Below are 72,089 nucleotides of genomic sequence, written 5' to 3'. Positions count from 1 at the left end.
AACATAGCCTTTAGGAAGTGGTACATATATTTGATATGCCAGTATTCTATCAAGCATAACCAAAGTCCACACATCTGAGTTACTAATATTTAGCACTTCAGTGGTATGTGATTACAATAACAGCAACAGTAACAAAGACATATACGGAATTTAGTTAAATAGCACTGTAGTTCCATCACTGAGCTAGTAGTCCTATTCAAACAAGCTTTTATTCAGAAAAAAAAAGCAGTTAGGCAGTAGAAGTGACAGATACCACTGTGTTGAAGATATATTACTTCGGAAGTTATGTGTTTTCAAAGAACAGGCTAAAATATATTAATTCTTTTTAAGGGATATGTAATGTGTAAAATATTTCATGCATTGGCTATATTTGGTGGATTGTAATAATATTGTACGATCTTTTCTTTTGTAATGATCAATTAATCTGATGATTTTAACTGATACCAAGAGATGTCCGAGAAATATTATAACAGACGTGCTGCAAAATGACCAGAAACATGAAGCTGCTTTATTATTACATGTATTTTTCTCTTTTATTTCTTTTTAAATCTAAACAGGCTTTGGAAAAATGTGGGAATTATTTTTGAACTATATTCCTTTGATTATATGACATGAATTAAAATATTCTATGGCATTCAGTAAGCTACTATTTTCTAATTGATTACATAAGGGTAAAATTTAAGAAATTCTAAAGTATATTTTAAGGGAAAAAAGAAGAAGATGGTAAATAACACTTATTTTTTATGTAACAATGGACTTGACCTTATGAAGCATTGAGAAGGCTATTCTTGGTAAGTGTGTGATTAGGCACAAATATAATTTCCTTTGAAGTTAACAGCTCTATTCCCATGCTGAAAATTAAGTACACACTTAACCGTGTTGTAAAATCAGTGTTGAGCAGTCAGTACATCAAGAGAGTTTTCCTCACCATCCACAATGAGGAAGGAGAGTATCTTATTGCAAGCCCAGTGAAGTCAAGGAAAGGTGATGCTGCGTGACAAGTACAATGTTCTCTTACCTCCTGCTTTTAATCTCTGAGGCCTTTCTGATGCTTTTTTTTCCCCTGTGCAAGTACCTTAGGCCTCTGTGTTTTGCATCTATAGTTATGCCTGTGTTTAAATTGAATGTACTATAATGGTTTTGTCTTCTTAGTAACAGTATTTGTACTCTCTCCAATTTTGTGTAAATACAGTATTTCAGAAAAAAAAAGAAGTTGTCTATGGAATCTTTCCAGTTTTACTGTCTCCTGTCTTCCTCCACATGCCTCCTGCTACAAAACCCCAGTGCTTCAGTCTTTCATTTCAGCTGCCACATAAGAACCACATATGTCTGTGGGGGGTGGATGCTAAATTTTCAGTCATTTCTTAGTCACTTTTGTGCCAAAAGGTTTTGATAAACCAGAGCATTTATCTGTGAATGAGTTTAACGATACCTACAATTGTTAGCTTACCTTTGGTTTCCTAAAAAAATGGTGCTCACTTTAAGAAAGGAATATGTTACATATAGTTAAGTGTATTAAATTGTCACCTCCAAAACATACAAATGAAATAAAGCTTTACTGTTATTTTTTTTCTATTTTAGTATCAAGAAAATAGTAAAGGCAAAAAAATAAACTTTCTAGCTATTAAATTGTAAGTCACATTTTAAAGGTATAAAACATAGTATAAAGGTATAGAACATAGTTAAACTGCTACATCGGCTATTAAATTAATTCATGAAGCATATTCATGCCAGTTAAGGAGGTTTTCATGTACACACTTTACAATACCGCTCAACCTCACAAAGCATTGAACATTTCTGGAGGTGCTCAGATCTAGATGGGAATAAAAAAAAAGAAAAACAAACAAAAGAAAAGATTTTGAGCCTCTGCTGTGTGTAGCAGAACATCCTTTCAATTTGATTTCATAGAAAGTTAGGAAGCTAAGATCTGCAATATGCTGTAGACCAGAAGCTAAGGAAGGGCGAGGAGAGCTGTAGTCCTATTTATCTTTATTTGCAATGAAGTTCAACTGCCTTGTTTAGCATTACCAAAAGATGTCTTCCGCTGCTCAGTATGCACAGCCAATTCTGCAGGTAAATTTTTCTTTCTCTCTTTTTCTCACTCCCTACTACCCACCAGAGAAGGGCTTGCTCTTTTTCTAACTAAGCAGGAAGCATTCAGTGGGAAGCCTCAGTTTCTTTCCCCCAGCTTCCTGATGTAGGCAAAACTTGTTAGCTTGGTGCTTCATTCACCATGCCCTGGGTTATTCAGTGATGGGAGGAGGTAGGGGGAAACTACATTTTGCCCCCATTTTTGGGGATGCTGCTAAAAGGATCAAATGATTTAGTTCTATATTGGAAGTGAGAACATATATCTTACATGATGGGAGCATTCACCAGAGGTGGCAAGGTTGTGGATTCCCTCTTACTGACATTTTAGGTAAAACAATCATTGGATACACAGTCCTGTCAGTAGAGTTTGGTTTGGATCAGATTTCCAACAAAGCTGAAGCGTGATATCCAAAATGGCATCTTGCCACCGACACATTCTTGACAATGCAAAGGTAATGCTCCAGGAAACTTTACCTGGATTTCCTGCCCAATAGCCTGGAGTGGCTTTTGCTGGGAGACAAGAGACTGACAAATACCTGGCAGGTGTGTTGTGGAGTTGGAAATGCCACTGGGATCAGCAGGAACTGCCTGAAACCACCACTTCTCTAGGAGTAGGAGCTGTCACCCACCTGTGGCTGCTTAGGGAAAATGATAGTGAGTTGTTAAAACAGTGTGTGAGAGAGCCATCATTTCCACAAAGCAGTAGCAGCAGGACCCAAAGAAAGCTCCTGGGCTGTGGTTTTTCAGCTCCTGGTTGCAATCTGAATTGACAAAAAGGTTCTCTACCGTTCTCCAAACTTCTATGTTAGCAGTAGAGATTGGAGTTGAGAACTGCACTATCCCTGGGTGACATCCTGCTCCTTATGCCAGCCAGATTATAAGCTCTGCAACACAACAAACTTTTAATTAGTCTATGCAACTGAGGAGACATTCAACTTCATTTTTTTTAAGTATTTTTTTTCCCTTAACACACCTCTACCAAAGTATTTCCGAACCTGATGATTTGGATGCTTTCTGGTGAGATCCAGGATGGAGTTTTGCATCTGCTTTTTCAGAGGAAAGAAGCAAGTCTGCGTGCTCCATTTTCTAGGTGAGTGCCCTAATGAATTTTTTTATCACAAAGAGTGGCAGCTCTTCAGAGGAAATTATCCCCCTTTTTTTTCCTAACACCTATATTACAGGTAAACTCTGAGACTGACAGACTTGAGTTTCTGAAGCAATAAAGGTGAAGCAGCACTTAGACTACAGATTCCCAAAAGGTTTAGGTATGAGCTGGATCCCAGCTTGCTAAATCCTGATAAGATGGATGTGCTTCAGTCCAAGTGCAAAAACAAAACTAGTTTTCTTGGGTTGTGCAATACTGGAAACTTATGTGTCTCTGAGCTTAGACGGCAGCTGAGCAACGAGAACCTTGTGTTCTGTGAAGTTTCACTCCACAAATTCCTTAGCCCTACTGAAGAGCAGGCATGTTATTCATCTGGGTAAATCAGCACCTAATAAACTTGTGCAAATAATCTGTGCAGCTGAGTGACTACGGAATAAGTATTTACCTTGTCTTGACATGAGTAATGCTGCTACTTCAATTTCAGAGCTAGTTGTAATGTCAGTAGTATTACATGGTTAAGCATGTGGGAACCAAAGTTCTTTAATGCAAGTGCTCTTGTACAATCAGAGCACGATTGTGCTTTTTACAACTATGGGTTAAAATTTGAGCTCTTTGAGAAATGTAGCAGTAATGAGTCTTGGTGAATAAAATGACCAGTGACAAGATGTTCAAACTCCTCTAGGCAAAGTGCTTAAAAAGAAGAAAGAAGAGAAAAAAACCCGAAAGGAGAACTAGCTTGTGTGAGTGGTAAGGTTTGACTAAGTCACCTGGAGTGCATATTTTCTGTTGTATTTACGGCTTTTTTCCCCACAAATAATTACATGCACTTGTGCACACAAAATGAACAAGCAACTGTGTGTGTCTGTCTCGAAAGCACATAGCATATTTCAGGATTATGAAGAGCAAATGCTTGTTCAGTCTGGTTTATGAGGACACCTGGTTTGTGGGAGGTGTTAATTACACAAGTAAATTAGAGGTTTTGCTTTTTATTTTTGATAAGCAGGTCCAATTAATATTTAATGGCTCAGCTGGAGACACAGCAGAGATGACCTTAAGAAAGGTTGTAAATATATGAATATCTTTCAGTGCCAGAAGCTTGGGAGAACAAAATGTCACCTGGCACAGTGTATGCAACCAGATCCTTCTCTAAGTTGGAGCTGCTTTTCCCTGTGACTTACAAATGTGATATAGGCCAAGTGGCTGGTCCCACTTTTGCATATCCTTTCCTCTCCCTTTAATAGCACATTTTCCTTTCCAGGACATGAGGGTTTGCGATGTGAACTAGGTGCTTCTGCTCTTTTCTGTAAGTGAGCAATGCATGAACCATAAGTTGCTCCCAGCCAAGCTTCTCATACATTCTATATGCCAGTGAACATATTGCAAAACATGTATGTTAGATGTCATAGGGTCCATATGGTTAAAAGTATTTTTGAGTGTTGAGAACTACAGATCATTCCAGTGTACTCACACCACTTTTTTAACCAGATGCCTTCAGGAATGTTGCAAACCATAACTCAAGCATCTTCATTCTCAGCCCAATCCACTATCACAAGTGTGCAAGTCCACTGAGGGCAGTAGAGGCTCTCCAAACAAAACTCAAGAACATCCCCTTTGGGACATTATCCAAGTTATTTGTTGTGCATTTCATCCATTTCAGATTCATGCATTCCAAGAAGACTCCTGCTCCTCATGCTACTAACCCTAGAGCAGCTTTACTTAACTCACTTTCTCAGTTTGATTTTTTTCAACTGAAGGCTTGGCACTCTAACTGCATTTCAGTGAAGCCTGACCTTAAGTGGCAGACTCATTACCACCACCTTTTCACTTTTATAATTCCTGTCTTTACATATCCAACCACTCTGTTCTCTTTGCTTGCTACTCTCAGCCCTGATGCACATTTTCAGAATGTTGTATCGAAACCCAGTACATTGCTCAGCACCCTTGCTCCATGGCGTGGGTTTGGAGATTGGGTTTGGGTATGCATCTTCATGAGAATATAAAAATATCTTTTAGATTTTCTGTTTCAATTTATCCTTATTCATGGTAAAACAGAATGTCAATTGGTGATACAGGACCTTTGTTTTACAAATGACTGCTGATCTCTCCTTACAGGTGCTTAGCATAGGCTGGCTTTCAGCTTGAAATCTGGCTTTTCAGCTAATCAGACTCTTATTGTTGTTGTTTGGGATGAAGTCTGCTTTAGACATTTAAAATATCTTTTGGGCTCCCCACCAGTAGTCTGAATACTTCATTACCTTTTTATGCTCACTGCCTTGATGGAAGCCAAGGAAGTACTAAACTGCTTTTCTCAGGAGACCTGAGCCACAGGCAGATGAAAGACCACACAGTCAAGAAAGGATCAAATTGTGTGAAATCTTATAGGAGATACCCAGGAATGGAAGACATTTTCATCCTGAATTTGTCTTTTGCTCAGAGTTTCGCAGACATTTCAAAATATGCTTATGATGGCTGGGGATACCTTAGAGTTGACAGTGCAGCTGAATTTCTGGGAGAAAGTTATTCAGGATACAAGAACAAGATGTTCCTCTGCCCATCCTGCGGAGCTTACCAGTACCATGTAAAAAGAAGTGACACCCTCTGTTCATAAAACAGAGCTGCATGTGTTGAAGCCACAGCTCCCTTTCATGCTTTTCTAGGTGGAGCTTCAATGGTCTTCTCTGGGTATGAGGGCTCAGGTTAGAATCTCTCTTCTCCTTCAAGAATGTCACTTTGGCCAGGCTGCAACTTAGGTAGAAAGGGCTCCATTTCTCCCTCTGTACAAACAAGAATCTGAGATGCTGTATATGAATGAAAGAACATGGACTCCAAGTATGTGATGGTGAAGTTCAGTGGGTAGGGCATTTACTACATGTGGAGAGATGATGCTCCTGCTTCTCTTTTGAGGGCTGCTTATATCTGATCTACGCATTACATCACACTCATTTTGCTGATCGACAGAGGCATAACTGAAGGGGAAAATACATTAAAGGTAAGATCCTGGCTTCACTCACTTCAGGTGAAGATAAGCCAAGGTTTTACTTGAAGGTTTTCATCAGTAGAGTCCAAGTCTGAATTTGCAGAAACCTTTCCAAAAAACCATTTAAGACCAGCTCAGTTAAGAAGACTAAACATTGAATTTAATAATAATAATAATTAAAAAAAATCAAATTAGTTCTTGGATTCTCGTATATTCCAGCAAAACATGTTAATGGCATTGAATGGAAGTGTAATCTAAGAGGTGTAAGTTTTTCTTCAAATGATAACATAAACATATCAAGCAGAATGAAAAGGTAGGTGGTATGACTATAGGCAAAGCTGTGCTCCAGTCCTCTGGCAGTCACTTACACCTCTGAGCCTTGTTTTTTCCTAAGCTTTCTCATGTCTCTCAGTAGCTTAGAGCTGAACAGACACAGGAACAGAAACATTTTGTCTTTGCACCTCTGCTACCTGTGCTTCCTTTGCAACTGCTGAAAGCTCAGTCAATCCCCATACATCCTTGTCGTGGTTTGAGCCCAGCTGTTAACTTGGAACCACGCAGCCGCTCGCTCACTCCCCCACTTCCTCCTCCCCCCGCTCCCGAAGAGATGTGGAGGAGAATCAGAAGAATGTAACTACCACAGGTTGAGATAAGAGCAGTCCTGCAACTAAGGTATAACACAAAACCACTACTGCTACCACCAATTATAATAATGATTAGTGAAATAACAAGGGGAGAGGATACAATTGCTCACCACCTGCCGACCGATACCCAGCCCGACCCGAGCAGCGATCTGGGCCTTCCGGGTAACTGCCCCCAGTTTATATACTGGGCATGACGTGCCGTGGTATGGAATACCCCTTTGGCCAGTTTGGGTCAGGTGTCCTGTCTCTGTTTCCTCCCGGCTTCCCCTCCTCCCTGGCAAAGCATGAGACTGAGAAAATCCTTGGTCGGAGTAAACATTACTTAGCAACAACTAAAAACATCGGTGTTATCAGCATTGTTCCCAGGCTGAAAGTCAAAAACACAGCACTGCAGCAGCTACTAAGAAGGAGAAAAATGACTGCTATAGCTGAACCCAGGACAATCCTCCACCTTCACCACCTCTTGGAGTCACTACCTGCCCGCTGGTTTCTCACTTCACCTGAAAGTCTGGCTATTCAGACCCCTTCTTTCCCAATGCATTCCCTCAGGCTATTGTTGTGACATTCTCACTGTTTTTTTCTGTGGTTTTGGTTTTCTGTGGGGTTTTTTTTATTGGTTTTCATTAGTTTTCCAGTGACAGCCTTTTCAGTTTTTAATTCTGTGCAGCTGAGCAGTTTTGTAATATGCAGAAAGAAAGCCGTGCCACTCACTTTTTGTGCTTGACAAAGAAAGCAAGAAAAGAAATCAAACCAAGAATATTACTGAATCTATTTTGTCCCTTGGGATTACAGCCTACAAATTTCTGCAGTCGGTGGCACACAGAGTAATAATATGAGAACTGTCACATTTTCACTTTCAGATAAAATTACTAGATATCCATTTATGGCTAAATCAAGGTGTTGAGCATGAATTCCTCATAAAATTCTTCCCACCTACTGTCCCAATAAGCCTTATGAGGGGAAGATTGGATGGAAATGCAACCTCGCCAATGTGGATGCATAGCGGGTTTCTCTGGGCTTGTTCTGCAATGGCTGAATGTCTGTTCTTGCCCTGGCAGCTCATAGCCTCTATCTCCAATGCTGATGCTCTCAGGCTCAGTCCTTAGAGCGTCAGTCACCTTTTGACTTTCAATTGTACATGATATGAACAGATAAATGGATCCCAGGACCTTTTGCCTTGTAATTTCCCATACTGCTGCTGCATTGATTGAGTCTTGAGGGTAGCTGTTGCTTGGCAACTTGAAGCTAAACAGGTCCAACGTAAGGTGGAATATGTAAATGGCTTGCTCGGGGCTAGCAAGGCTTCTTGACGTTCTGACTTCCTTATAGAGGAAAACTGGAGGTTGGACATGCCTCCTGGTGCAATGTAGTTTACTTCAAGGAAAAAGAAGGAGCTATTGAGAGCTGTGTGTAGCATGATAATCTGTAGGAAAATAGAAAATATGCAGCTCCTGCAGGTATTTCTCTCCATATCTGTGCTCCTAAGGTGTCCTGCTTAGCAGTGGTTTAAAGGAAAGCCCTGACTAATCAGAATTTTGACAAGTAAAGTTAATCTTTTAGATGAGCCACTGGGTCTTTTTTGTTTCATGATCATAGTAAAAGAGTAGATGATAACTTGGGTAAATGAACAGTTCAGGGAAATTAGAAAAGTACAAATCCCCAGTTGTGGTAGGGAGCTCATTGTTGCAGTAGCTCAGGGAACTAATAGGTAGGACAACCAATGACAGCTTTTGAGCTTCTAAGGGCCTTGTGCTGAAACCTTATGTGCTGAAGAAACCTCTCTCATAGAGATTAGTCTGATATGTGGATGATAAGGCATTTCTCATATCTGTACAAAATCTAGCAGTTCTGGATCAGCTCTTTGAGTAGAGCAACGTCATGTTATCAGTAGCATTAGATGACTTTACAGTCCAAATTTAACCCAAAATAATGGCTTTTTTTGTAAAGTGGGGACAAAGATTTGACTAATTGATGGACCTGTTCCCAGAGTTTAGCCGGCTGATAATTAAGACCCTACAGCCTATTTTTTTACTCTCCGTGGCTGCCCTGTTCTTATTCTCCTGACCCCTCAGAACTGTGCCTTGGACTGTCCTATACAACTTACTTTTTTTCTCAGACTCCTGAACATCCAATTAGTCATTATTTGTCCAAGAAAAAAGCAGCTCAGATTATTTCTCATGATGAGTCAATGCCTAAGCCTCTATCCTATTTGTTACCTCGTTCCAAATCCCTTTCCACTAGTTAATGTTTTTCCTGAGGATGGGACACTCATGCCTTTAATGTCATTGGATACACAATAATGTGACAGAAGGGTGGCATGTAGTAGTGCTGTGTGGGACTTTAGGTCCGTAGCTGAACTCCGGAACAAATCCCATGGGGCAGCCCTGAACCAATGACTACCCCTCAGATATTGCTACAAAGTACGTTTGAAACAGATATCCATATCTAGGAACTAATGACTTAACAATAACTTAGGGAGCTGAGATGTTGCATATGGGTCTACCATGGGTTATGCCCATATAGACTTTGTCAAAACTGAGAGAACAGCCTTGAGGTCAGTTTGCTCTCTGTAGAGCAGACAGGCTGTTTACAATACATTGGAAGGGCTGGGCATTGTGCTGCTGAATATGCTGGCTGCATGGATCTTGCATGATCCCAAGGATGGCCTCCAGCCTGGTCTCTCCACCTTTACTATCCCTACCCAGCACCTTTGGTGCTTGTCCTTGGTGGGCAATTCAGCATGTCAATCTATGCGTGGCAAGTGGAGCTTGCCTGAATACCACAGGCTAGAGATTATGTCTTCCAAAGATTGTCTGGGAAAAATGGTCCTTAAAATAGTTTTCTATTTGGTCTCTGCAGTTTCCACTGATGGTTTGTAAATTCTTTGAATGAAAGAAGAAAATAAAAACTGAACTAAAATTTCTCATCTGTTAAAAGACTCTCTATTTAGGGGGAAGTTAGGTTGTGTCATTCTAAAGACTTGGAACCTTGAAAACAAATCTCAAGACACTTTAAAGTGATCACAGACCAGATTCTTTAGTTAGACATAGACTGCCAGTGTACTGATATGTAATTTTAAAGTGCCTAAATACCTTTAAAACCATGGAGTTTTAACTAGTTTAACACCCTATTTCTCCTGGCTTTTTCAGTGAGGCTTGGGTCTTGATTTGACTTTGAAGTTTATTTCTGAAGTTTAAATGCTCAGAGTTCTCATGCCAGTATCATCCAAAATAGCTACTGGTCCTTGCTGATTGAGTTTAACCCAGTTTTCTGGACAGTGTCAACCTTGGAAGGACTGATTTTTTTTTTTTTTTTGAAAGTGCCAAGGATCTTCTTCCAGGGAATTAGGGCCCGAAGTGTTTCCCCCATTGGGTGTCTACAAACTAAAGCATTCTGAGTCACTTTTTCAAAATGCTTCCCAGCACCTCTGTGAATGTGCAAAGCAGGCCCTACAGGACTTCTTTTGATTGTTTTGGCATTAATGTTCTATGAGACAGGGAAAAGAGACCAAGTGAAATGAGTCTTAAAATAGGACTGTCAAGTTCATTTCTGGTAGAGCTTACATTAATTTTTAATACTCCATCTGTGATCAGAAGAAAAGAAAGACCTTTAGCTCTCAGCACAGATCTTTTTTGAGCACACTTATTTTTCCTTGTAACCATTATACATTCACTTCTATGATTCACAGACTTATTTATTATTTTTCTTACTTTATAGGAGTCAGGCAGAGTCACCTTTGGGCCTCATCTTGAACTAAAAACCACAAAATGCATTACCGGTAACTCCTTAGCAGTAATCCTGCTTTGCTACTTTACATGTGGGAGTAAGAAGAGGCAGGCTTTGAGAGAAGAACAAGGTCCTAATGTCAGTTCTATCTTTTTAAGATTAAGTTTAAATAATATTGTGTGCTTATAGCAGGGTTTGGTGGTCGATGTATGTTATTTTGCACGTGTTCTTCTGGATGTGGAATCATATTTATTTCTGTTGTCCCTTTGTGGTCTCATTCTATCATCTGGTGCCAGGTTGCCTTCCAGTTTTTTGTATCACTTGTGCTTTTGATCGTGGCTGAATTTTAAACAGACATCATTTTCTCCTGTGATGAAAAGTATTCTGAGTGGCTTCATTTCTTACTGATTAGCCCAAGCAAGCACAGAGATCACATGAAGGGTATGCGAAAAGAAAGACATATATTCAGTTGAATCTTTCTGAGATGGTAAGGCCTTCTCCTGCTTTATTTGCATTCCTCTGCAGTATGATAGGATCAGTTCAGTGAATCACCTGGAAGTGGTATAAGGAAATAATTTTGTGGGTCACTGACTTAATATATGACAAGTCAGGAGATAAAAACAGAATTCAATTATCACTGGCAGTACTTGTATTGAATTAAATCGTTTAAATATTTTCAAGAGCTGCAATTTTTTATTTTTCTTTTTTTTACATTTATTATATTTAACCAGGAAGGAAAGAAATATCTATGACTCTATTATTAATAGAGCGAAAAATATTCTACCTACTCATTTTTTCTTTTGTTTCCAGTGTATGAGGAAAGAACAGAAAAGAAATTGGAAAAACATGCCAAAATGAAAAAAAAACAAAAACACCCCAAAAGAAAATAATTAAATATTGGAGCCAATACAGGAAAATTAATTTTGTAGTATGGCTGGATTAGTTTGCTCTGGGGAGATCTACCAGAACATTACTCCTCCTCCCCTAGTGAGCTGGTGCAAGTACAGACTTAGTCAATAACAATCAAAAATAACTGCTAGAGACTACAAGGAATTTGTGAAATATTTGACACATGTAGAAAGTTGCAGTCCAGGATCCATTCTAGGTTAAACTCTTAGGGGACAGTGTAGGAAAACAGGAAAAATCTGTTTGTGTGGTCTTCGCTCTCTACTCTTAGTCTCCCTATCAAATTTCTGGCACTCATGTTTGTGTAGTAGTTTCTAAAGCTGGTTTAATCTTGTGGATCGTAAGGGGAACAAATTGAAAGTTGAGATAAAAGGCACTGCTGAGAAAATCCTCTGTGAGAAAGTTAAAAGCTCTCCAAGCATAAGGTAGATGGTACCAAAAGGCACAGAGAAACATCCCAAAGTATCTGCTCCCCTTCATAAGTGCAGAGCTTAGAATAGTTTGTGTATCTTTAGATAATCTAGGTATTTATATGAGACATCTATTTCTCATATCTATATGCATGCTAATTTGAATTAAAAATATTTGTTTAGAGAACTAATGTGTTTTCCTCTTTAAACTTTGCACCTAAAAGCTGGAAAAGAAGCCCCTCATGGGCCTTTCTCAGGTCTCTGTTGTTGCATGAAGAACAATCAAAGCATAGGAAGTAAAGTTCTTTCAAAGATAGGTAGAATAGGGGGGGTTTTGGAAAGAAAAGTTGCTATTGCTTTGCAGGAAGTTGCTAATTCACTCCCTGTCTGTCCTGAGAGCAGCTCCTCTTCTCTGCCCAGTGTAGAAACTGAAAAGAGGGGAAAAAAGCAGGATGGGGTTTGGTTTCTGCTGTGTAAATGAAAATATTTCCTGGATTAATTTAAATGACTGTAAAATCCTAAAACTACGCCTGCTGACATTGTACTGAAGCAGATGTGATGCACTGCCATACACTGTTGTGCCAGCTTCACTAGCACCAAGTGGGGGAGAGAATAATGAGCCATGAAGTAACATTTTGATCTGCTCTCTGTCTGTTTGGCCTTCAGAAAAGTTATCTAGACAGCACTGCTTCTGTTTATTGTTCAACCTCCTATTAGCAGAGTCAAAATAAATAGAACCAGGTAATGAAAACCAGCCTGAGTCTGATATATTCCTGTGCTATATTTCTCTGACAATAGTAAGAATCAACCAAATGAGAAACGACCAAGTTAAATGTACTGTATTTAATCCTGCTATGAGTACTTGCCAAAGACACAAACCAGTTTTGGTATTTAGACTTGTCTGAAGATTTCTGGATTGCTGCTCTATTGTGGATTGTAGGCTAACAGAAAGGTCTGATCAGGTAGTCAGCAATAAGATCTAGTAAAATTAATTTTATTGCAGTGATTCAAGTGCAGATGATTAAACCCAGCTGATGCTGCTACATCTGCTCATCACTCTGGGATTTGTTCATTTTTAAGATTCTTTTAGAATTGGGGTGAATATATTGTATTTAAGCCTAAGCCAGAACTTGATGCTAACCCCCTGGAAAGACTACAGGATTTACTAAAACCCAGAAATGAAAAGACAAAGAAGGGGAAATCCCTCTATTCCCAATCATCCCTTCCCTAGCTGCTTTTGATGCTTTTAGGTTTTGGTGCAATTGCCCTGTGCAGTACCTGCTGGTAGTCCTACTCAATACAGTCAGTGTTAACACACAACAAACATCTGAGAAAGGCAAGTGATATATACAGAGTACTAATAATGGGCTGAAAGGTTGTGGATGCTCCATCCCTGGCGGTGTTCAAGGCCAGGTTGGACAGAGCCTTGGACCACATGGTTTAGTGCGAGGCGTCCCTGCCCATGGCAGGGGGGTTGGAACTAGATGATCTTAAGGTCCTTTCCAACCCTTACTATTCTATGATTCTATGGCTTCAAATATTGTATGGTTCTGAGGAGCAGTAGCTGAGCTGCTGTCCCCTCAGAAAGGTGGGGGTCTACAGGGGAACCCAGAGGTGGCAACCATGCACAAGGGAATGTACAAAGCTTCACAGAAAGACAGACTAAAGCCTGGGATCAAATCCCTTGGAGAGGAGGAAAAGAACAGGCAATCTAAGGTAAGAGTAAATGAAATAACCCTTCCAGACCTTCTGTTCTCCATGCTTTATGGAAACATTTATAGATGGTGGTGACAAACTGATAAATTTATCTTTGTTGCTAATTACTATAATGTCATTTGTAGGCCACCCATCTACCCTATTTATGCTGTATCCTACTTGAATGTAGAAGGTCTGTGGAAGCCGAGAAACAAAGAAGTTTGGAGCTTTTTGGGTGTCATCTCTTAAGGGTTTTATCTAGTTGACGCAGTGGAGCTTGTTAAGGATGTGATATTTCTGAGTGCCAGATTCAGGCAGTCAGGACCTGGGATTCCCCCTTCCTGAGTGTGCTCTGATACCCAGAGGTCTCCCTGTCTCCGACCTGTGGGTGCAGCTACTGCTGTTCCCAACTTCAGGTTCAGCCAGCAGTGAGGATGAGTCCCACAGCGGCATGCACACACACATGCACGATGCCAGAAGAGCCCTGCGTTTACCAATAGTGCTCATGTAAATGTAAGCACAGAGAGCCCAGCCCTGTGGCCCCTCTCTGGCTGCTCAAGATCGAGGTTCGCTAGTGAAAGCACACATACTCCCACTCTCTGGATTCACATGTACGCTCGCATTCACAGATCCCTCTAATATCAGCACAAGCTCTCAGGGCACGTCTGCACCCTTGGCTCTTTACCCAATCACTGACTTAGACTTTGAGTCTTTTCAGATGCAAGACATTTTCTACTTGCCTGCTAATCCAGACTGGAGTTTGCCAGTAAACCACACATGCACAGATGTGGATTTAGGATTATATTCACTCTGGAACTATGAACACATCCAGCTCTCTCTAGTTTCTGGCACTTTGACTTTTCAGCACTTTCAACACCTAGGTCAGAGAGGGTAATTACATAGGAGGAGAAAAAGATAAGGAAAGATTTAATATGAAAATAGACTAGGTTACAGGGGCCAGGCACAGGACTCAGTCAGACAAACATACTGCCCAGCAGCCTGCCTGCATGCATCCATTCCCTTTATATCCATCCTCTCTGACTTTCGTACTCTTGTGCCTCCCTGATCCACTCTGGTCTTTCCCTTTGCTCCTTCCCCTAAGCAGGCCATAATAAGTTTTGCATATGTTTCCCCACCTGTCTTCAGGTCCCAGGAGTCACTTCTAATATCCCATAATATTAATGATAATCACAGTTCATGTCTCATATCAGGAACAATGTTCAGGCTAACGTCTTCAAGGCTGTGCCCAAATCATTGCTTTAATGGCCCATCAGAGACCAGCATGTTCTGATCCCTGTTAATACTCATCACCTGCTTATTAATTCCTGAGTGTCCATGAGTTCAATTTATCTTTCCTTGTCTTTAATTTTCCTTATCTTTACTTCAATTTATTTTCCCTTGTTACTTCTTTGTTCTGTTATACTGAATAGCCCTTAACCAGACCGCTTAAGGAACTGAGTGCTTCTTCATTGTGCATACCTGTGCAGAGATTACTCGGCTGGTGTGTATAGGAGCCATACAGCCCATCATACCCCTTGCTGCAGGGGACAAGCTAACCCTGAGCCAGGCCAGTTCTCCCATTCTCATGTTTGGAACAAACCTGGAGGTGCAAACTTGGGTATGGGTAATCTCTGACAGTGATGCCAAAAGCCTTTCTTTCTCTCCTACTGTCTAATACTTCCTCTTGATCTTTTCAAGAAGTCAAGAAAAAACAAAATGGAAAGGCAAGAGCTTTAAAGGGCTCACAGGCAGCTCAGTGTGAGCGATTATGTGTTGGGGCAGGATATAGACTTGGAAGCACAAAGAGTGGGTAGAGTTCTGCTCTTGTCATCTGAGGTGGCGGCCCCTTAAACCCCTGCTGTAGCTCTAGACAATGTCATAAGGAAACCCAAGATGACTCACAGGAGTGAGTGTACCACATTGCAGCCATGTGTAAAGGTTGTAGCTCTGGTCCTGGAAAGCCTACACCGAGGCCAAGGAGTCGTGACTCTTGGCAAAGCATATTGCTATGATGATGAGACATCAAGGCTCTTTTTGTTCCAGAGCTTATCCAACTTAATCACTAGCTTCTACTGCCGTATGCAAGGAAGAGAAAATACTGTCACCATTTGATTCTGATGAGTAAGATATAATGGCCCGAAGGATGCTTGAACTGGGGGGTGGGTGTGTATATGGAAATCAGTGCATACACAAGCTACAAATAATATTAAATGGATACAATAATCTTGAGAACAAGAAATGATATAATGTGAACCACAATCATTTAACTAATTTAATTAAGTTTTTGAGACAAAGTATAGAGCACAGTATGAATATGGAGTATTACAGTGAGGCTAAATAACACTGTTGAAAGTACATGTCAGTGGTTTGCAATGTTTTGTGGGATCCTGGTAAAGTAGACTTAGGTTTGCTGGTATTTTAAAATGTGTGGCCCTAAAGCATGAAGCATCTAAACTGGGGCTGGTGGCTTGAAGTGTGAAGGAAGGGAGGAGATATACTCATGAAGATAGGATAGGATGAAGGGTGGGAAATCAAAAGTGGGAAATCACAGGCAGAAACAAAAAAAGTGCCAACAACAAAAAGACAGAAAAGGAAAAAAATATGGGATTACAACTAGTGAAGAATTAGTTCTGCAGTAGAGCTCACCTCAAAAGCGTTAGGATGTATGGGAGAGATGTCACTCTATACTCTTAGGGGCTGCAGAAACTTACAATAAAACATCGGCTTTTCCAACGACAGTGGGTCAACTTCTGTTTGTAGGTATAATCTCTGCAGCCTTTTTTGCTGTAAGGAATTCAGACACAGCATTTGGTTAGATTTAGGCAGCCCCATTCTTTTGCTTTAACACAAAACGCACAGCCCAGGCATGCAGCAAGAACTGGGCTTAGATGTGCCCTCAGCCGTACCTAAGCACATCAGGTACAAATGTGGCAGCCTGCTATTCAAAGCATCTGACCACACGCTGCAGGGAGCTAGGCAGAAGGTGAAATACCCCTGTCCTTGGAGACCACGCTTTCAGACATCCTGCTGTGTGACCAGGGCAGAAAAAAGGCAGTTAAATAATATTCTTATCCTTAGAAGTTTGTCCTTTGAACCCTGATGCTCTTTATTGCAACTCTCTAGATCTAAGAGGAAATCCTGGAAGCAAGCAAAGCCACCCTCCCTTGCGGACCCTGGCAGCAGAGGTTATATTTTACTGTTGAGCCTCCCAATCCATCTAGCAGCATAACCTCTTCCAAATATAATGAGACATCAATTGCTTTTTGAGAAGCATACAGCTTTCTCCTGTCCTGTCAGCCTCTTCAATGTGTTTCCCAATAGGTGAGTTTATTTGATTGCATTATCATATAGGAACTCCTTACTTGTCTCTCTGGTAGTGATCAGCAGGAGCCAATGTGCTCCAACAGCAAGGACAGATTCTCTGCCCCTGTGTAAGCAGGTATCTGTCCTCAAAGGAATATGCACTTCTTGGAAAGATAGGATGTTTTGATCTAGATTTTTGAAGAAAAATTCATTTTCCTGTCATACAGGATATTTTTTATGTGTAGGTAAGAAACGAGGAGCTCACATCCAACCTAAGGCAAACTTATCCACCATACCTGTTGCATAGAGATAAAAACATAAAATGTGTATTTCTCTGAAAAATTACAAAATAAATTAAAAAAAAATCAATTTAAGATGAACTTAATATGGATTTACCATCCAGTTAAAGGCTGTATCGATGTTCTGGAATCTTATCTATGTTTTTGTGAAGTTATTTTTTTTAAAAATACTGGTATCCCTCTAAGTTTGCTTCTGTAAACCAGGTCTTAAGTAGAATGCACAGAAGGAGCATTTGGAAGGGGGATCCTGGCGACTATTGTGTGGGTTGCCATTCTGGCTGTGCTGGAGAGGATGCAGCTTAAAGTTCCTTTGTTTTTGGGTCTTAAACTTGCAGTTAAGTGGGTTATGAAATACCATTCTTTGGGAGGAAAGTTGCTTTCGATTGTTTGCTTTCCTTGTCTCTTTTCCTCTTTTCCCCCTGCTCTTTCCTGACAGTTGCTCTTAGCACTGTCTCTAAGCGAGGCATTGTTTAACGAAGCTCCCATGTCCCTTAGGAAAACTGCTGCATGAAGACCAGAGGCATCAGACCCGCGGGGGAGGAGCAGGCGCATCCTTGCGGGACCTCCCTTAGCTCAAAACTGTTTATGAAACTGTAAACCAGGCTGCAAAAGAGGGAAGGTCGGGAGGCAGAGGGGAGGGGGAGCTCATTCCTCCTCCCTCTCTGCCTCAAAGCTGTTTGCTTTCCAAGCTCAAACGCTATTTGAAATCTGACGCCTGGACTGCTTATACTGTGGGCATGCCCTTGCAGTGCACTGATTTCCTCTGCAGCTTGCACAGCCAGAGCTGAGGCTCCCAGCGAGGAGCCGCTCCATCAGGCAGCGAGTGCCACATCACTGTGCTGCCTGCACAAGCGGCTCCAGCATGGTCCTGAGGCTCCTGCTCCTCCTCAGCGGGCTGCTTAGGGCCACCAAGCCAGCACCCCGCTGTGAAACCGGCCAGGAGACCCTAGGTAAGGCTAACCACCCCAAAAGTCCTCCTTCTTCTCTCCTTCCTTCTCCTGGAGGTGAGTGGAGTAAAGGGCTCCAGCTTTGAGATGAGGGAGGTGTGAGTTGTCACTCTCCTGCAGAGAAAAGGGGATCAGCTATTTGGAAATCTTCAGAATCCCAGTAACGAAACTAGGATTGTGCTTGGGAAGTGTTGGTGGGAAGATAGGAGGTGGCATGGCCTTGCAACAGAAAAGCAAGTCTGTGATGTAAGGGAAGGTAATGCTTCCCCATAGCTATCTCTTAAGGCCATGTGTAGATGTGTCTTTCTGTCAGTTTATGGAGTTCCCAGATGCTAGGATCCCCCTTGCTCTTTTTGAGAATGCAGAGGATTCGCCCCATCTCTGGCCTTGCCTTCTAGGAATGTGGTAGTCAGATTGCAAGAAGATGAACTTCTGACCTTCTGTATGCTTGTCTGCTGAAGAAAAAATCTTCTCCCTACATTTAGCTTTAGGTCACTTTTTTCAAGTCCAAAGTGTGAGAAGATTTATTAGGATCTGACAGCAGTAGGGTGTGTTTTAGTTTGCTATAAGCAATATGGAATTTGTATGAGTTGATTGGCTGGAAAAGCAGATTTACCCATTAGAATAAAGGTTAGATAGGAACACGCTGCCAAATGAATTGAAAACTTTTTGGTTTAGTAACCAGTTGTCTAATAAAAAAATATTAACCATATATTTTAAAAATACATGGTATTTTTTATCAAGTGGATGGGCTTAATTCAAATCTCATTTATATTGGGATAGTGAAGAGGTGAATTCCAGTGTAGTAACAAGGTCTATTCCAAGAAAACTATTTTCAGAGGGTTCAAACTCAAAATGATTCAGAAAAGCTCTATTTTATGGGAATACAGGAAGAATACTGAAACTGACCTTAATGTTACCCCAAGGAAATTCAGCTCTATTTCAGCGCTTAAATGTAAGCTGTAGACTGTGCTGTCATTGAACTGCTACACAGGGCAGTCCATGTGCCTTGTGCTGCATATAATTTGAGAGTGCTGTTCCCATGAACATCAAAGTGAGGTCTACCGCAGCCTAAAAGGATTTTATTTTTGGATAAAGCTGCACAAAGGGAAGTGTTGTAGACTATTTACAGCCAATTACAGGCTGTGGTTTGCAGCATGCCCTTTCTCTGTGAGGTATGATTCTGCTCCAATTCCAGCCGATCAAAGTTTTACCATGGGGTATTAACCCTAGCAACCACAAATGTATGGATCATTGAGTGGTAACTGCTGTGGCAGAATGTTTTGTGTGTATCTGGAACTGTGCTGTCTTTGGGGGAGAGCTTGAGGAAAGGCAGGCGATGGAAACACACCTTGCATGTGGTGGGACTGGACTGCTGAATATGGCCCTAGAGGGATGGCTAATGGTAGGAAAAGTGAGCTGTCAACATCACTACACAGTGTGCAGTGTGAGGAAGGGACACACTTTACACTTGGAGAGATGTTGGACCAGGGGATTAAGTAGCAGCTTGGACATGGGAGACCTGCCAGATTTCTTAAGGGTCTTCTTTTTCTAAAGGGGTGATAAGGTCATGTCAGTCCATGTGGGAAGAAAAGGAACTGTGATGCTGTACATCTTCACAAATAGACCTTGCAGAGGTCTCCTCTCAGCATCCAGGGCAGTAGGTTATGTCTTCAGCTGTAGCAGTAGGAGTTTCTCCCCTGTTTTGGGATCCCCTGTGCAGAGCTCAGTGAGCAGACCTGTGGTGCTCTGCAGGAGACCAGCCTGGAGCTGCTCATACCTGAGAGAAGGGCAGCAGGATCCAGAGCCACTGCCTGACTCCTAGCAGAGCTGGAGCTGGTTTCTGCAGGCTGCCTGGACTTCTCAGTGATATTCACTCTGCTGTGATTCATTTTGCTTTTTTCAATAAGAAACTAAAATGAAACACGGTTTACAATACCAGGATCTTCACAAAATTCTTTGTGCTCTTCTGTTTAGAAAAATAAGGAAATGATTACTGTCCTCCAGGTCCACAATATGGCACAGGCATCACATGCTGTGGGGAGCTTTTTGAGCAGCAGTTGAGCACCATGCCACTGAGAGAGGGCAGATCCTTTCTCCCCAGCTATGTCCTGTATCCCTGGGGAGCCAGTAAGCCACTGCCTCCCCCAGTGATAGGATGCTACATTGCCCCATTGTGAGGCAGCACTTCCAGACCTTGATGAGTTTTACTGGCCTCTCAGCCTCTAGTTTGAGTGAGAAAAGTACAGCTTAACATTTTTTTCCTGAAAGGTGGGCAGCCTTTGGTGGAGGGAGCTAATAGCACAGGTTCTCGTTCTGTCTGAGCTGTGCTGGTCTCTGTTGCTGACTGATGCATTCCAGCGTCAACGAGTTAAATGCAACACTGACAACAAACATAAAACCAAAGTAGAAGCAGGATGAAGTCTCATGCCTCAGAATGCTAAGAGCGGGTGACTCCCTTGCAGCTGGGGTCAGCTCTAGCACTGAGATGCTACTGGAGGTCAGGCTGAGGCTGCAATACAACAGCGATAAAACCTCTCCTGACCACTCGCGAGCAGAGAGCGCTTTCCCGGGGACCGCTGGTGCAGGGGTGGGCTGTGCTCGGGCGGGTGTGCGAACCCCCGGCCCTCGCAGGGCGAGCGGGGAGGTGACACCGGCACAAGCTGCTCCCGAAGGGCCCTGACGCGGCGCGGCCACCGTCTGTGGTGCCACCGTGTGGCTCGAGCAGGCGGCGGGGGGGGGGGGGACACAGGAGCTGGGCCGGCCCTGAGCGATAAGGGGATGCCTCAGCCTCTTGGTCTCCCTGTGAGAGCAGCTGAAAGGTGTTTCGGGTACGTGGCCGGTCGGATGTCTCTTGTGAGGAGCTAAGGAGCTGAGGCTATGAAGGTGGGAGGTAGCCAAGGCTGACTTTGCTTGTCACCTGTGGGTCTCCTCCTTGCACAAGCATCTTGGTGTTTCCCATCACCCTGGCTTTTTCTGCTCCTGAGCCAGGCATTGCCTATCCTGATGGTCTATGAGTTTAACTGCTGGAGATGGGAGGCAGTGGGTTGGTGTTATTTTTCCCAAGTAAGAAGTGATAGGATATGAGGAAACGGCCTCAAGCTGCACCGGGGGAGGTTTAGATTGGATATTAGGAAAAATTCTTCATTGAGAGGGTGATCAGGCATTGGAACAGGCTGTCCAGGGCAGTGGTGGAATCACTGTCGTGGTTTAAGCCCAGCAGGTAACCTATAGCTGAATCCAGGACAGTCACCAACCCTGGAAGTGTTCAAAAAATGTAGATGAGGCCATTAATGACACGGTTTAGTTGTGGACTTGGCAGTCCTGGGATAAATGTTGGACTTGATGATCTTAAAGATCTTTTCCAACCTAGTTGATTCTGTGAATCTATGATAAGGAAGAGAACCAGGGAAGGAAAAACCACCAGGGTGGGAAGTAGGGGATGGGTGCTGTGTTTCTTCTGGATTGCCATAATGACACAAAAACAATGCCAGAAAAAATGCCCAGATTTTGTGGCACTCTCTAAGCTGTGACACTAAGACTGATTGTCTTCTGGAAATTCAGACTGACATAAAAATTGGCTTCACTTACAGATAATGAAGCCTTTCCCCTAGAGATGCTATACCTTTTCCCTCCTCTTCTCTGCCATTCCCATCTCCATAGTATTCCATGGGTTTTGCCAAGTGAAACATTTCCTTTCATAAGCTTCATACTGGCCCAACTTCATGGGACCTGAGCATGTTAGTTCACCTGCTGCGGACATTTCTAATGCTTGTTTCCTGGTGGAAGCCATGGCTGTGTGCACACACACAGGCAGAGCCTCTCCAGCTATTACTGCTCTCATGCGTGTGACTGCACTGCGTGCCTGGGCAGCAGGCTGGGTCTGCTCCTCGGCCCCAGGACCAGCACTGCCAGCTGGGTTCCTCATCCTTCTATGGCCAGCATGGGTAGGCATAGACATCAAGTGTGGCCACAGTGCTGTGCCACCACGTGTGGGGAAAGCCCAAGCTGTAGGAATTTCTTCTGCTGCACCCAAGATGGGTTTTTCCCAGTCTCTTCAAAACAAAAAAATGCAGAACTAGCATCTACATCATCACAAGATGAGAAATTCCAGCTCTTGTAAATCCAGCTGTCATCACTGAGTCATGTGAGCTGCTCTGGATTCCCGCCACTGACTCTAGTATTTCTACACAACTATTATTTTAGCAATGATTTTCAGCTGCATTTAACATGGGAAATGAGATCAGAAACAGCCACTTATGTGGGGAAGTTTATATTGAAAATACAATACACAGGTACATCCTTTTACTGGTGAAATAGTTTATGCATGATTTTAATCTGAAGACAAAGTTTTCTTCAGAATACTTATTCAGACATTTTTAAGGTGTAAATACATAGAAGTCGAAACTTGAGCAAAAACCCTAATGGGCAGCTAGGCTTTTAGCAAGACCTAGTAACACTAGTAGTTGTTCCCCTTTAACATTTGTAGACGCTGCCTTTCCCTTCACACAGTCAAGTAGTGATTGTTTGGGGGTGTTGGCTGGCTGATGACTACTGTGGTGCCCTTTGGGCTGCCCAGGCCACATGAAAGCCATCCCCTTCTCAAGCCTGGGCCGAATGTTGGATAAATGTCACAAATGCCATTGTTTGCAAGGGTCTAATCATAGAGGTAGCATAAAGAAGTCACCTTGTCATGAACATGGTGTTTGAAGCTGGTGGACCATGTCCTGGTCTCTTTGCTGGGCTTTTATGACCCAGGGCTTTCATGACTGTTGAATCTTGTTTGGACAGAGTCACACCCTCCCAGTTGGATGCAACTGTCACAGGTCAATGGAGTTCAAGGACTTGGGGTTGCTCAACCTATTTCAGAAATAAAACTGGAATTTCAATCCCTTTGTTTGTCCTGTTGTAACTCCATTGATTCACTTGGCACCCCAGTTTTACAGGTTTATAACAAGACACCCTTATCTAGGAGACAATACAAGACTAAGGCACGGATTTAAGTCAAGGGTGTTGAATTAACTGTCAATCTTTCGTAACAAGAAAATACCACATTTGGCTAAAACTCAACTAGCTGCAGAAGAACCAGATGCAATGTTAACTACAATAGTTTAGAGAACTATTCCTCTAAACTAATGAACTGACAGTTACGCTAGGGGGCTGCATAAACTGTGTTTAAAAATGATGGAATGATGTTTTAACAAATGTTTTATAAGGCTTGTAGCATGAAAGATAAAAGCCACAATTTTTCAGATGTGATCCCCTGTCCCATAGCATTCAACATTACTCAAAGTTAAGCTTTTGACTGTGTGGTAAGTTGCTGACCAAAGCACAATACTAAGAGAGTACAGCGCCCTTAGGCAGCAGGAACTGAGCTGTACAGAGTATACGGTCACAAAGTAAAGCTATGGAGGCATCACAGCTCCAGACTACCAGCCTAATTAGCGTTTTCACCCTTCTCCAGTCACCCTGATAAAAACTTGATTCTTTAGATGGCAGTTGTAGAGATCTCCTGACCTATTCCACGTTCTCCCCCTGGCTGTTCTTTTAACGCCAGCATCCCCCAGATCTGAGCTGCTTTCTCCTTCCTTCACTGACCTGACACTGAGAGATGGTGTCTCCATTGTCAGTTTATCTATATGTCTCCAGGTTATCTTGGTGCACACCAAATGCACGTTCAGCAGCAGCCACATGTGCAGCCCAGCAAGTCTTCAGCCAGCTTGGCAACTGCTAGTCCATTTTGTTGTCATGATAGCATTTTGTTTGCCCAATCAGTAACTTTTCACTCACAACTTGGAAAATATCTCAGCTGAGACCAAAAAGAGGCATTCAGTGGTTTTTGTTTGGGGAGTTATGTCTCTATTCAGGATTTTCAGCTGGCAGGACTCCCTGGAGCAGCACCTACTGGCCAGAGACACAGATGTGGTGATGCCAGGGATCTTGTCACTAGAGGCACCAACACATACGGTGTGGACAAACAGGCAGACAGAAACAGTCTGCATCAGTTCTTTCAGGCTCCTACAACTACAGCTTTGTTTGAGTTGCATTTGGACAATTAGAAACAATGGAGAACTACTGGCCACCACTGAGGAAGGCTTTGAGCCATTGCTGAGTGACAGGTCTTGGTGTGCATCTGCAGGGATTTTGGCCTGTGGTTGCATGAACTCCCATCACCCATGGGAAAGCTGCAGCATCTTCTCACACGCCTGTGAGGGAAACGGTCCTGGGAGAACCAATCACAGTGTCATTGCTGTGGGAACACATTCAGTAATTCAATAAAAATGGGTGTTTAACTGAATGCCAGGCAAAAGGAAAGTTAGAAAGAAGGATAATTAATAGCAAACACTGTTTTGTGTCTTCCTGCTGTAATCTTGCACTGCAAAGTGAAGGCAGATTAGGCATTAATCTCTTTCAGGTGCTTTCAGGCTTCTTCATGTGAGGGAGCAGGGCTAAAGCAGGGCTGGTTTCGCTTCCTGCACGTCAGGCCCCTGCATACTGCTTCTGCCCCTTTGCAACCACATCACTCCCCTGGGACAGATACAGCAATTGCTGGAGTGGACGATTAGTAACCGGAATTCAGTCTTCTACTCACAAAAGTTTTGATGTATTCAGAAAAAGAAGTAACCACATGATCTGCTTTTTGCAATCATTCCTCTTCTCCTCCAGTTTTCCTGGAATTCCTCTCTGTGGCTTGGAATCTTCTCCACTTCTGCCCCTGCATGTATGTAGATACGTAGCTGCTGTCTCTCCTGGGTTTTCTGCTTGACCTTTTTCCCCCTAGCCAAGCTCCTCAGCTGTCTTATTCCCCTGCCACCAGTCCCATTACTTCTTCACTCCTGCACCTTTCTCCTGATGATTCTGATCTAGTATAGTGTTCTGTAATGGATCTGCTCTTGTCCTCGTGCTGTTGCTGGGAGCTGGCTCTGGAGGCAGGCTGTGCTTTGCCATGTGCAATGTTGTGCAAAACGGTACAGCCCGGCAGTGTTTGCGTATTACTGCCAATATTAAGTTTTGTCCTTTTAGTGCTACGAGGCAGATTGTCTTTGCAAAGACTGGCTCAATGAGCCATGTAGAACCACAAGAAGAGTAATACTAATATGATCAAACCCCAAAATGCTTAGTTTGGAGAAGCAGAAGGTTTGGCTATAAACAGTGTAAAATTAATACATATGTCTTTCAGTTTAAAACAGGATTGTAAAAAAACCAGAAAGCTGGTAGGGGGTGTGCTGGTCTATGCAAGATAAATTATCTAATCTTTTTTGATCTGTCAGTCATAACAATGCAATTGTGTAGCCTCACTGAATGATATATATATTTGAGTTTAAGACTGGCCCTTGGGCTTATTGCATATCCTCAAGCACACAAGTCTCCTGTTGGCTTTGCTTTTGAAAAGGCAAGTGGCCAAGCCATGGCACTAGAAGTAGTTGTTCAGCTCTATTGTCTGGGTTAGGGTTAATCACAGCAGCTTGCTTCTTTCAGTGCTGAATCATCAAGGGGAAAAAATGTAAGCTTGGCAGTAAAATATGTATGTGCTGCACTGTAGATTTTCAAGCTTGCCTTTGCAAATTAAAACCAGAAAAACATATTAAAGGAAGGGCTCAGAAAGCTTGAAATGGCTTTTCTCCCCTTCAATAAGGTATTTTATCCATAATCTTAAATAGAAGCTGTGCTACTGAAAGCACTTTTGTAGCCCTGGTGGAATAGACAGAGTACAAAAATAAATATAAAAAATGGAAAAGGCTGTTCTGGGTCAGGAAGAAAAAGGTCTCTGTGTACCAACCTGTCTTCGATGGGACTGTGAGAGGAGGCGGCACTGTCTTCCTCTGAGCACAAGGAAGCCTCTGCTCAAAAAAGGAGATCTAGGCTCTTTCAAACACAGAAGCAGCAGCAACTGAAGCCCACCAAGCTAATCTGGAGACCTGAGAAACTCTTTGTATATCATTTAAAAGAGAAAGGGAGTGGCTGACCTCTTCTGGTATTGCCGAACCTCTTACAAAGTGAGTTTTAATGGGTAGGGATAGGGATTTGCTGGTTCTTTCTGTGTGCAGAGACACGGAGCCGTGGTTGCAGGGCTGCAGGAACAGAGCATGCAGCTGTGGCTCTGGAGCTGGCTTCGGAGGGTTTCCTGCTGCCTGCTCTCCAGGCAGGCAGGCTCTGGCCCAGCTACGTGCATCCACACTTATTTATATAAGTGCACATACTGGAGAATTATCTTTGGCTCTTGCAGAGCCGCACCCTCCAAAACATATGCAACCATTGGCAATAGGAAACAGGAGAAGTCGAAGCACCACATCAGCACACAACATTTAAGACTCACTGTAAAGCAAGGTCTGGAAAAAGCAGACCTTTTCTCTCTTGCTTTTAAGTATTTTATCTCCTGATTATCTAAGCATTTTCAATCATGGGTGTTCACAGAGAGAGCTGTGGCTGGCAAATGGGTCATATGGCAGCTTGTACTGTGGTGGGGAGAAGTGTTACAGTTTGGGCGGAACCGGCCTCTGAAAGCTGAAGAAGCTGCATAAAAGTCTCTAGCAGAGAAATACACAGAGAAAACAGCACTGTATGCTACAAAAAATGTGAGGTTTAGATCTAAGCCTAAACTTAGATCCAGGTTTAGGACTCAGGAAGAAGGACTCAGTTTTGCTGCTAGTCAAATGCAGTCTTAGCAAGCTCTGAGTTTGTGAGGGACATCCTGGGCCAAAAGTAGTGGAAAAGCTTTATCTTGTGCTGAAGAACCACCCCTGCTTGTCATATACTGAGATGAACAACTTTAGTTGCCATGGGAAAGGTTTATCTGGATTTGGGTTCCTCATCTAAAAAATAAATCTATCCTCTTCAGTCAGCATTTTTGTTAATAATAGCCATGTTGCTTAAGAGATTGCCTCTCCCCCTAAGTGTGATAAAAATAACAAAGTGTAGAAACCCAGGTAGCAGACAGTCTGAAACTAGAGCTGTCTTTACCTCTGCTGTACTAACGTCTACTCCTGCTCACAAAATGATCCAGTCCTCCTGTGAACCCAGCTACAGCGTCTGACTTAGAGAAATATTGCATGTCTCTTCCAATAGCTATCCATTGCTTCCCGACACCTCTCCTGGCCAGCTGAGTAGAAAGAGGCGTCTGCTAAACAGAGTAAGGCTGCTAACGCTTCTCAGGAAGCCAGAGCAGGGGGAAGCAGCAGCACCATGCCCAGACCCTGCCTGCTGCATTTTCTCTTTGGTTTCCTCTGCTTGTTCCAGTGTGTTGTCAGAATACCTTTTTTTGCTCCTGCTGAATAAGCAGGATACTGAGACACCATTGAAAGCAGGTTTGTGCCACGTATCAGACTGACTGATGGCTATAGCACTCCTGCACAGTAGTGGCAATCTGGGAGATGGTGTGTGCCTCGTTTTTGTGGTTTGACCAGTGTATGCTGGAGAGACAAACAAAAAGGACATTTGTAGCTTGGTCATGGAGCCAGCAGAGGGGAAATGCCTCTTACCTTTGAGGAAACCTGAGCAGTTGTGGAAAGACCATTCATATTCCCCACATGAACCCACGAAAAACCGTGCTTGGCACACATGAGCCTCTAGTCTAAAATAGTAGCTATAATACAGTCATATTCTGCTGAGGAGAAAAGAAGTGTCAAGTACTTCTTAAGCCACCCTTCAAGGCAAGGAAGGGGATTCATTGCTGACAACCCTGCTGATAACCAGAGACAGTGTCACTCATCTCATTGGGACGTGGCTGAACTCAAGGCAGTCCCATCCACACCAAGTTTTCCCCTCTGATAGAACATTTGGCTGGCTCCAGACTTGTGTCCAAGGCCTCACAAGCTGTTGCGGGTGTAATGGTGTTAGGATAGAAGACTACCCAGATTCTGAAAGGTAGTGGCGTCTAATTTTATCAGCAGGATTAATTGCTGGAGCTTTTGCTAACAAGAGACCACTCCTTCCTCTTTCCCAGCTAGCATTATACAAAAGGCTATTCCTTGATTGTCCCCATATGTAAAACTACGTGCAGTATCCAGATGAAGCTTTTTTAGAAATGCCTTGACCTTAATAACTAACTCACTAAGGGGATTGTGCCTAACTAAAGGAAACACTGAAATCTATAACAGAAGACTCTGTTGATGAACCAGGTATTGTTTATTGCTGTTAACATAATGTACCAAGTCAGGAAAGAAGTTTGCATGGATATAATTTTTTCCAGCTTGCTGCTTACCAGAACTTGCTGGTGTTGGAGATGGGCTGTTTCTGCTAGTTCCGACCCTTCATTTATTTTATGAGGTAATGTGGATCAGTGACAATTCATAATATAGAACCAGACTAATTTCCAATTAAATGTCTCCCTCCAAGATAAAATTCCAGGGTTAATTTTGTGCTCATTACAATGATTTTATTTTGGCTAAAGAATGATCAACTCATTAGCAACACATATGCAGATGATTACATTTAAACAAACATGCCAGGAATAGAAGTTCAAACTTAGTAGAAAAGAAAATATAATGAATTTGGTCTTACGAGGACAAATGCTCAATTCACTGAGCAAGAAGCTACATGCCTGTCCCCCAGTGAGAGCTACAAGAAATAGCAACATAGCTAGATCCCCAGTATATCACAAGGAAAGCAGACCTGTTGGTGTTTAAAAAGCTTGTGCATAGTGCTTACCTCCTGTGAGGCAATGGTGAAAACAGCTCTGATACCTTGGTAGCAATCATTTCCTTTAGTTGCAAGTGACAGAAAAGGGCAATAGAGAATTGTTGGCCAGATGAGCAAAAGAGGCCTCTCCATGGCCATCAATCCATGTTCCTTCCAAATCAGAGAGCTTCATTTATCTGACCTAGCAAATAGAAAGCTAAGGAAGGGGATCTGGTTGCTCTCTGCAATCGCACAATGAAGGCATGCACCAGAGAGCGCAGAGAGCTATTTAAGCTAAAGGACAATGCTGGCACAACAACAGATGGTTATAAACTGGCCACAAATACTTTTAGGCAGGAAATTAAAAGGCAATTTCTAGCCATTAGAGGATTCAGCTTTTGGAAAAGCTTTCCCGTGAGAGCAGTTGGGCAGGAAAATAATTAGTTTTAAGATGTTATTAAAAGGATTATAAAATGCAGTTGCTAGAGATAGGATGAAGTGGGATGGGGAAGAAATGCATCCCCTTGTATCCACCAAATGCTTAATTGCTTTACGAGAAAGGTATGCACAATGTTATGTGGGACAAATAGATTTGTGAGGGGAAGATCCATAAGGCATCTTGGTATGTATAGAAGGACTCATATGGACTGCTAGATTAAACCAGATTACAAAAGACCTACACTTTCACTACTGACATTTCCTAGGCACCCAATTTACAGTTTTTAAGCACGCCTAAAAATATTATCAAGTTGTCAGGGCTGGGCAGCTCAATGTCTTTTTCAAATATAGCCCTCACTTCTTACATAACCACACTTCTGTCCTGGGGCTTGGCTACCGGTGAGACCCCTAAGTCTGGGCCAACTGCCAGAGAGACCAGCATATGTTTCAGTGCATGAGGCAACTGGGAGATCAGTGGCCTCAGGGGGCAGCTACTGGGTAAACTAGGGTCCCAGTGTGTCTAGGCTGAACTACGGGAGGGATCCACCTGTACTTCTTTTCCATCAATGGTCTTTCATCCTGACTAACTGATGTACTTGCCTGCACTGTGTTTTCTCTTTGTGTATCTATGTAATATGTCCCTATTGGGAATACGATTGTCCCTGATATGGCTGGACCTCAGGGTATAGAGCTACAGCAAACCCTGTGGGGCTACCAGATTGGACAATTCCTAACATAGGGAAGTACAACAGAAACCTGACCCATAATGCTTTTTTTTTTTCCCCTCTTTATTTGCAGGTCAATGCCAAACTGTACAGAAAGGTATGATGTGTCTTTGCCTGCTGTCCTTGGAGAATCTCGAAACCTGAAGTATCTCTTAATTATTTCTGACAAGTTTTCTAATGTTGGTGCTATAGTAAGTCTTGTTCCTAGAGAGATGACCTCTTTCACACAAGGCAGGATTTTGCTGCTGTGACAATGGCATTTGTTACCAGTCAGAGACATTAGCAAGAGAAGGAGGCTCAAATGTAGACCCATTGCTGTAATAGCCAGTCATTTTATGAAGAAATATCTCTCCATTACTCCCTTTCTACTTCTGAGTGGGTTGAAGGTATTACCACCATTCATCCTTCCTAAGACCTCTTAGCCTGATTTCTTACAATGTATTAGGTTTGTGAGAATATACATGTAAGCACATTTATGGTTCTGCTTGCTTGTGAGTTGAGTCTCGGAATTGAGTCTCATGTGGCCTAGTACTCCAGTGTTTTCTGGCCAGGTATTTGTCCTTTCATTGCTGTTCAGGTATTGAATTAACAATACAAATCTTATTTTGGAAACAATCTTTATCAATCAGATAACCTTTAATGCCCCATTAAATTGTCAGATACCATTTGAATTCTGAATGAAATCTACTTGCATCAAACTGTTCACAATCAATCTCCACATCAAGCATACTTTCCATCATCGTTCTATAAGTGGTTTTAGACATCAAATTCATTTGAGAGTATTGCAAACTCCCTCCAGTCTATTTGCGAACAAAAATAATAAGTTCATTGCAATGTTATTTGTTATGCTGTCTTTGAACTGTGCAGAGTATCCGCAAGGTGAATTATTTTTCTTATGTTCATCTTTTCATAGCAAAATGTGTGGACATTGCCTTAAGTTCTTGTACTGATGTTACATATGCTCAAATGATGTATCCTAATTTTCTGGATCAGAAGTCTCGAGAAGTGATTGAGTACAGCTCTGAGTACATCCTCATCAGCGTGTTGCAAAACTTGCTCCAGGGAGAATGCAATCCGGACCTGAGGCTTCTGGGCTGCTCGGTGCTGGCTCCACAGTGCGAAAAGGACAAAGTAATAAAGCCTTGCAGGCATGTCTGTGAAAATCTGAAGAAGAATTGCCTCCATGCCTTTGATGCAATAGACATGGCTTGGCCATACTTCTTAGACTGTGACCGTTTCTTTGCTGGAGAAGAAGAGGGTTGTTTTGACCCATTGGCAAAGCTGCGAGGTAAGGAAGGAAGATCTGCTGATGCATCTTACTCATCTAGATGGGAAGGGTCTCATCTCGCTCAGCTTGACGTGCCTATGTGTCCTGGTTTTGGCTGGGATAGAGTTAATTTTCTTCCTAGTAGCTGGTACAGTGCTACGTTTTGGCTTCAGTCTGAGAACAATGCTGATAACACACCAATGTTTTAGTTGTTGCTGAGTAGCATTTAACCTGATCAAGGACTTTGATCAGGGTAAATCTCATCAGTCTCTCATGCTCCGCCAGTGAGGAGGAGCACAAGAAGCCAGGAGGGAACAGAGACAGGACACTTGACCCAAACTAGCCAAAGGGGTATGCCATACCACAGCACGTCATGCCCAGTATTTAAAGTGGGGTGAATTGGCTGGGAGGGGCTGATTACCGATCAGGCATGAGCTGGGTATCGGTCAGTAGGTGATGAGCAATTGTATTGTGCATCACTGTTGTTCATTGGGTTTTATTCCCTTTTCTCTTTTTATTGTCTCCCTTATCATTACAATTATTATTACTATTAGTAGTATGTTTTACTTTATTTCAAATATTAAACTGTTCATTTCTCAGCCCATGGGTTTTATCTTTTTCTGATTCTCCTCTCCATCCCACTGGGGAGTTGGGGGTGGTGAGCAAGCAGCTGTGTGGTACTTATTTGCTGGCTGGGGTTAAACCATAACACTATGGCACAAAACTTTTCCACTTGTCATCTCAGCTGTAAGGTGTGATTCATTTTGTTCCACATATTTTAAACACTAAATTACACTGTGCTCAAGAAGCATCTGTTTCTGCCCCTCATACAAAAAGAGCATCAAGACAGGCAGCTCAGAGTTAGATGTTTGGACTGCCAATGTGCATTTAAATAAGCCCTGCTCTGTGTGATAGCTGTCTGTATATTTGAAATATGTTATTTAAAAACTGAAACTTTAATGCGCTCATAAATACATGACTACTTGACAAGCTCATTAAAATAATCTCATTAATGATTGTCACATATTTTTGTTTGGATGAAGATCCAGATAACTGAAGACAGCTGAATCTCATAAAAAATTAATTAGATCCACTAGATTTAAAGGGAAAAATCTGTATATTTTGTTACTAAAATGCATGCTGAAGTCCAAATTATAACTGGAGGTTGCACAAATTATTTGTCAATGTGCATATGCATTAGTGTGATTTTGCAAACAAAGTATGCCACAATAAACAGTGTGGGATGTGCTACATGGATTGAAGGTTTTGATTGTGGCTGGGTTTTTTATAATTCTACTACTGAAATAGGTGTTTTGCAGAAAAGTGCAGACATTCATACAGTCCTCTGAGCATCGTGATTTTAACCACTGTGCTACAATTCTTCTTTGCAGGAGAAGTAGTAGTTGAAGAAGATCTGCCTTCAGACTTGCCAGGAACTTTTATCCAGTTCAAACACCATTCATATTCCCAAATGGTGAGCATGTTGAAGAAGACTGCTTCTAAGTGCTCCCATATTGCAACGACCTACAGCATAGGTCGCAGTTTTGAAGGGAAGGACCTTTTTGTGATTGAGTTTTCAACCAAGCCTGGACACCATGAACTGCGTGAGTTATATCAGTGTTGATCAGGTTGCTTGAGGGGAGTCCAGATTATCTGAATAAAAACAGCTCCTTTTAACGGGGTATCACTTAAACTGTAGAAAGCACTGATTCAAAAATATTTCTCCTCCTTTGTGTTCTTGAATTGCAGTGATAGCTGATGATTTATTGTAGCAATTACAGTCCTGGTGCAATTTCATACCTTTATGACCTCCGTTTATGACTGTGGTTGACATTCCTTGTTTCTAGATGTATGACCGTGCACTTGGTTGCAGTGATATGGCTATTATTTATTTGTGTCCAGCATTCAAAGAAGCTGGAATCGTTTTCTGTTACTGAGCTGTCCTCTGCATCATTTACCACTTCCTCAGTCTCCTTTTATTTATCACTATACCATCAAACCCTACACACTTCCTACAAATAATGCTTCTCTCTAGTCCTTGACATCTGAAAATATGTAAAACTTGTGAGAAGGCCTCAGACACAGAAGGACGCTGATATCAAAAAAGGGCAATGCAGCACACAAAACAGTCCTCCAGAACAGAGATTCAGGTCAGTACAATATGTATCAGTGTAGCAGGTAAACAATACCAGGAATTTATGTTCTCATAGCACTTGAATACCTTTGGGATATGAGTCCTCACAACTTTTCTGCAATGGGGACCAGTGCTGATCTCTATTTTGTATATTCATCACTGAGACAAGAGGCAGATTTTTAAATGTTCTAAATTGTTAAATCCTGATCATTTCTGGGGGGAGTATTAGGTATTATTTTCCAGTTACCAGTTCCCAGCTCAAAAATACTACCCAACTGAATCTGGTGACTGCAATGGCCATTGCAGCATACCAGAAGCCTCAGGTTGCTTCTCATCAGACTACCTTCAGCACCAAAGCAACCTCAGCAGTGTAGCAGAATGGAACCACATCTGACTTAATAATTTATTGAGAGATGATCTTAAGGTCCCTTCCAACCCTAACTATTCTATGATTCTATGATTCTATGATTATCATCTCAGGTCAAGCGACTGTGTCCTCTGTATGCTATGCTGCAGGGGAGGTAGAGAAGACAGTGAAGACTGGTGTTAGCTTTGATTACTCTTGGCCATGCTGCTTTGCATGGTGTAAAGGTATTTTGAGGTGCCTTTAAACTTCACCAGGGTCCCAGCAGACATCTTACACAGAGCAAAGATCTGCATTAACTATTTCCTGGCCTATAATCCTTCCTCTTTTATGTAAAGAAAAGAACTTATAGGTGTCTTTTTAAGCTGATACTCCATTTGTCAGGAAAACACAAAGCCTATGAATCAGACCTTTAAACTAAAACTGTGATATGGCATGATGAAAGATGGTAATTTAACACATTATCTAGCATTTCCTTCTAAATCTATTGCTTCATGCAGCTCAGGACAGCATAAAAGAGGCTGGAAATAGCTTTAGAGCTGGAGATTTTGCCAGCCTGAGCAAGCTGCCATAATAGCTCTGTGTCAGCCCTTGTCCAGTGTCTATTGCTTGAGGCTGGCCAGGATCACAGACGAAGATGAAGGGATAGACAGGAGAAGGTGTCTCCAAAGTGCACCTATTTTACACTTTCCATTAGTCTGTAAAGAAGGATGGAAATTGAGAGAATAGCTGTGGGGAATTGTGAAGTTACATGTTTCTAATAGTCTTATTTCAAGGCTATTTAGCCTAAAAGCCACTTTTTATGCACAACCCAATTTCTTTTCCAAATAGAGGGATAATATATTACACATCTGCAGGTCGTTTCTAGGATCTGTGACAATATAAGGCATCCAAGTTACCCAAGGAAAATGAGAGTGCCAGGGGTGTATTTTGTTCCTTTCTAGCCATGTCCTGGCATTTTTGTTTGCATCATTCTTTGTTCACAATTAATGATGAGTCCAGCAAAAGCTCCGAGCAATGAATGCCTCATACAGTTTGGGATCCTGAAAATATGGACTTATTTATTTCACACTATTTCAATTGTTGTTGAACTGACTGGAACGGGTGTGCTATTTACAGGAATGTATGCATTGAATTAGTGTAAAAAAAAGTTTCTAACTCATCAGTAAGCTATCTGGGTTACTCTGCTTTTAGAAGTCGTCCAGGTATAATCAAATTAAAGTATCTCATTACTTCATATTCCACAGTCAAGCCAGAATTTAAGTACATTGGCAATATGCATGGAAATGAAGTTGTGGGGAAAGAACTGCTAATATACCTCGCACAGTATCTGTGTTCGGAGTATCTTCTTGGAAACCCTCGCATCCAGACCTTGATTAATAATACAAGAATTCATCTCCTACCTTCCCTCAACCCTGATGGGTACGAACTGGCTGCAGAAGAGGTAAAAGACTTTTTATAAGGAAATGTTTAGGGTTTCGTGTTTCTAAAATTCCCCATGAGAAAGGTCAAAGTGGGAGGGGAGCACCACGTATGAGAGAGAGTGTTAATAATCAGCAGCCAGAATCCCAGGCTGATTTGTTGGTAGGTTTCTTTCCAAAGATGATGTGAATAGACCTAAGAACCACGTTTTTCATTTTTGCTGCCTGCATGCAATGATGTGGGAATGACTATTACTTTTTCACACATTTAGCATGCTCTGCTATCAGTTCTAGAACAGAATGCCCACTGACTCACTGTAATCACTGTTAATTATTTTATAAGGAAATGTGGTTTAATGCTGTGGAATAGATGTTCTTTCTCATTTAGAAGAGCTGGTATAATAATAATAGCATGTGAATACTTTCTGTACTGTCACACTTCCATAATGCATGGCAGTTTTCAGAGACTAACTGGTATCTGAAAGAGACCTGCAAAAACAAAAGTTCTATTACATCTTACCTGACATTCTTCTTCTTTTCACCTCACTTTTATCGCCAGCACTATTAACATGAAAAATAGGACCTTTCATTTTCTGCATTGCTCATGTGGTGAGTTCTGTCTATTGTATGAGTCTGGGGTTATTGTATTCTGCTTGATCCTGTCTTGGAGCATCAGCTGTATTTTTCTCCATTGTTTCTCTGCATTGCTCATGTGGTGAGTTCTGTCTGTTGTATGAGTCTGGGGTTATTGCATTCTGCCTGATCCTGTCTTGGAGCATCAGCTGTATTTTCGTTTTTCTCCTCCTCTAACTCACCCTGCATGCTGCTCTGTGATGAGCAAGAAGTTGTTGTGTTCCTCTCATGAGTCACATCACTGGTGAGTGAAATGCTTCCTTCATTTTAGTTACTGCATTAGTGTTCATGGTAATAAAAAAAAGATTAATAACTGTGTTTTTGTAACAGTATAGACATTTTCAGTTTACTTCTTTTAAAATTTCCCCTTGATTAAAATAGCATTTTACACCATTGTCACAAAGTGATATTTTGAGACAGGAAGCTATTCTGAGGTTGGCTTCTATGTTACAAATTAGGGAGCTGGTTACAACGGATGGGTCATCGGCCGACAGACAGCTCAGAACTTGGACCTGAACAGAAACTTCCCTGATTTGACGTCTGAGGCTTACAGAAGAGCTGGGATTCGTGGGGCCCGCCTAGACCACATCCCCATTCCACAGTCCTACTGGTGGGGTAAGGTATGAATTACAGATTTTATGAATCACATATATTAGAGAGCAACTCATGAATTAAGAAGCTGAGATTGGTTGGTTTGGAGTTACTCTCTGGTAATCATATTTTTTAAGTAGGACTAAGCTGGACAGGCTCAGAATTGGCAAGAAAAATCATTAGGCAGGTATCACAAATTTATGGATAATTTGGATTTTGCTATTTTAGATTAAGAATAATGACTGTTAGAAGAGGGTCACAAGTGTGTAATGATTCATCATTAGTGATATAAGCTGTGGCAGCATGTTAAAGATTTTATGGATTTGGCTGTCTTTGCACTAGGCTCTGCTCAGATTTGATGCAATAGTGATTTCTGCCTTGGAAAACATCAAAAGGCTTCATGTGAAGTTCTGTGGCATCACCTTCCACAAAAAGGATATTTGTAAAATGACTGTAACCAGCTGGAGCAATAGCAACAGCCTGTGAAGCTGCAGTGATGCTAGAAGGGAGAGTTGTTGCTGCCTCCAGTCCTGAGGAGCAGGATGGAGGCAGCTCTGCAGGGCCTTGCCCTCATCATCGCTAAGCTTTGTGTTGTGTGATGTCCAGGAATGCAAAGCTCAGTCCTACCTGAGGCCAGGTCTAAATCCCAAAGGCATCTCTAATGCTGCCCCAGTGCTTTGGTACTTCATTTCACAGTAATGAAATCCGGATAAAATCATCTCACTTCCTCAGGATAATGTACAAATGAAGATGCAAGGGTGTGAGAAGCTCAGTAACACTCACCTTATTAGACCATTGATTTTCAACATAACTAAGCTTAAGAAGTTTATTATATTTTATGCATGTAGCCCAAAGCATCTCCAAATCCTGATGCTTTGATGAGGAAGCAATTTGCCTGTGACCTGGATAGCACCACAAAATCTTACCAACTGCAGTTTCACATGGATCAGTAACCTGGCAGTAAACGTTCTCACAGCCCCACATCTCTTTCCTCTGCTGGTGGTATCATGGGACAGCCAAATCAGCTCTCCTGTAATGAGCTTCAGTTTTGTCAGGCAGACAAACCCATGGCTCCTACAGTACTCAGCTTTGCGCATGCAAAAACATTAGATTAGATGTTTCAGCACCAGTCTCTCAGCTTTCATTTACTTAATAGTGTTTATTACCTGCCTTATTAAAGTAATTATCCAAGTATTGCAGGGGATTGTATCAAGATCAGAAAATGAAAGCGAGCTCCCAGTCAACCTCTTAAACTCAGGAGATCTCTTGCTTGCCCATAACCCTTGCTTTACAGCGCATTTTGTTCCCCACAGTTATGAATTATTGTAATAAGTGGTCTGAGGGCTCAGACTGAGAGACTTCAGGCTTCATCTGAAATTAAGTCCGTTAAATTGGTTTGATTCAAATAGAATTTGGAAGTCTGTGCCAGTGGTGGCTGGCATAGTCTTGAGGAAAATTAGTCTGGTTGCTTCTAACAGAGAAAAAAGAAAAGAAATCTTTGAAAGCCATGGAGACAGAGACTAATTGTAGTATAATTGACAGAAATGAGATTCAGGTTTAAAAGAATATTGGCCATTCCCTGTACTTATGCAGAAATATTTCATCTGTTTTCTAATTGTGTCCAAGTGTTCTCGTGAGGTGAATACTTTAGAATTTATGTCTTCTGACTAAAAAACAAGAGCCCTGTAAAAAAAAAAAATAAAAATCAAAACCCACATTAAAGGAAAAGTCTATGAATAGTCAAAGTTCAGAGTGACAGAGATAGCATCTGCTATCATCCAGTGGAGCTGAACCAGGATGTGCACATTGCAAACCTTTAATCACCGTACATGATGTCACTGAAGTGCTATTAGAATAAAAATAGTGATGTTGAAACTCTTGATTTTCCACAACATTCACTTCAGTAAGACGTTGGCTCTGTGACACAGCAGTGTCTTGCGGCTTATGCAGGTATCTACTTAGGGGGAGGGGCTGAATTTAGGGGCTCTCTAAGTAAAACTGTGCATACCTCCCTTGCCTACTGAACTGCATCCTGAGACTGCTGTTTGAAAGCAGGGCTGATTCTGGTTTCAGGCAGCAGGAGCTGGGGCAGCCACAGGAAGGGCAGAGAGCTGCAGAGATTTTGGGGCAGCATCATCCTGGGAAGTGCTGGTGCTATGGGACTTGAAGAGAGCAGGCTTGGTGTCAGGTCCTCAGCCACCCTGTGAACCCCCTAACAGGTATCCATGGGTCAGGCAGTGCCACTCACAGACCCTTACAAGCCACCTTGTAAGGTTTTCTGCTCTTCAAATAGATGGGTTCAAAGGATGAAAAAAGGACTTTCAGAGTTCAGGTGAGAGTGGCTGGTTCCGTTGGGATAAAGGTCATTATCAGACCATCAGGGCACTGTACAAAGACCAGAAAAGCAACTACTTTGACCACTGCAGGTAGTGTTCCTCGAACACTGCCAGGTTCCTTGTCATGGAGCCTAGTGGGCTGTTTTCTGCTCCCACCTCCTTGTGTGACAGGGTGTGTGAGACTGCAAAAAGTGCAGAGCATTTGTCCTTTCCTTTCAAAGTGCTCTTTATCTGCACTTTTAAAAATGTTTTTTGGGTGATGCCCTTCCTGGAAACTCTGTGTCTAATCTTCCCCATTGTGCAAAACCAACTTGATTGGGTTTCTGGTGTGCAAAGTGCATTTTATGTGATCCTGAGCTAGTCAGACTTCACCTGTTACATCTCAACTTACACTTAAGTTGCTTCTTTAAAATACAAAGGTTGAAAGGGTTGTGACACAGAGATTCAGAGGCTACCACTAGGTTGATAGACAAAATGGACCTGACTTGTTTCTCCTGAGGACAAGTGACACAATCTGATGTGTCTGATGTGTCCATACGCTAGCCGCAAACCACTGATTTAATGATTCACCTTAACAGCAGTGGGAACCCTCAGATTCCTATAATGGGTTCAAACTTCAACAGGAGAAGTTTAGATATTAGATATAAGGAAGAAGTTCTTTACAGTGAGGGTGGTGAGGCACTGGAATGGGTTGCCCAGGGAGGTTGTGGATGCTCCATCCCTGGCGGTGTTCAAGCCCAGGTTGGACAGAGCCTTGGACCACGTGGTTTAGGGCAAGGTGTCCCTGCCCATGGCAAGGGGGTTGGAACTAGATGATCTTAAGGTCCTTTCCAACCCTTACGATTCTATGATTCTATGATTACTTCCCAAGTACAAGATACGGCTTTTTCAAATAGCACAGCTGCAGTGGCTGGAGGCACTAGTTCAGCTCAGTTAGCAGATAATTGCGTTTTAAGGAAACCTGGAAACTATAAGGGCTCATTTAAATAGCTATGACATCTGAAGGGAGGTGGCCTCCTGCCTAGGTCAAGAACAGGCAGGGTAATGTCTTCTTAAATCATTCCAGGTAAACTGTATTTAGACATAGCTTTTCCCCGAGACCTTTTGCTTTCTGCTTCATTGCTGGGAGCTCTAATACATCCCTGGTGCACATTTACTTCACAGCGTTTTTCTCTGCTCCACACCTAAGTTTATGCTCCCCACTGCATCTCCAAAGCTGTGATTTACCCATAGCAGAATAGGGACTTTTCCAAAGAAAACAAGTATTACTATTGTGTGCTTGGCAGTGCTGAGGCCACACCTCGAACATTGTGTTCAGTTCTGGGCCCTTCATTACAAGAGAGATATTACTGTAACCATAATTTATAGGGGTTTAGGTTTTCTTGTTTGTTGGTAGGAGGCTTTTTGTTTGTTTTGTGATTATTTCCTGCACATTGCTGACTTGCTACTGGTCATTAGTCACTCTGTGGTCCTGGCTGGCTGATTTTCTAACGGCTGATAGGATCAAAGCAAAGGGTGGTAAGCAAGTTTTCCCCATTATCTTCACAAGCTGCAAGGAAAGAACCTCACCTCCTCCCAGGACTGGAATGTGTCTGGGCTTGCAGGGACTGGCCACCAGATGACAGTGTTACCCTTAAGAATTAGCTAACACTGGAGCAGGGCCGTGAAATGACTCCTCAGGAAAAGGGGACAGAGGAGCCTCCTGCATGCTGGGGGACATGGGTGCCTGAGCATCTTTGGGAGTCCGGTGCCCACTCCCTTGGCCACCGTTACTGAGCATGGACTGTTAGAAAGACAGATGTTGTGCCTTATCTGCAGCAGTTCTCTGCAGGTAAACTGCAGCCATTGCTGTGCATTACATACATTAGTTTTAATTTATCTGCAGATGAAGCTGGACCAGAGGATAGCAAATGAGACAATTCCAGCAAGTGCTGAGAGTTACAAATTGATCCATCCAAAGTCAGTTCTGCTGATTCAGAAATGAAATTAGATAAGGAGCAGGTTTGCAAGTACTGGTACACCACCACAATTTTTCAAGCCTAAAATGCTGCCATCATCACTTTGAACCGCTGAAAATGCCACTGTTCTAAAAAGTTATTCTTCTGTCAAATTTTCTCTTCCTTCTCTCCCCTCCCTTCCTCCCCCCCCGCCCCGTTTTTCCACAGTGAATAGTGTGTCTCGTCTGTTCCCTGGAGCAAACCGATGCTCTCTCCCCATTAACCTTTGGGATGGGATTTGAGCAACCTGGTCTAGTGGAAGATATCCTTGCCCCTGGCATGGGGAGTGGAACTAGAAGATCTTTAGGGTCCCTTCCAACCCAAATCATTCTGTGATTCTATGATTCCATCGAAGAGCCGAAGAGCCCCAGCATTCTCCTTTCTGACACACACCATTCTCCACTGGGCTTATTCCTCCCCATGATCAAATCCCTTTAGAGCTACATGATTACTCAGAGCTGTTTTGTTTTCTCCTGGATTGCAGGTGGCCCCTGAGACGAAAGCAGTGATGAAGTGGTTGAGGTCTATCCCATTCGTGCTCTCTGCCAGCCTCCATGGGGGTGAGCTGGTTGTGACCTATCCTTACGACTACTCCAGGCATCCTATGGAAGAAAAAATGTTCTCCCCTACGCCTGATGAGAAGGTAATATTGTTTTTTCAGGGTGAGCATATCAATGTGGTTTCTACGTGTGGAACTACGGAAATTTTTAACAAGTGACAAACTTTGATTTATTTAGATTGCACGTATGTGTGTATGTGCACGCATGTATATATTAAACACGTAATAAATCACACATATATATAATACATGTATATATACACATATAAAAAATATGAGCTATACAGTTAATTAACATGATTTAAAATGTAGGGTCATTTACACACTATCAGCTTGATCTGTAAAGATTAACCCATGTTATATGAGGCCAAACATGATTTCACAAGGCACAGGTTAGGAAAAGCCAGGCTTTTAAAATTTAACGGGTGCTGGCTGTGGTATTTTTACCATTGATTTCCAGAAGAAACGGATCAACCCTGACCAGCAGTTATTTTCTATTGAAATCTGTAGGAGAAAAAAAGAATGGCTGCCATATGGTGGCAGCCTTGTAACATTTATTCCAGGTCAGATGAATGGGAATGGTTTTCCCCTCTCATCCCTGGAAAGTTCCCCATTTGGGACTCACTGTAAATCTTCTGTGAAATTTTTTGCCATCTTTCCTATTTCCCTTTGGTTTCCTCAATCTAGTATTCATTGCCGACATGCTCACTAGGAGAACAGCTAGTTTTTCAGCCTTCTAGCATACGTTAAAGATGTCCCTCGCCTCTTAAGAAAAAGCGGTTCTTTACATAACGAACAGCAGTTGAAAATAGCCAGAAGTTGATCTTCCACTTGAAGCACATGTTATCTTTAAGCTTATCTCTGGGCTGACATCTTTCAAAGTGGCAGTTCTCACCAGCACATATTAAATATTTAAATATTTATGACTGTTAAATGTTTTCTGTATCAATCCATTTCTTCTGAGCTGTATGATAGGTACTGATTACACGTGTATGACAATGACAGCAGTAAAATAAACCAGGCACTGAACAATAAAAAGCACATTTAAGAAAGACCTGGTGAGTGGTAATGAAAGCTACAGAAATGTTTCGCAAGGAACTAGGGGAAATCATAAACCTGTGCACTTATATCCCATCGCCTGGGCCGGGGGTATTCTGATTTACCATCCTGTAGATGATGGAGGAATATGCCATATGTGTCTTGTCAAGCAGTTCACCTGTAGGATGGAAGGACAGCAGTCCCTCTGTCATCTCCAGTCAGGGACAGCATGTGTGTTTTGGGTAAAATGATGCAGTTACATGGACAAAGTGCTCCATCCCAATGCAGTGTACAGTGGGGAAGCCCTAATGACATCAGCGGTTTGTGACAGTGTAAGACAGAGGATCTCGTGTTGGTGACTGCTGCATAGTCAGTGGCTGCAAAGCCTGGGAAGTTAGCTGCAAACTTGGAAGTTTGAAACAACAGGAGAGGGCTGGAGATGTCCTCAATAGCAACTGGTGTTTCAAATGAGTCAGCACAAGAACCTTAACAATGCTATTAGTACCACTTTAAATTTTGCTCTGAAAGTTATAAAACTTGTACCTGTGAAGTGACCTGCACTTAAGAAATGTCATCTGCGGCTGCTGCTGCCAGGGAACCTGCATCCTGAAATATAGCAGCTTATTTTAGCTCCCATACCTTAGCTATAACCCTTTTGCACCCTTGGCTGCAGCCGAGTGTGAAATGCTGCAGATAATGGCCGGGAATTAGAGTCAAATTCTGCAAGTATCTTCAAAACAGATTGCCCTGTTTGAAAATGCACCTGGGTGCTGCCACTTCCCTATGTCCCTGATGGTGTAGCACAAGGGTCTTCTTGGCACCTTCACAAGACACTGCGGATTTCAAGCCTCTTTAGCCTGCATCACAGCCTGGTCTGGTGCTTGCTGAGGCCAAGGAGTCTCAACACTGGACCATGTCCCTACACTCACATTCTTGTATCTGGTTCAGCCCACATGACCCAGAGCTTTCCAGTTTTTTGGCTTTTGTGGAGATGGGTGTTTTTAGCAAGCTGTTGTTGATTTGTGTTACACAAGAAGCTGCAATGATGCTTACACTCACTGGAGCAGGAAGGTGCACACCGAGTCAAGTTCATTCCCTCTGATGAATGGAAACACGTACTTCCCTCCTCTGAAAAACCCAATCTGTGATGACCCATGTGGTGAACGTGCTGGCCAAGGTAACAGCACTGACCACATTGTACCAAATGAAGCATCGTGCTTCCAAAGTCACAAGAATTCCTCTGTGGTTTTTCCCTTTGTTCCACTGTATTACACCTAAATGTTTAACTTTCTTGAGATCCATAAGTAGTCATACATTAGTTGCTAAGTGATAATAAATGTATTGCTATCCGAGCGCATTTTAACTTTTTTTTTTTTTAATCAAGTTTACTTGATTTTGTACCTCTCACTTTCTCTTCTCACTACCACCCATCTTCATCTGCTTGCATTAGCAGCTAGGCAAAAGTCGCATGCCTCTTGGTGTGAAACAAGAGAAGAAAGACTTGGTTACTGGAAATATAACATCTGCAGATGTCTCTGGGAAAAGTGAGGAACATGCTCTAAATATTAGATCAAATTTTTGTCCTTGGTCTTTATTTTTGATGACAACATGAAGGATGAAGTTTTAAGGTCACTTCTAAAAATAGATTTGTAGCCACTTCTAAAAATAGATTTGTAGCCACCTAGTTTTTTGCACGCATTGTCTTAAGCAATACACAATGAAACACATGATGCTGAGTAATAGGCTCTAGTAGCATCTGTAATTGGTGTCATTTCAATATTGAAACCTGAAATTATAGCTTTTGTAGATGAGTTTCAAATAAAAAAAAAGGAGAGGGGGTATTTCTGTACAAAGTTAGAATAAACATTGGAGGAAACTGGCAGGAGCCTGATTCAAAGAACTGTTTTCTGCAGATCACTGGTGCTTCTTCTGTCTTCACTACATGTACCTGTCACTTTTTCCTTCTCGGTGGTGACTCCTCTGTACTTTATCAGTATCAACACTCTTAGGAAATCAACGGTGACACCCTACATCACCACATCCTATCCTTCACTTTTTAGGAATGGTTTCTGCCCTCACAAAGAAGCAACTGTCATTGAAATCAAACTGGCAGGTTGTCCTGTGTGAATGACAAGTGCAAAGCAAATTGACACTGTCTATTTTAAACAGCAGTAGACAATGTGAAGATCTGATTGGGCTGAGGCTGATGGAGGTGTTTTTGAAGGGGTAAAAGTAACAAGAGTTAAAATGTATTTGGGAGAGCCAATTTCAGCTTTAAAACCTGGGACTTTAAGTACAACCAAACAAGCCCTCTACTCCTACCCCAGACGGTGGGTTGAAGCCAAATACCACAAAATCCACTGGTATTAAGTGTTGTCTCTGGCTAAATGTATTGGATTGCAGAGGAAGACCTTGGAGAAGATGACAAGTGAAAACTTCCTTGCAGTATATCCTTGCATGGAGGTTCACCCCCTCCATCAGCCTCGAGGACAGAGGGTGGCTCATTGCCTGGGCTCGCAACAGCAATAGTTGCTAAGAGCAATGACAGCATTCAGAGTTTGTAAAAACAAATGTATTTCAAGCCCTTTTGTTACAGACATTTAAAATGCTGGCTAAAGCCTACGCAGATGCACATCCAGTCATCTCGGACCGGTCCGAACTTCGTTGTGGTGGAAATTTTGTCAGACGTGGAGGTATTATAAATGGTGCTGAGTGGTACAGCTTCACTGGAGGTAAAACCACTTTACCATCATATCGAGTGAGGTAAAACCTCTATATGACCTTTATGAGACACAAGGGTTTGAAAGAAATAATTTTATTAATTTCAGTTTGCTTTAGGTCAGACCCATGCAAAATGTAACTTGTAAGGGATCTAAGAAACAACACGCATTTTTGGTAACATTTCTATTCAGATACCATGGGATGTATTCAGCCCTGATACAACCTGAGGAAAGTTAACAAGATGTACAAGGGTGAAATTTAATGCATATAATACCATTCTTGTTTTCAAATCCAAAATGTAGAAATAAATGCTTAATGTTATGCTCTCATTCCTTAATGACATGAATTTGAATCCATCTCACAGACTATGCAAGTGCTGCTTTTTCAATCAGTTTAAAATAACTCTTTTTCAGGGAAAACTATAACAGAGACAAATATCCCATTCATTTGTGCTTAGGTTGCTAATTTAATTTCCCCAATAAAAGTATTTAGTTTTCTTCAGGATTCCTGAAATACTGGCATGGATGAAATATCAGTGTTCACAAATTTTCAGCAGTTGTGTTTTCAAATAGGGCTCAGCTGGATCCCCAAATAATTATGTTGAAACCAGGCATTTAGAAACCTTTAGGACATGAGTGAGAATTGGGTTTAAATATCTTCAGCTTACATTCTTCTGAAAATTATATCCAATGTCTTTTGTACAGAAACAGTTTTGAACATAATAATGGCAAAAGGTCATCTCTTTGCTGGTGACCCTTGGCAATCACCTCTGATATAGCCGATTATCCAATTACCATGATTAACCAATCCTTATCTCTCTATCTCTGCTTCTTGGTCAGGTGAATAATAATTTAAAATGATGCTTTCTGGCCTGAAGGAAGTGTCATTGTCGTTAGTCAACTTGAAGTTGAAACGAGTTGTAGGATTCTGAATTTGTTTGATAGTTTTTAGATATTGGCGGACACTCATTACAATATATTAATCCACACCCACAGGGTTTGCATTCAGCTGGCTGCAACAGCAAAGCTCCAGTTAAGGGTTACATGGCTTTTTCATTATCTCTCCTTTTTCTTTTTAAACCTATAGGTATGGCAGATTTTAATTACCTTCACACAAATTGCTTTGAAGTTACTGTGGAGGTAGGATGTGAAAAGTTTCCTTTGGAGGAAGAACTGTTTACAATCTGGCATGAAAACAGAGATGCCCTTCTGAATTACATGGAAATGGTACGTCTCTGCATTTATAGACCTTTATGCTTACAGTTTTTCTTCTTCATTCTTTGTCCATATTAGTTTCTTTACTGTTTCCCCAGTTAGTTATTACGATAGCACCAAATCAATCATCACACTCTACCAGAGGGCCCAGTGCCTCAGTTTGTCTAGCAGGACACACAAATAATATTTTGCCTATATTGCAGGAAGGATGGAGACTGAGGACTGTAAAAGCCTTGAAAAAATGTGTAACAAGAAATAGTCTGTACATGCTTTGTGCAACATTATAGATCAACTGTTCAAAAATTTATTGCTAGAGAAAATCCCACATATTCAGAAAAATATGAACCAACATTTCTTTTGAAGAATAAACCAGCAAGATCTGCTTTCCAGAGAGCTTTCTGGAATTTTTTCTGTTCCATATTCCATGTTTGTGGCCCAAACCCTACTGCATGGCAGCAAGAGATTTAGATTCAGCTAAAATGGGAAGATTCTAAGCATCTTGCTATAAATTCCACCTCCACACTCTTTAACTTGATTTCTGTATGAAAGTAGTTTAAAAAAATCTAAAGCCTGATCTTCTAAAGAAACAACTGTTTGTCTGTGAGCATTAAAACGTGCCATTTAAAAGTCATTTTTAATAATAAGTTTAAGCTCAGTAAAAACAAATACCTCACTGACAATAAGTAAGTGAACACAGAAACAGAAGTTGCTCATCTTTCTCTCAGCCATTAGTAGATTAGCTTTCTGTCATGCCTTATTTTGATAGAGTATGCAGTAATCTAAAATTGTTAGGAGTGTTTTTATGGCCTTTCTAAGCAACCTCTTGCTACTTGTGGTAAATATTATCATTCAATAAAGTCTACAGTACAGACCACCAAACTCATTTCGTTTTACAGCTGTCTGATGAAAATGAGTTTTAGTGAATCCAAATGGAGCTGGGTTAAATCCATATATATTGCAATTGAAGTCTTCAAGATGTAAAGATTTTTATAGTGTGAGATACTGTAGAAGTCCATGTCAGAAAAGCTTTTTGAGTAAATGCAGGACAGTAAGCAAAACAACTTTGTAGATAAGGATGACTGAATTACTCCTGATAAGGATTAAGTCTGCCATAACCAATTCAAACTTTTCTTATTCTGATAGATACCAGGCTGTTTGGTGTGTGTACAAATCTACTTGGCTTAACACGCAGAAGTGGAATTCATTTTCATAAACGCTGATTTCTTCTCCCCATCTGAAAAGATATCAAAACACTCCCCCAAACTTACATGGCACAGACTTGAGGCAAAATGAAAATTAGTGTATTTACTAAAGCAAAACAAATCAATATTGTTAAAGAAATTTCGATTCTGTCATTTTTATTCCACCTTGTTGTAATTGCAAAGTTATTATTGAACTTGGATGAGGTCATCCTGATTTGAGTATGTCTACGCTGTAAATTAAATTTGGGTCTGAGATGACTCTTATGACCAGATTTACCTACTATCCATATGATAAATCCTCAAGTCCATGCTGAAAAGCAAATTGCAGTGCTTCATCATAATAGTTCTTAAGGGACAGTTTTCAAGTCCTTACACTGAGTTGTTCCTAAATCCTCTAGTGAATAGCTCCACTCAGTATGGAATGGTTGTTCAACAAGAGCAGTGTAAACACAGCCTCACCTTAAATAAAAACTTGCTGTCACTAGACTAGACTTATTTTTTTCTAGCTTCTGTTCAGAGAAGAAGAATTACTGTAAAGTTGGGTATTTTATGTTCATTTTTCAACATCTCTAGAGTCCTACAAAAAAGAAAATGTATTTTTTCCATTGTTTTGATGTTTTGTTCTTCTTTCTATTCTTCTTTTATGACAAAGGATAATAGGGAGGGAAAGATGAGAGGAAGAGAAAGAAAGAGGGGGCAAATTGAAGAACAGCTCAAGTTGATCATAGCAGTTCAGGGGAAAATCAGAATGAAATTACTTTTCATTTAAAAAGGTCATATAGAGTTTCCAATAGAAAACATATTCATTTCTGAAGGTTGTGAAAAAAAAGCCTGTAAGAGGCTTAATGTTTAAATACTGTGATATTTCCCTGTTTTGTTTTAGCTTACTGAATTTCAAATATAGTGAGCTGCCTGTGCACCTCCTTGTATGTCAGAATTCACCTCACTCTTTTGTTTGTCATCAAGCACATTCCTCATCAGCTCAAGCGGCTTGATTCTGTGCTTGGAGAGAAGGGAAAAAGGATATTATACACACTGCTATCATGACATTCTGACATGTAGTGAAGTGTAAGCAGCAGAGTGATGAGTTCCAAGCTCAAGTAGCTAACATGATGCCTTCTCATTACGTATAAAGCATCAGATTATTTTTTAAAGCCTTAACTTTTAATTTCTTTATTATTATGGGCCTAGGGCGGGCATTCAGAAACAGTCTTTAAATACTGTAGGCAGATCATGAGGTGCCAGTGATCTGTGCAGAGAAGGGTCTCTCAATGCAGAACCACATACTTAGCCCAGAAAAGCTCTTGTTCAATTATTCCTTTCCTTTAGTCCCTTGGGCTCCCAAAATTGAAGATAAATCTGAAGGGGCATTAGCCGCTCACAGCCTCTATAATGAGTTGAACCTCTTGAAAGTTGTTTCCTCTCTGCAGGGGTTTCCTTGTAGAAGATGAGAAGGTTGTACTGTAATAAACTACTCCCATCTAACTTCTCTTTACTTTGACAGGTTCATCGGGGAATAAAAGGAATTGTGTCTGATAAGTTTGGCAACCCAATAAAAAATGCTCGTATTTCAGTCAGGGGCATCCAGCATGATGTCACCACAGGTAATATTTTTAGTTTGAGCTTTTTCCTGGGGCAGAGTGAAATCACTGAGAGCTTAACTTGCAAAAGTCTTGTCATATCTGATAGAAATGGCACCTTATTGGAGAATTGAAGGCTCACTTGTGTGTTTGTTTCTATAATAACAAAAGAGAAGGTAAGTCAAACTGGCTGTTGAGTCTGGTGTGTCTCTGTGATGACATAGTACTTGCTATTAAAACTTCCACCTGGAACTGCCTACCATCCACTAAAGCCAATGTGTCTTCAATGAGATTCAGAATTCTACCTTTATGTTTCATGTTTGGGTGAATATGGCAATAGCCCTGCTGGGAGGCTACAACTCAGCATGTGGAGGTGCAGAGCCATGATAGAATAAGTTAGTTGAAATATTGTGGGCATGACATATAGTCATTAGAGTAGTGTTACACTGACTGTAACAATCAGAATAACTGCAGTGATTGAAGGCCTGTAACCTTTTTTATTCATGTGGAAAAACATAAATATATGCAGGTTTTGGACAATAGTTATATCAAATGCAAAAAAACTAGAATATTGAACTATGTTCACTTTATACCTGTCGCCAGCTGGTAAACATGTACTGAGACATATGCAACTGTTAATTTTCACAGTAGTAAAGTTCTGAGCTTTTAGGCTTTCACTGAAATCAATGCTCTAATTTTGTTATTGATTTCAGTGAGAACAGGGTAGGCCATAGGAATGCAAAATAGAAGACATGAATGGTAACATTTTGCTCTAATGATAGTTGTTGAATCAATTTGGAAAGCCAGAATGGTTTATAATGTAGTGGATGCTTTCCAGCTTTAAAAAAACCTAGCATTAGAGGGGATACAATAGTGGAGATGGTGCAGATTCTTGAGGCTGGTGGGAGACTCTGGCATGAATTAGGGTCTTTTTCAAACTTATTCCCAGACAATGGCTTTCCATTGGCAGTGGACCTTTAAAGAATAAAGAATTAAACACAAAATATGTTTACATTGAAGAAAAAAGGAGTATTTGTTCTTGAGTTAGATGGGGTAAAGAATGTCATATGATCAAAATGTCTTTTCATTCCAGTGTTAAAAAAAAAGTGAGAGGTTCCATGAGAAAATAGCATTATTGCAACATTAACAGTTAAGAAACTTACCATTCAAAATAAAGGAAATATAAAATGAAAAGTAAATATTCCATTTTAAGGCTCCTTGCTTTTGCCTTAGGCTTTAATCTTCAGCTGGAGAAAATTTACACCCATTTTACACTAATGGCAATTTATACCAGCTGCAGCTCCGACTCCATAGTCTTATGTGTTATAATGTCTGCAAAGTAATTGAATGTAATATAATATAAGCAGGGATTTCTTAGCTCCTTAGACATGCCATACATATATACTTCTTTGGATTTCTTTGGAGTTATTCCCCATGCCCCTGGGAAAGCAGATAAAGGAAAGCTTCCCTTCCCTGTGATACAGGCACAGTGGTTACTGACATTCTGTGTGTGAATTTTGCTCTGTTAGCTCCCAAAGGCCAGATTTTCACAGGTGGAGTCTCTTTGATATTCAAGATTTTCCATCTGAAATTCTTTCAAAATCACAATCAAAATCTGAGATCCTTTCAAAACCTGCCCCCTAAATGCTTGTGCTATCTGTGGATGCCCATGTATATGAGTATGCAATTATAAAGGATGCAAGACCGAAAACTAAACTCTTTTTTGTTGTGCCTTCCCCTTTCCTAAGCTGCTGATGGGGACTACTGGCGACTCCTGTCTCCAGGGACATACATAATCAGCGCACAAGCACCAGGATACAGCCGGGTGATGAAGAGGGTCACCCTGCCTACCAAGATGAAACGGGCTGGGCGAGTCGACTTTGTATTGCGACCTATTGAGACTTGGCCCAACAAACTCCTCCGCCGCTCGATGGAAGACATATACGACCCCTATGACCCACTGGAACTATATGACCCTCATGCCCAACATGGGCAGCCTGAGGCTCGAGGTGGGTCACCGCCAGGCAGGGACAAACCTTGGTGGTGGTCTTACTTCAGCTCCCTAGACCTGCACAAACCTCTGTGGCTTCTCAAGCAGCGCTGAAGGGCGTCACGGTGCTCTGCTCACCTCGCTCTGCTGCCCTTCCACTCAGCTCCAGATGCCCTCACTGCTTTTGGCAATATTTAAATCTGTTTAATTTGAAAATACAGTGTTAACTCAAGCATTGCTTACTTCTTTCGTTTTCTCTTCACACACAACTGAGTATATTCAAGTGTTTTTACATATTAAAAACAATGGTGCACACCCGTTCAAAGGCCAGGTTTTATGCAGTTTTTTTCTTGGTAATGCTCCATACTTCTGCCCATGTAGTTAATCATCACATTCATTATTTATTAGGTTCTAAGTACCTGCAGGAAAATATTCCTGAGATTTTTGTACGTCTTAACACAGTAATGACTATATACTACAAACAACTTTCAGAAACATGCAGAAAACTCTTTTCTTTCCTCTTTTTACATTATTATTTTGGCATATTCAGTTCATTAACTCTTCTAATATAGCTCAAGGTGATTTTTTTATTTTTAATCCTCTATGTGGATTCAGACACTAGGAACTAGGAATTTGGAAATAAATCTGATTCTGAATAAGTAATATGTTCTGCAGGATAGGCTGCTTATTGACAGGTCAGTATCAATAATAACGTATTTTCACAAGTAAATTTTGAGAAGTTATCCTTTGAAGACATATGTATTAAAAGTGTTAAATCTTTACAGGCTTCTTCCTTTGAAACCTGTTGTACCATGAGTAAGCCCATTAAATCAAGAAAAAAGCTCGAGAAGTAAACTGTGTTCCAAGGAGTCTGAGTATTCAATCTTTACCATGCTTAAGTGTTAATATAATTTGAACAGTTTTTAATCTGTTCAGCAAGGAGATTTTTAATCTGTTTCAACAAAATACCAACAAATACTTTTACTACTGGATATACTCATATCCTATGTAGAAAAATATATGAGAGAATTTGTGAGGAATTTAGGTTAAAATCTGACATACTACATTAAATTTGTTAAAATCATGCACTTTTTTGAGTCTATATGCTTGTTAATGAAACTTGTAGACACCAAAGAAATCACAAACTTCCTTCAAGATAGTTGGTAAAGCTAGGTGAATAGCAGTTTTACAAGATGCTGTCCTCTCTTGGACATCAGATGTAATGTTTTTGTAGGGTGATTAAAAAAATATCCATAATTTTGATGAAACACACAGGCCTAGACTTCCTTTTGGCTTGAAGTTGTTAATGAACTCTATATACTGACAGTATTTCCTGATCTAAATGCTGCAGTGTGTGAATGTGATTGTTTGGAGCTGATGTATTTACTGCAAGAGCTGCTGGATTAGCTGTCTGGATTGCCTTTTGATTTCTAGCAGCCTTTTTGCTCATTTTAGGTAAAGAATCCCAAATTGCATAAATCCTATAGTCCATGCGCCCATATCTTGTACTATAATTGCCTAAGAAGACCCAAGAGATGAATGATCTTAATTCTGCAACCAGATGCTGCATATGCCTAAGTACCTTATTCCCAGTTGTAATCTGATTGAAGTTAGGGGTCTGTTATTCATGTGCTTGATTGTCTGCAGGACTGGAGACTATGTAAAAATTAAAGAACAATTTCATAGCATTAACAAAAAGTAATTATGTGGGAGTGAATGTACTGCATGCACATGGGTAAGTGTTCCTTGCCCAGGCCTGCCAAGTTAAAGAAACTCTGAATCTAAATATGCCAAAGATAAGTAAGCAAGAGATACACCTCCAGACTCTATTTCCAGTAATAGGTATTACTACTTTCTGTGGTCGTTTCTTCTAAAGCCACCAACCAGCGGTAAAGCTAACAAAAGCAGAACAATATGCCAAAATGCTGGCTATGATCTGCTCTTTTTATGCACATAATGTCTTGCACACTTAGGAAGATATTTTCTATAAGTATTTCCTAGATTCTCACAGGGCTATTTAGAAATTTTTCAAGTAATCACAGTAAACCCAAGGCCACTGAAATGCAAAACAGAATGACAATGCAGAAAATTCACTTCTTTCCTGGATTCTCAAGTTGGAATAGCCTATGGCAGAAAAGATTTGGGAAAGATTATTTTCTGGGAAGATCATAAAGGTGTGAAAAACTAGTATTCTTTTCTCCTATAACATTAATGTTAAATTGGCATGACAGAACAAAAGTAGCCTCTCTGTGTCTCTCTACCTCATCCACAAAAGCAGGTGTCCAGCAGAGAGAAAGTTAAGATCAGACTTCTGCTGGTTCACATGCAACAGCCTGCAGAGATGGGATGTAATAAAGTGCATTGAAACAACCATTAGGCTCTTGAGAAAAAGTATACCTCAGTCTTCTGGTACTATTCCATTTTTTTGTAAGATAAAATCTTCAGTTTTCAGTTCCTTGAAGATGGAAAAGACTGCCAGAATTCCTTGGGTAGCTCTCAAAAATCCATTTGATTTTAGAATAGATTTAGGACACTTTTATTGGTGTTTTAAGGAAAGAAAGCAAGCAAGCAAGAAAGAAAGGAAACGAAGGAAAGAAGGAAGGAGTGGTCATAACCAGTTAAATAACAATGTAATAAAAATTAGTATCATCTTTCCATTGTTATTTGGGATTAACAAAGATTCAGTTCTACATTTTTCTAGGAAAGGAAGTATTGGCTTGAATTTGTATCCTGGACTGGATTACATAAATCTTCTTCAATATTTATTTTAATCAAGAAATGTGTGTTTAATGTCAGATAGTTTTGTTTAAAAAAAAATCATCCCAACCCCCCAAACAACCCACCCCGTATCTATAATATGGTTAAAAGGGTTGTAATTGGTGGTGAAATTTAAGCAGCTGTAGGCAGCTCTGTAATAAATACATGAAAATGAACACAGTGATCAGCTCTCTCATGCACCACTCTGGAAGGTGGTCATGTGCAGTTTAATGGAACATAAAGTTAGGAGCATATTAAATACTTTCTAAATAGGAAGAAGGGTTGAAATGCTTCAGTGAAACATGCCATCCTACAGCTGAAGTAGAAGCAACATAGGAAAGAAGTGAAAACCAGCCGCCAAAGTTCCCTGGCAGTCTCCATCATGCTTAAACCATGCTTTACAGACTGGGCTTGGCCTTCTTCCAGCGTTGCTTTGGAGTGTGACAGGTTCAGCAGCCAGACGGTGCTGTCAGGAATTATAGTGCGTGTTCATGAGACTCCCTCTCCTTTTAAGTCAGAGTCTACATAATTTTTTTCAATTACCTTCTAACCACATATTGAACAGTATTGACGTATGTTTTTGTAACATCCTCCTTAATAATTGATTTCCTAGTCTCCACATTCGTTTCAGAGGGGAGCATCTCTTCCATGAAGCCAACTTTTTTCTTTGCAAAGCAATCACATTAATAAATGTTCTGACCTGTCAACTGTCCAGACCTCATCGCTCTGCCAGCAATGAATCTTACCAAGAAGTCAAAGCACGCAAATCTAACTTACAACATTACAATCATAAAAAGCAAAGAGTAAGGTCTGCTTATGCTTATGCCATACATGTAATTTCTCTTTCATTCATATGGTGGAAAAAAGTCAAGAACATGTATAAAAAATATCAGGAGATCAGTCACAAGCTGTGTGATTGAATTATACCAAAGAAGATTTGGGTCTGTTTGTTCATAAAAACTTTTTAGTTCAAAAATAGCTATAATAAACCAAGGCAGAAAAGTTTGCAGCTGTTGACATCTTCGGCTCCTGTAACAAAATAATGCCCCAGTCTTGGGCCACCCACCTATAGGAAGGAGCATCTTTATTTTCCTAAAGATAGAAAAGAAAGGCTTCTTAAGCTAACTGCCTGAAAACAAAACTTTAAAGTGCCAAAATCTGTGGCTAGTAGGAGCTCCTCCTGCTATCATTCTGCATTGTGTTTACACAGTAGTTGTCTTTTTCATGCCTCAGTTTAACATTTAAAAGGAAAGACTCCAAAACAATATTGCAGTCTGTTTTGACGTCCTGTGACCAGCTGTCGAGCAGAGTTTGCCAAGCCAGTGCCATTTCTTTGTGTCCATCACTCTAGTATTGCACTGCAAGTGAAAAACAAGCCAGAGACGTCTTTAGCCATTACAAAAGCAGCCATCAAAGTGAGACGAAACTCTATGTCTCTGTGGTGATGCCTGCAGACAGACTGGGAAATTTCTGTGATGGCTAGGCATCCTCCCTGCAGCAGCGAAGTACTGAAGATTCAGCCTTCAGGAGATGAGGGACAACAGGGAATCTAGATGTCCATGTGGCTTGGATGGAAATGGGAGCCGAAGCTGATACACCTTTTTACAAAGCTCCTGTCAGAGGTACTCTCATGCTGTCTTCCTTTGCTGCGCAAGATCTGTCTTTTGAAGCAACCACAATGTAAAAGGAGCAGATGGGAAGGTTGTAGTATACTTCCCTTGCTGTCTTTGTCTTCACAGCATGTCAGAGGAGAGATCCCATTTGACATTTGTCGTTTCTGACATAGTGTAGTCTCAAGTTGTGCTGCCAAAGGGCTTCATGTTGGCTTCTTTGATGGGGCAGCCAGATCTCTGAGAGGAGGTGTGCTGCTTCCTGCTACCCATCACACACATAAGGGGACACCAGAAGAAGGGCTTCTCTGTAGGCACTTTTTGGTGACCATGTTGTTTCTGGCTCCAGGTCAGCTTAAATGAGTGACGAAGGGGGTTCCTGAAGGACCCATGGGAGGTATCCCATGGGAGGTATCCCATGGGAGGGACCCCATGCTGGAACAAGGGAACAGCATGAGGAGAAGGACCACCAGAGATGAAGTGTTATGGACTGCCCATAACCCCCATTCCACATCGCCCTGCACTGCTCAGGGGGGAAGGAGGTAGAAAAGTCAGGAGTGAAGCTGAGCCTGGGAAGGAGGGTGTTGGGAAGGTGTTTTTAGCATGGTTTTTCCTATGACAGTGCTTGGTGTCCTTATCTCAACCCACAAACTTTTAATCTTTTTCTCTCTCTGCCTTGATGAGGAGGAGGAGTGAGAGAGCTGTATGGTGGGCATTTGACAGCCAGCCAGGGTCAACCCACCATATAGTGTCTGCATGTCCCAATGAATTTTGCACTGAGTGTCATGACCTGTATATTGTGAGCTTCATGGATTTTAAACTTCCCTAAGCATGAGGGCCTTAAATAAAAATATGCTGTAATGATGAAGACAAAGTTTGCTTGTGAATCTGCATAAGCAGGCCTGAATTGCTGGCAGTCCTTCTAGTAAACTGGCTGCTGAAAAAGCTAATGGATTGTGTAAGACCATGCATGGAGGTGATGAGAGAGTAAGGATTGGGTCTTACAGCTTCTTGGCGTCTTCAATCACATAGAAACCAATAGCAGTTCTAGCATTTCCATTAAATTTTGCTTGACTATCAATGACTAGTAGGCTAGCTAAAACATCTCTGTGTTTATTCTTCATTCAGGTACATCCACGGCTGTTGCGGATGGAATAACACACTTCACTCATACGAGAGAAGTAGCAATATGTCCACTGATATAAAACAGCAATTCAACAAAGTTAGATAGAAAATGCAATAGTGATTTAACAAGACTCAATGGCAAGGGACACTTGATTATTTTACTGCTTAGAAGACAGGGGCAGACAAAACTCTCAGGGAGCCTGTCTGGTTGAACCATGATATTCAGAAAGGACTCTCTTGCATTCTAAACTCCTTTTCAGAGGGGAGTCTAGGTTTGACTGGATCCAAACAGTCCCAGACTTGGTCAGCATTTTATGTCTAAATGATTATATATGCACAATAAATCCTTTATATCATTTAGCTAAGATTTCAAAGTTTAGCAAGCTATTAATCAGTTACCAAGAATCTGTTGTGCAAGGAATCTCTCAGCCTCGAGGATTAACCTTGAGAGGTGTCTCTGCTCAAGGGTAGATCCTGGCATGCAGCCCACTGCCATGCAGGAGAGCTCAATGGTCCCTGGGCTCTCCCCTATTTATGGAGTAAGATAATTGACTTATACTTGCATACCAACTATAAAACTTAGTTTATTCCAAACTTGGCTTAAGTCAGACCTTATCCAGCACTATAGTTAGGTGGGTGCATTGCTTAAATTAGCCCTTGGCTTTTGTGTCATTACCTATCTCCCCTAAATCCACTTTGAGCTGGATGCAGCCATCACAACCAGACGCACCCATTAGAACCGTCATTGGTGGTTATCGCTTGAGCAGGGTTACAGAAAATAAAGCTCAGGTTTGGAGGTGGGGAGCACACCATCACAACGGCTTACTGTAGCCTAATGTCCTTAGCTGCACAATGGCATTAGCTCAGGTGCAACAGCAGTGATCCATTTTAAAATGAGAATTTCTATTAAAGCTACACATGTAACAGCTAAAGAAGATGATAGCAATAATATATGATTAACGATGAGTAGACTGGTGAAACCCATGTAAGTTAGATTAATAAAAAATTACTTCAGAATTCACTGCTTTATTCATCTTTAACAGAAATAAAGACAACATAAAGTTTCAGAGATAAAAATCACAGACAAGTATGAAGCAATATATTGTAGAAAGCAATGTACTGCTAACTAAACCAAAAAAAAGACAGCATAGCTTTTACATTGACATCAAGTATTCTTTTATGTCTGTAATAATATTTCAGTTAAATATATATTTAAACCATATAACCCAGTATTCAAAAGAACATTAAGTCATACCTTGGATGTCTCAGTCGACCTTGATGTCAGTCACAAATGTAGTTATAAAGTAGTCCATAAATCTACTAAAAAATCAAACTGCTGTTACGCTGTGGAAAGAGTAAATATCTGTGAGATAGATAATATACACTTATAAAGATAAATAACATACATGTGCAAAGAAAGGAATATAGGCAACACATTTTTATACATTAGTATAATCCAGGGAGAAAGTGGCTTCTAAAAACAATAGCTTGTGAATTGAAGAACAGAGTGGTAGGACTGCTACTCAACTTTGGAGAATACTTTACCTTCTGTGCAGTCCAGTGAAAGTGATACCCACTATCTACTCCTAAATATACTACAGACTTAAAGGAGAAATTATGAAACTGGACTGCAAGGAGTTACTGTGAAGTAAATCCATCTAATGATAAGGATTATCAGACATGGATAAGGCTGTTTTTATCATCCTCTCTAATGAGCCTTTCTTACAAGTACCAAGTTGGCACAGACTTGTTATCCTGGCTGGCTCATTTTAACCATAAGTATCCAGGGCAGGTAATCAGTAGGTCAGTAGACCAGTGACAGTGACCTTTTGGGTGGCAGGGTGGTGTCAACAGGGCAGGAGGGTGGTGAGGACTTTGCTGGCACAGCTGCCACCCAAGGGGAATGAAGGAACTAGCCCAGGGGCTAGTAGAGCCATTTCCCTGGAGGAAGAAGAAAAAATACGCTTCTGCAATGATATGACTTCATCCACAGGAAAACTCTTGCTGGACTAACTGGAAGTCAAACCTACTGCTGACACAGCCAGATCAATAGAGAGGAACACAGGAAACACTGGTCTGGATCAGACCAGTGGTCACCCCTATGTGGTGTTCCCTGTGGGTGTCAGTACACATGCATGCACACACACATGGAGGTGTACTTTTGTACAATGCATTTATAAAAAATAATGGATTATAAATCACATAATCTATTACTCATTATTTTGTACTGCTATCAAAAATATATTTGAGCCAATAAGAATAAAAAGATAATATTTTCTTTATTTAAATTGGTTTTGACTTTTGAAGACTTGATAAATATGCCTTGTTTCAATTCAAATAACAAGGGCTTTAAAAGCAGGTGGGTCACAAATCATGAGGTATTTTAGCTTATTAATTATTTATCACCTAAATTGAATGAAACATTGATGTGGCCATAATATGAATATGTGAGTTTTCTGCCAAAAATGAGCACTGTGAGAGTGATTTTACTAGTTCTGCTGCTCTTATTAATGTAAAACACCAAACTTAGGCAGTTCACAAGGTGCAAGCCTTCAGTAACAGAATTACTAATGAATTAAAAGTGAGTTCTGAGCAGGTTAAAGAAGCAGTAAGGCTTAGTGTTTAGGGCCACCAGGAAGCAAACAAAACAGAGAGACATGGCAGCATAAATGACATTCTTGTGTGGCTATTGCAATACTCAAGACAATGTTTCTGCCCTCTGGTAGGTAACTTGGAAATCAGAAGTTTGTTGTGACAAAAATTCTGTTTTTTTCACTAATGTTAAGAAAGGAAAGGAGAAAAGAGAAACTTACTTACTTAAAAAACTGAATGCTGTCTCTAGCAAATTAATCAACAGTCAGTTGAAATCACTAAGAAAACATTTATCCTATTTGTGTCAAGGACATGTGAAAATTCATTTCTGACCAGAAGGCCGTTTCATTTTATTTATCAGATAGATAAATAAAATTGTTAGAAACAGGGACAATTATCTGGCCTAAAATGTCAGCTTTTTTGAAGATCTTAGCCTTCAAGTTTGTGGGTATAATCACTAACATCTATGGAACTTTCCACACAAACCAGAACAGAATTCCAATTTCAAGTGTATCTTGCTACTGCTTCAATATCTTTAAGGGAGGATAGGTTGCTGTCTAGTAACCCCACTCATGAAGTATATATGCTCACTTCCAGCCAGGTCCACACTTTTTCCTCCCTGCACCCTCCTCTCATTCAGCCTCTGCCTACTTCATTGATAGGAAACAACAGCAACATGATACACTACAATTGTTCCTTTGAAAGACCTGTCTGCTCAAAGATTTTTCAGATATTCTCCTCTACGGGAAGAAGAGCAAAATGGTGGAAATAACTAGTGAGCTTGTATAAGGGCATACAGTTCTGATATAGAAAAGATAGTATCTCCTTTAAAATAACCACTTAACATATTGTATAGTTGTGGATGTCTTCATGAGCTATTTAATGTCAACTTTTATATTAAATTCTTGTCAAGTACTTTGCTTTGAGTCTACTCTGAGGCAGTGATTTCCATAGATTGCAGACATTTTGATGCTCTTAGTTTTCTTAAGGTTATGTTGTAGTCTACTACCTAAATAAAGCTAAGCCCCGCTGCTGAGACTAGGAACAACTTTCAGAAACCGTGACACAGAAATCCCTGTGATGGGAACTGGACACTTGCCCCTCATTAAATGTAAGTTTGAATGCTTTCTTGGATAGCAAGATTGGGCTATTGGATTTTGGCAAAGGGCGGACATGGAGTAGATACTATATGTAGGCCCCCTAGACTGTGAGAAATTTTTTCAGGCTACACTAGCCTGTATGATAACTTTGTCTTATATTTCTTCAAGGACACAACTTGGGGTGGAGTAAAGGTCATGGACTCTTCTGCTTTCCTCCTGCTGCTGCTAGTATCTATTCAGCTCCTGTTCTGCTGCAAATGGGAGAAACTTGTAGAGTGTCAAAAAGAGAAGGGGGAAAAGACTTTAAAGGGCTCAATGCAGTTGTGGTCAGACAATTTCCAGTGCCCACATGTACTTGCCTTAAAGATAACTTGGGTAACTTATCACCACTCAACACAGCACTATGCAGTATTTCTACATCATCAAATGCATCCTCCACCCTTAAAAATTACAGAAAATCTATTAGAACAGGGAGGTAAATGCTGAGATTTGAAGCTGACATAACACAAGACAGTTTCCTTCTATTTAGTCCATGTTAAAAATGCCAAAGGGTGGTGCAGACCTGATCCTGGCAGTTTGGTTAATAAAAATAAATGTTGTGGTTAAGAGGTTGGGAAATACAATGAGAGGCTGAGGACCAAGTGGGAAATGCCTCCTTGTTGAGAAATGCTTTTGCATTCTTGATTTTCTGTATGTAAAGTCAAGTCAACTTTGCAGTTTGCAGACTAGAAGAGACCACACAACCCTTTAGGGCATACAAGAATAGTCATGAGGACTTGGAAGTATTTTCTAATATGCCCTAATAATCAAATAAAGTAGCTCAGCTGCCTTATCTCACTGGAGAATAGATGGCTTTCTTTTGCCAATTACAGAAACAATGCTGAACATTTTATTTTTTCCTCTTACAATTTACGTTCAAATTCTTCTATCCTTCACCACCTTATGTAGTTCATTCCCCTGTAGATACAGCTAAACTCTGGAATAATAAAAAATATTGTACACACTTCCCTTGAGCTTTTCAAGTGTCTGACTGACTACATCAACATTGACCTTGGGCCAAGCGGTGGGCCAAGGAGTTGGATCAGGTCTTATTTCTTTAGACAATGGTGGCAAGATTGGGATGTCTATACTGGCTCAATGTTGTAGGATGTGTTGCACCAGCAAAGGCAGCCAGATGTGAATGATCTTGGCTTAACTAGCAATGTCAGTAGGAATAAGACAGCAGAGCTTCAACTGAAAGGCTTTTTAATGAAAAAAACATCTTTCAGAAGCAACTGTATCCCACTATGACTATTCAGGTACCATTGATCTGCCTTGTCTTTAAAAGTGACATAGCTGTACATATGGAGTCTGGTTCAAAGAACATTTTCCTGTAGAAACCACTGTAATAATCTTGCAAATGCAAACACATCTGCCCCAGACCACTGGGGTGCACTATTTTTCCCTCCTGGATGCAAGGGTGCTCAGTTGCTGGGAATATAATACCTAGCTAGAAGTGATGAATCTATGTGCTTGAAACAGCCTTGCCAGTGATACAAAAAATAAGCTCCTTCACTTTATAAGCAGTGATAAATGCAGTAGAAGCCACTTAATTAGTCTATGATAAATTACGTGCGCAATTAATTATGATGGCTGCCTAGGGGGCAAAACCCAACTCGAGGGAGTCTGATGACTCTGAAGAACAGACTAATGGCACACGTTAGTGAACACTGGAGAGTCTCTTCCCATGCCCTTCTTGCAGTTGTTGGTAGCTGAATCACAACAGTTAACTGTGAGGGATGTATTTGCTTGCACCAGCTTTGCCCTGATTTGACCTTTTCTTCATTTTATGCTTGTTAAATGAATCAATATTATCTTAATACAGTGTTTCCTTTCGTCCTCCCAGTAGCAGTATGTGGTTATACTGTGGACTTAAAATGCAATTAATGAAATAGTGAATGAGTGCAATAGCCTTCCTTATCCGTTAGAGTTGCAGGTGGGAACTGGGAGGAAACACATTAAAGGTAAAGGAGTTATCTGGATGTTAAATCAGTGTATATCTGAAAGCCGTACTTCATAAATTTGTGTACAGAGTCTGTGAAGCATGGCCAGTGCAAGCAGGGTTGCACCAGTTTGAGCAAAAAGAAGGTTTTAAAATGATTTTGCTAAACCAGTGGCAAAGACCATGCAGACATTGCTCTTTCAGTTCTAAAACAGTAGATGACTTCACAGGGCAGAGTCAGGTCCCAAATGTGCCATCTGCCTGGTTGCGGTTTGTTTACTTTATACATGATTGAGTTTAGTGCTCGTCTTGATTCCTTTTACATAATGATGTTATGATAACCACATAATTAATGTTTTTAGTGTTTAGCAGATAAACGAGATGCAAAAACAGAGAGAGAAAAATATCTTATTTTTAAATAGAAATTCTTCTAAAATGCCCAGTAGGAGCCAAGTTTTATTCTATATTTAATCCATAATTTAACATATGTAATATTTAGCATTAGTTTACATTGATAATAAAGATGGTTTACAGACCATTCCTGGAACGTTAATGAGGGGATGAAACAAATCCTTTTGTCTATTTTTAAATCACGAATTATTTTTATCTCCCAGATATTAATTTCCAAAACTTCACAAAATTTCATCATAAAGTAGTATCAAATGACACATGATTAAGATAGGCAAAAATATTTCACTTTATTTGGGGAGCAGTTGAAGTGTCTCCTGGAAATCTCATGAAAAGTGTATTCTTGGAAATCTTTCCATTTTTTTCAGACCTTCTACTCCTGCAGGCATATGAATACTTATTCTCTTCTCCCTTCTTATTTCTTATACAAATGAGAAGCTTATACTTTTGCCCCTTCTTATTTGGAAAATTAACCTCTGCAAATGCAAGTAGAGTTTGAGCAGAAACATATGGAGAAAATACATGTTGTTCTTCTGTTCCATGAAAAGTTATGAAGTGGAGGTGAAGAATGTGAGCTTAGTGGGGGAAGAGGAGGTCAAAGAGAAATTTGTCCCTCTTTCAAATATTTTACAGTCATAGACTAAATTAGGCAACATTCTCCCCAGGTCAGGATTGTAGAAATGTGTCTCCAGTGATTTAGCCTCTCTCGGGATGGATTTCTGTCGGGAATTCTTGTAGTTCTTAGCAACGTTTTAAATTGCAAATGTTCAGAGAAAGAACTCCATACATTCACAAAGCCCAAGTTCTACTGGCTTCTGTAGCAATGAGCAAAGCTGATGTCTGCTATTCAGAAAGTGCTTTATGGGAATAATTTGGAAATGAAGTTACACATTATTAATGGAGACAGATCTGATGGTGAAGCAAACCACATTTGGCAGCAAGGACATTTACTAAAAATGTCATTAAAGAATTTAGGCTGTATGCTACCAAGTATTTTGTAACTCCCTCTGCTGACTTCTTGGCCTCTCTTTTTCTTTCATGTCTGGTAAGTAGCTTGAGCTGGTTGATGAACATTGGAACTGAGGAAGTCTGGCTTTTCGCTGCTGTTTGTCCAAAGGTTTGTTGGCTTTGACACCTAAGAAGGAGAAAGCTCTACCCTAGTCCATGCTTCATTTTACGCATTTAGAACTTTCTTAAGGCTTTTCTTTCATGTAAGTTTTACGGTGTCTAAAAAGAAGTAAGGTTTTTACTGTAGCTGCTTCCTCAGCGAAGGTAAATTTACAACTTTTTTCTAATAATGACTGCCTATTTCCACAATTTGGAAAATTTGAGAACTCTTCCAACCTATCCCTGGCAAATTTGTATCAGTACTATAATTTGACGTATTTTGCTAAAATTTTCCACTAAATGATAAAGAAAAATGGACAATCCGGTAGGCTTTAATATTCACTTAGAATAACACCATAGGACTCATTTGTTAGAAACCCCACCTTTAAAAAAGAGAAGGTATGTGGGTTGTATTTCATCAAACACTGCATTCAATGTCATCTTTGGGGAAAAGAGTAGCTTACTGCTTCATCTCTTACCAGGTGGCATCTCTATTTGACATGCTGAGGCAGTGAAATGAAATAGTGAAGTCTGGAATGAAATGCAGTCTCAAAGACTGGTTTACAGGGACAAGAAGTTACCACCCAGGTGAGCTTTGGGACAGACTGGAAAGACCAGCAGTAGCCCTGCTTATATATGATCAGTTTTATTTAAAAATAGATACGGTGATACTATTGTTCTTTTGAAATTTACAGGTATCACAAAACAATTCAAGTACCAAGGGTTTTGTCTGCCGTGCCACTGAATGCTGGTTATAAATAGCCCCACAGAGCTGGAAGCATAAAATGAGGAAGTATTTTGAATGAGTGGAAGGCTCACATTCATCACCTGAAATCTAAGCAGATGGAAGTAAAAAAGAAAAATACATGTATATATGCATAAAATTTTTTTTTTTCTACTGGATATAATTTTTTTTCCACTTGGATATAATTTTTTTTTTCCACTGGATATTGGATAGCTCTGCAAGGCCTGGCACTGAGCTCCCTACTCATTGAATTTAAGGCAAGAAGCTTTAAAGACTATATGGTCTGAAGTGGGACATCTTGTTATGACTGTGAGCTGATCTGTCGATACTGTGATCTTGATTCCCAGCAGCAACAAAACTTTTATCATGGACTTTTCCAGCTCCTTAGGGAGTGCTGAAGGCACAAGGTATTTCTTCCAGCATCTGTATGATTTTCCCAGACAGATGAAGTGCCTCCCTCTCCTCAGCAGATCTTTCCCTAAAGATCTTTTTCCTCTTTTTTCAAAGTTTTTCTGGGATTTGGTGTTGGCCTCATCTCAACCATCCCAGGAGCTGGCTGGAGCCATCAACTTGGAGGCTACCTGTCCTTGGGCAGGCTTCACAGGGACATGGAGGAGTTGATGAAACCTATGTCTGGCAGTCTTCCTGAGGAGTAGTGAAGTTTGTTCTACTTTTCACCAAAGTACTTTTATATTTGTTATGCCAGAGGAAGAAAAAATGAACAGGGCATCGCTCAAGTAAGGGCAGTCCAGCTGGGACCAGCTCCAGGGGCTGTCCACCTTTACTGGGGAACTCTAGCTACCCATAGGTGTTTGCTGGGAAGTGACACCTGCACCCACACTTTGTAGAGTCCAAGCTGATGTTCTCCATCTTCCAAGCAGGACAGCCAGACCCACACCCTGAGCAGAGGTACTTTGAGGGGTTTTCAGGAGCAGAATTGCTGGGGCATTAAGCATGTTGACAGAATGTAAATGTTTCCAGTGGCAGATGAAAAGAGGGTGATGGTTTTGAGGGGTGAAATTTGAGTAAATGCGCTCTCCAATCCCACAGTCTATTCAGGAGTTTCAGTCCCTCTGTGGATATTGGCCTATATAAAAAGCTGCTGGACTGTGCTTTTACATAAGATCCTGAGTGACTTTGCAAGCATTCAGCAGCTTCCAAATCCTTCACTTTCAACAACACTGCTCTTTGTACTAAAATTTTAGTATATAGAGCCATATCATAGACTTGGGTTTGAAATATACTCAGAAAAGCTCCACATAATGGCATCTTAATGCCTAGACAAATGCAAAATTAATATACTGAAGTTGTCCAGCAGCAGTAAGAGTAAAAGCAGTATGATTTTTTAATGTTTTGTTGGGGTTTTTTAATAGCAAGCTGTATTTCTGAGACAGGCAGTGGAAAATCTTCTCAAGCTGTAAGCTCAGCGTCCCCGGAGTGAATAGGGTTCAATGTAGCATGGATAATTTGTTTGCTTTGCAATTATTTTCCGTCAGTGGAGACAAATTGATTTGTACAATAAAATTGACGGTCACTGCAAGGCAGCTGGCTTTCTAAACTGTAAAAGAATTTGACTAGGTTAAGTGAGTACCAAATTTTTTGAGTACTGGGATGTCCTTTTGTACTGGTAAAACTTGCAGCAATTTTAGGGCTTGCCAGTGATTGCTCTGTGAAATTCAACATCAGAGAATGCCAGAACAGTTATTCTTAATACCACTCTGAGCAGGACCATTGCCAGTTTATTAGTGGCCTGCTTTGAAAATTATTTCCACCAAAACAGAAATCAAAATGGAAGAAAAGATACTGACAGTAGAGCAGATGAATAGGTAGGAAGGAAGTAACAATAATTGACTTCAAACTGCCATCTTAATTATTAAAGGAAAATAGATATTTAGCATGAGTTAAATAAATTTAGCAGAGTTGAGGATGTTAGGCAGCAAGAGGGTTTCTGCCAGAGAAAAGCATGTAGCAAAAGCTTTCTCTGGAAAATAGGAGCATGATCAGCCAGTGAGGCATGTTTACAGAAAGTGTTGGTAGATAAGAAATAACCATTTTGTGCTGCTACTAAAATATTTGGATGATTATCCAAATAAAAATATTTAAAGCCCATAAAAACTATTGACACTATTCTTCTACTTTTCTGTTTAAAAGAACAAATACTTGACCATCAAAAGCCCTGATAAAACTTCAGCGCATTCATGGTCAAATGCTCAGTGTGATCAGGAATGTCGTAGTACCTGGTAGCCGCTTGGAATGAGGCTTTGATTCCACTTTTCACAGCACTGGGCTAATCAGGACATACTGTCATATTCAATTAAAATGCAGAATATGCCCCAGAAAAATGTTGGATGTAAAAGTTCAGTAAATTGCTCAGGTTAAACTTCATTTGGATGTTCCAAGTGTTAAACCTCATTGCAGACATCAGGATTAGATTAGTGACACTGTCAGTTTTGTAAAAGTCCAAGATCAGCACTAAGTAAGGTAGAAGTTTGCTAAGACAAGCTTGTTTCTCTTTGCCCCAAACTTCAAGGACCTGGGAAAAATTGATACTGTACAGTTCAAGCACATTCGACTGGGCTTAATACATAAGGTAAACAAAGCACTCTAAGCACCGATCAAAGTGCAGTTCTTGGGGCCAGTGGCATGATCTTTAGGTGTGAGAAAGAAAGTTTGGAGGAAGAAGGTCACATGTTTGAAGGGCCAGACAATCAGGCTTTGGCTTGACCTCTCTGCCTAACTGGGAGCAGCTCTCCCCAGCTACTCATGTGAGCAGGGTTCAGAGGTTACCAATTACTTCGGGAGGCTGAGAAAGTTGTATGGAGCTGCTCTCAGATGCCATTTCACATTAGCATCAGGCCACTTGCAGGTAGGCCATCGCGGTTAATGCTTCACTGCCGGTCACTGATGTTCTTCAGCCTGCCATTGTGACGTAACATCTCCCTGTCCCACTGCGTGTCTCTTCGTGTCTGCCCTATGACACAACAGCTCCAGCCCCACTCGCCAGCCCCACGAAATCGTGCATCACATAGCTGCACCCCTGCTACGTGGAGGTTGTTTTAAATGCTTAACTGTTGACTAGGTAACATTTTTATCTTTTTTTTTTCTTCATTTTTTCCCTTTCTCACTCCCCCGCCTTTGAATATTTCAGAGCCATCAATAGAAATGAGTGAAATGCTTTAACTGGTTGCAGATATTGAGATGATTAGAGCAATTTCTGCAACTTTCTCTTACAAATCTTAATATATGTGCCTGCACACACTGAACTACTAACAAATTAAGCAAGGGTGACTTACAAGCTTATGATAGCAGAAGTATACAAAAATACCTTCAATAGAAGTTTTGTAAGTTATAGTAAATTTCTGAAACTTATACTAAAGATCTTAATTTAAGAACTTACATCATTTTCCAACTTCAGAAATTAGAATTACCCTTAGAAATTATCTTGGATGGATAGATTGTGTCAAATGAGCTCCCTGTGGGAGTTCCCATGCTTTCTTCTGAAGCTGCTCCCTCGGGTAGTGACAAACAGGATATTGAACTACCCAGGCCTCTGGTTTGATCCAATATGGAAAGTCCTATTCTTTCTGTTTCACAAATAGGGTTTGGGGGTTTGGAGTTCTTGCTTTGTGGAAGTCACAAATTGAGAATGATCACACTTCCCTAACGCAAGACATATTTTGTTTCTAAAAATGAGGCAGTTTCCTTTCAGAAATAAGTCTGGTTTTGATTACACATCCTTTTATTTTCCGTGGAAAATGAGTACGTTTCTGCTTGGAAATATTCACAGAAGAGAAGAAATTTTCTAGGAAATTAAGTGAGCCACTTCGAGTTTACAGTGAGAGGTAAAAGCAGCCCAGCCGTAGATTGTGAATATACTGTTTCACCTACACTGCCATCACATTTATTGATAGGTTTTTGGTTGTTTGGTTGCTTGGTTGATGGGGTTTTTTAATTCAAAAAACTCCCAGAACACAACTGGAATTATTTTAGCCTTGATTTACGCTTCATTTTCTTCTTCTCTTCGTCTTACCAGTTAATTCACCTCCAGGGTGAAAAGCAGACTGTTAAACACTGTTTCACAAAGTTAACTTATTGTGTGTTATTTATTGCTGCAACCGGAATTCGTATTTTCCATGCAGTAAACAGGCAAGAATAAGAATAATTATTCTATGATTCTATGATTCTATTTCAATAGCTGGACAATAGACGAAATGTCTTGGTCACATGGTGTTTCATGCTGCATGGCACAGATTTTGACATATTTGAAGAAACATTTGCTACATCTTAACTTTTTTCAAAACCAATCTTTTATCTTTCTTTGAGATTGACATCTTTTCCCAAAAATAAAGCTTCACTTCCATATAGGCTTTTTCTTCCTATATCGTTTATTTTAGCATCCTTTTACATTGACCTTTCGTTTGCCACCATGCCTGAAAATTCGCTGTCATTCCTTGTTTGCCAGCACATACTATTTGTATGGCTGCAAAAATTACAAATGAATGTTTTGATATGCTTCTTAATGGTATAAGAGAGCTACTCTTTGCAACCTTATCTCACTGGTATGGCCTAAGAATTACCTGAGAATTACTAAGACTAGTGTGAAAAAATGCTGAAGTTTAGAATAAACTGAAACAACTGAATAGCATACTGGAGGCAACTTGCAGACAAAGCTAAAGGGAATCTTAGCGGCTGAACCTCTCCCCACTAAAAGTAGCTGGAGTTCCTCATTGGCATTAGTTGTATTAGATCAGATTCCAGGTTTGCAGTGACATTATTATGCAAGTAGAAACTGGGAAGCTTGTAAAGATATCTTTTACCATAAGATTAATAAAGGACATTGGTTTTCTTTAAAAGCACTAAATATTAATTGAAATCCTGACTCTAGCTTATACCACTATAAGACTCTTATTTAATATACAGATACACTACAAATGTTCCAGTTTGCTTCATTTTGGCATTTTATTATCACTTGCCAAGTGAGGTTAAATAGGGTGGCAATTATTTTCCATTTAATTTCTAAGTATGCAATATTTTTCTGCCCCCAAAAAAATCCAGTGGTATTTCCACTATTAAGTAAACCTTAACTGGCTAATCTTTTTGATAATTTAGTCCTCTCACTGTGGGTTTAGTAAGAGAAGTAAGTTTATGCCTCAATATAAATGAAATTGTAACCTCTAAACTAGTCTGTGGCTAGGAAAATTCAATCACATTCACAGCAAAAAGAAAAAAAAGGAGCAAGCTCAGGAAGGTCAGGATATGGTATTCAATAGAATCTGTAGGGGTCATAGGGTTATAATTGTCTAAATTGCAATGTCTATAGCCATATATAGTATAATGTAATAGATATCTTCAACAGGATTATCAATGAAAGAAGAAGGAAATGCAAGGTTGGCATGTTCTGTTTCTGAGCCCATTTTGTACAGATTTGTTGCTCTGCAGAAATATTTTCAGATTTCAATCCTCACTATCAAAAGGCAATTCAAAGTATTGCATAAATTTCAAGGAGAAGACTGTAAAGAATGCTAGGGAGCAGAATAGCCAGGAAAAGATTCCTGGAAAAACAGGGCTTGTAGAGGAGATTTTTCAGCTCATTACTCACTTGGGTTGAAGCCAGAGCAGGCAGATTGCTGCAAAGAAAGAGAATTGGTGTGAATTGGCTGAAGATGAGGAGAAAAAGACTGGAAGATTGGATGGAGGAGGAGGAAGCCTATAGGAGGAAAAGAGAAAGTACATGAAAATTGAGATGTTTTCTATGACCATTAGAGGCACAGACGCTAAGATATAACATGTAGAGATCCAGTTTAAATGCTTGACAATAGACAGAAGACATTGTTTCTGTTTCACATTATCCTTTGTTAAATGAAACATTTATTAGATTACATGCCTTATTATGCATAAACTCAATATTGAAAGCAATACTACTGCAGAATATTCTTCTGTATTATTTGATGTGAGAACATTTCTTTGCTCCTCTACTTATAGTTATTCTACATAAAAGAGAGAAACTGCAATTCAAGCTTTTGCGTGAATAGTATTTAGGAAACAAAACAAAACAAAATGAAACAAGACAAAACACCAAAACAATAGTGTGGCTTTCCAAATACTATGATTTTTAGGTGTTTAACACAATCATCTTTAACTGACTGATAAAATCCCCTTATGCCCTGTGTGAAATTCAGTGTATTTAAGAATATACTTTAAAGAAACTTTAGTCAAAAAGCCCAGTGCAGTGCAGAAGCAAAAACATGTATTGCAGAGAGAAATATTTATGGCAGAAGTGTCAGGAGTAGCAATGAGGGGAAGATTTGGAAATTTGGAGGGCTATAGGTGGCTGCGTCTTCATGAATTTAGCTACCTATGAAAGAAGAAAGCCTGAACAGAAAAGGACTTTTTAAAGGTACTGCCAGATGTAAATGCAAATATTAGACCCAGTTTGGAAGAGAAGAAAAGCCATAAAGCACGGGGAGAAGAGAAGAGTAAATTTTTGCAATATGTATGTAAAAGTTTTCTTTTCTCTATCAGTGAAAATTACATGGCTGAGTAATGCCAAAATAAATATTAAACAAATATACATATTTAAATGTCTACTGTAACACTTCTTTTCATCATTGCTTATATTTAAAAGTTACGCATACTATACCAGTACAGTACCAGTATGCCCTGATTTCTCCATGAGGTCATATAAAGTTTTCAATTGCTTGAAGGACGTAGGCACCACTTCTTTCAGTATGACATCTAGTGTTAAGAGGGGTGAACAGAAGATACAACTTTGGAAAGGTGGATGTGTTTGATGAAAATACGGTAGAGAAATCATATATAAATTATACAATAGACTCCTGATTTCTTATCCTTTTCTTTAAAATATCTCTCATACAGGTAGCCACTTAGGATAGTGCCATTTGATTGAATAACCAGTCACATGATATAAATACTGAATATTGTAATAAAAAATAGCAAATAGTTTCAGTAGCTTGTCTATTGAAACTTCTTGCTGAAAAATATTCTCCACTATAGTTAATGATGGCTTCTGAAGAATAAGCCATCAATAGAAATCAAGGGTTCCACTTGGGACAGGTCAATGAACAATGAGTCAACAATCTGCTTTGATCTGTCATGATGCCAGCCTGCAGTCCAGATGAGACCAATGCCTAAGACATGTCAGTCACACTCTGACACAGAGAGATTGCCAATGGACAGGACAGAAAATGTGGAGGAAGAAAACAGACATTTCAGATGGCCAAAACGAGTTAGAAGCCTGAGGAGGGAAAGAAGAGTAGGACCTAATTCAGCTGTCCTGCAAGGTCTCTGGAAAAGCTTTCTGGTACTTGAAGGGTCTTGTGGCTGTGTGCTTCGAAGAGATGCAAGCAGTGAATTTGGGATGCATAGAACATTAAATTGCCCAAATTATGGATTTAAAAAACACAACACTACTTCAAAGCAATAGTGAAATGTCTTTGTCTTTATGCCTCTCAAGTGGAATTAATTGTTCCTAAGCATCTCAACACATTGTTTTTTCTCCTTCTCTTCTAAAATGTATTAGTCTTCTCTTCATGATAATTTGCAGAGGAATTTAAAAAAAAACAAAACATGATGGGAAGGTACAGAGTTTACAGGGTGGAGTTTTTTTATCCCTTGATCATTCAAAACTGAAGAAATGTCCCCAGTCTTTGAAGCTTAAATCATTAACATCCCCATCACATCAGCTGATCCTGGTTAAGCTAACACGAAGAACAA

The 72,089-nt window shown here is 40.6% G+C and overlaps 2 protein-coding genes across 3 annotated transcripts in view; both read left to right on the top strand.

Moving 5' to 3' along the window:
- Positions 1–1,213, top strand: part of GPR78 (G protein-coupled receptor 78) — a 7,693-nt gene extending 6,480 nt beyond the window's left edge. The window contains exon 3 of the mRNA XM_030493004.1: positions 1–1,213. This exon is cut by the window's left edge and continues 793 nt beyond it. The gene's annotated coding sequence lies outside the window, so the exon portion shown is untranslated.
- A 16,607-nt stretch (positions 1,214–17,820) lies between these two features.
- CPZ (carboxypeptidase Z) lies at positions 17,821–52,628 on the top strand. 2 transcript variants are annotated; one of them, XM_030492910.1, is made up of 11 exons: positions 17,821–18,106; positions 29,957–29,980; positions 30,797–31,171; positions 32,542–32,754; positions 34,896–35,092; positions 36,161–36,322; positions 41,111–41,269; positions 44,820–44,955; positions 46,031–46,170; positions 48,865–48,964; positions 50,689–52,628. In XM_030492910.1, the coding sequence occupies exons 1-11, from the start codon at positions 18,019–18,021 to the stop codon at positions 51,042–51,044; spliced, it is 1,950 nt and encodes a 649-aa protein (XP_030348770.1). In that variant the 5' UTR covers positions 17,821–18,018; the 3' UTR covers positions 51,045–52,628. The 2 variants fall into 2 exon arrangements, with proteins under 2 accessions (XP_030348770.1, XP_030348771.1); XM_030492911.1 differs by lacking the exon at positions 29,957–29,980 and having other exon boundaries at positions 17,915–18,106.
- The last annotated feature ends 19,461 nt before the right edge of the window (positions 52,629–72,089 follow it).

Source organism: Strigops habroptila, chromosome 7 (genome assembly GCF_004027225.2).
Source record: "Strigops habroptila isolate Jane chromosome 7, bStrHab1.2.pri, whole genome shotgun sequence".
NCBI lineage: Eukaryota > Metazoa > Chordata > Aves > Psittaciformes > Psittacidae > Strigops > Strigops habroptila.
The sequence above is the reverse complement of the archived record's forward strand: the minus strand, read 5'-3'. Positions and strand labels throughout refer to the sequence as shown.

Bases quoted from the DNA above. Each gene is read 5' to 3' on its own strand.
- CPZ (XM_030492910.1), top strand. From the start codon at position 18,019: ATGGTCCTGAGGCTCCTGCTCCTCCTCAGCGGGCTGCTTAGGGCCACC. The intron at 44,956-46,030 runs GTAAAACCACTT...TTAAACCTATAG, and splicing joins GTGGTACAGCTTCACTGGAG to GTATGGCAGATTTTAATTAC. The intron at 48,965-50,688 runs GTAATATTTTTA...CCCTTTCCTAAG, and splicing joins CCAGCATGATGTCACCACAG to CTGCTGATGGGGACTACTGG.